Genomic DNA, 72,089 nt, shown 5'->3' on the forward strand with positions numbered 1-72,089 from the left:
GGTGGGTTGCGCTTCGGCGGGTCGGTGTGGACTTGTTGGGCCGAAGGGCCTGTTTCCACACTGTAAGTCTAATCTAATCTAATTGCCCTTGTGAAGGGGGTGAGCTGCCTTCTGTAACTGCTGCAGTCCATTTGGTGTAGGCCCATCCACAGTGCTGTTAGTAAAGAGACGACAAGAACTTAACCCAGCAACACACTAGGAGCAGTGAAATATTTCCAAGTGAGGATGTGTGGTTTGGAAGATTTGCAGGTTGTGGTTTTCACATTTGTCTACAGCCCCTGTTCTTGTAGGTGGTATCCTTCATGGATTTGAAAGGTGCTGCTTTGATAAGTTGTTTCTTGATGGAAACACATTACCCTTACTGTGCATTGGTGGCAGACTGACTGAACGATGAAAGTGGTGGATGGTCTGCCAATTGAACAGATGCTTTTCCTTTGATCGAGTCGAGGTACTTGAATGTTATTGGAACTGCACTCAATTAGACAAGTGGTGAACATTCCTACACATTCATGACCTGTGCCTTTGTAGACAGTAGACAGGTTTGGAGGAGCCTGTACCTATTGTGCGAACACTCCCAAATTTCTCATGCTCCTTCTCTTTCAGTAGTCAGGAGACTGTACCCTGGGGCTAGCTTTAAAACCCTCAGCCAACTCCCCAAGAATGCTCAGTTACTTCATGCTAGTGGGTCCCAGGAGGCCCATTACAATCATGCAGTGGTGATTGTGCAGCTTCAGCACTGCAGAAAATAGAATGGATTGTGAGAGATGTCACCATCTTTCTTTGCCACAACTTCAAACTACTGACAGTGGCTTCAAGAAAAATTGTATTGAAATCCAGATGCTGTCCATCAGCTGTGCTGCAATTCAATGCTGCTCTGAGACAATCGTGCAGTTCTGTTACAGATCTTCACATTGTTCCTTGTGTCATGACCAAAGGGTGGAATTTATATCAATAATACAAAGATGTCAATTTTGGTGAATGTAAAATTTACTCTTCTCTGTCATACAACCTCATCTTTCATTTGTACTTGATAAGAGTTGATAAGTTGATCAGTCTTAGAGATGCTCTGCACAGAGTTCATAGAACATAGAACAATACAGTGAAGAACAGGCCCTTCGGCCCTCGATGAAGCACTGACCTGTGAACTATTCCCAGCTCGTCCCCCTACACTATCCCATCATCATCCATGTGCTTATCTAAGGATTGTGTAAATCCCCCTGATGTGGCTGAGTTAACTATCTTAGCATGTGGGACATTCCACGCCCTTACCACTATCTGCATAAAGAACCTGCCTCTGAGATCTGTCTTAAATCTATCACCCCTCAATTTGTAGTTATGCCCTCTCGTACAAGCTGACGTCATCATCCCAGGAAAAGGTATTTCACTGTCTACCCTATCTAATCCTCTGATTATCTTGTATGTCTCTATCAAATCCCCACTTAGCCTTCTTCTTTTCAATGAGAACAGACCCAAATCTCTCGGCCTTTACTCATAAGACCTTCCCTCCAGACCAGGCAACATTCTGATAAATCTCCTCTGCACCTTTTCCAATGCTTCCACATCCTTTTTGTAATGGGGCGACTAGAACTGTACACAATAGTCCAAGTGTGGCTGCACTAGCATTTTGTATAGTTGCAGCATGATATTGTGGTTCCAGAACTGAATCCCTCTACCAATGAAACCTAACACACCGCATGCCTTCTTAACAGTACTCTCCACCTGGGTGGCAACATTCAGGGATCTATGCACATGGACTCCAACATCCCTCTGCACATCCACACTATCAAGAATCTTTCCATTGACCCAGTACTCTGCCTGCCTGTTATACTTCCCAAATTGAATCACCTCACATTTAGCTGCATTGAACTCCATTTGCCACCTGTCAGCCCAGTTCTGCAGTTTATCCAAGTCCCCCTGCAACCTGTAACATTCTTCCAAACTGTCCACTACTCCACCAACTTTAGTGTTATCTGCAAATTTACTAATCCATCCACCTATGCCTCCGTCTAAGTCATTTATAAAAATGACAAACAGCTGTGGTCCCAAAACAGATCCTCGTGGCAAACCACTAGTAACCAGACTCCAGGCTGAATATTTTCCATCAACTACCACTCACTGCCTTCTTTCAGAAAGCCAGTTTCTAATCCAAAGTGCTAAATCATCCTCAATTCCATGCTTCTGCATTTTCTCCAATAGCCTACCATGTGGAACCTTATCAAAGGCTTTACTGAAGTCCATGTATACCATGTCAACTGCCCTACCCTCATCTACATGCTTGGTCACCTTCTCAAAAAACTCTTTGAGATTTGTGAGACACAACCTGCCCTTGACGAAATCTGAAATCAAATTGTTGCTTTCTAGATGATTATAAATCTTATCTCTTATAATCCTTTCCAAAACCTTTCCTACAACAGAAGTATGGCTCAATGGTCTATAATTACCTGACTCACCTCTGCTGTCCTTCTTGAACAATGGCACAACATTTGCAAATCTCCAGTCCTCAGGTACTAAACCTGTAGACAATGGCGACTCAAATATCAAAGCCAAAGACTCTGCTATGTCCTCCCGAGCTTCCCAGAGAATCTTTGGATAAATCTCATCCGGCCCAGGGGACTTGTCTACTTTCACTCCTCCTTGAAAGGATAACACCTGTGTGTAACTAATCTTGATCCTTTCTAGTCTAATATCTCATACCTCATTCTTCTCCTCTACAATATTCTTGTTTTCCTGAACGAACACCAATGAGAAATGTTCATTTAGCACCTCTCCGATCTCTGTAGGGTCCACACTCAACTTTCACTTCTGTCATTGACTGGCCCTATTCCTACCCTAATCATCCTTTTATTCCTCACATACTTATAGAAAGCTTTAGGGTTCTCCCTTATTCTATTGACTAAAGACTGCTCATATCCTCTCTTTGCTCTTCTTAACTCTCTCTTTAAATCCTGCCTAGCAGATCTGTAACTCTCCATCGCCTCATCTGAACCATCTTGCCTCATCAACACAACAAGCCTCCTTCTTCTTCTTAACAAGAGTTGCAATTTCTGTTGTAAACCATGGTTCCCTTGCCTTATCACTTTCTCCCTGCCTGATAGGGACATACCTATCAAGGACACGCAATATCTATTCCTTAAACCAGCTCCACATTTTGATTATCTGCATCCCCTGCATTTTGCTACCCCATTTTATGCATCCTAATTCTTGCCTAATTTCATTATAATTGCCCTTGCCCCATCGATAACTCTTGACCTGTGGCATGTACCTATCCCTTTCCATGGCTAAACTTAATGTAACTGAATAACGGTCATTCTCTCCAAAGTGCTCACCTACAACTAAATCAAACACCTGGCCTGGTTCATTACCAAGCATCAGATCCAGTGTGGCCTCCCCTCTTGTCGGCCCTTTGATTTCCCGTGTCAGGAAACCCTCCTGTACACATTGGACAAAAACTGATCCATCCGACATACTAGAGCTATAACATTTCCAGTCAATGTTGGGGAAGTTAAAGTCCCCCATAATGACTACCCTGTTCCTTTCACTCCTACTCAGAATAATTTTGCCAATCTTCTCTTCCTCCTCCCTGGAACTCTGCAGAGGCCTTATAAAAAACTCCAAGAAGTGTGAACTCTCCTCTCCTGTTTCTAACCTCAGCCCACACTACCTCAGTAGACGAGTCCTCATCAAAATTTCTCTCAGGCACCATTGTACTATCTTTAACTAACAAGGCCACACCTCCCCCTCTTTTACCACCTTGCCTGTTTATAATGGAAGACCTAAACCCTGGAATCTGCAATGTCCATTCCTCACCCTGCTCTATCCATGTCTCCGAAATGGCCACAACAACGATGTCCCAGATACCTATCCATGCTGCAGGCTCACCTACCTTATTTCAGGTACTTCTGGCGTTGAAGTAGATACACTTCAAACCACTTCGCTGTCTGCCAGCACATTCCTGTGACCCTGAAATCCTGTCTCTGTCCTTCCTACTCTCATTCTCCTGTGCACTGCAGCTACACTTCCGGTTCCCATCCCCCTGCTGAGCTAATTTAAACCCACCCGAATAGCACCAGCAAATTTCCCATCCAGGATATTAGTACCCCTCTGGTTCAAGTGAAGACCGTCCTTTTGTACAAGTCCCACCTTCCCCAGAATGAGACCCAATTATCCAAGAACCTGAAACCCTCCCTCCTGCACCATTGCAGCCACATATTCAGCTGCTATCTCTCTCTATTCCTTGTCTTGCTATCACATGGTACGGGTAACAACAGTGGAAAAGGTGAATTATTCAGCATAAGTAAAATACTGGTTTTGACGTATTCTTGGGCACATAGCCTCCTGCTGCACCATCACAATTACCTGATTGCTAAGAGGATCAAAGGTTATGACAAAAACACAGGATGTCAGTCTAAGGCCTCAACTAAACCATTTAAAAGACAAATATTGGACAGATATGCACTCAGCAAGGGGAGAAGCAAAGCTTGAAATGAGAACAAGAAATTATCAAGTGAATATGAACAACAAAGAACAAAATAGACAGCTAAGGAGATCCTCAATGATTAATGGTATTTACTGTAATAAAATGAGTCTAGTAGATAAGGTGATTGCACAGATAAAGTTAGCATAATCTTACCAGACCAATAGACTACTCCCCCATTTAAGAGAATAGAGGTTGAACTTGAGGGTCATCATGCCTTAGGTAAGGGTAATCCTTCATAGTAACCCCAGCTAGTACAAGAATTTAACCCATACTGGTGATACCATGTTACATTGCAAGCCAGGCACCGAGCCAAACCAATGCCCTTGCATAGCCAAGCCCTTGAAAGTTTGATATCATAACCATGAATGAAATTGGTCTGAAGAAGACCACAAGACATAGGAGCAGAAACAGGCCATTCGCTCCATCCATTCTGTTCCACAATTCAATCATGGCTGATAGTGTTTTCAACACCATTTTCCTGTGTTTTTGTCATAACCTTTGATCCTCTTAGCAATCAGGTAATTGTGATGGCGCAGCAGGAGACCATGTGTCCAAGAGGCTATGTTGTGTCTGAACTGGCAATTTTTGGGAGTGACGGCAGTGGGTTGGAGTGATGGCAATGGCTGGGAGAGATGGCAGTGGGTTGGAGTAATGGCAATTTTTGGGAGTAATGACAGTGATTGGGAATCACAGTAATTGGTAGGACTGACAGCAGTAGGTGGGAGAGAAGGCAATGGGTGGGAGTGATAGCAATGGGTAGGAGTGATGGCAATGGGTAGGAGTGATGGCAATGGGTAGGAGTGATGGCAATGAGTGCCAGTTAGAATTAGGTAAGTTCTTAATTTCCACCATAGCTCCCTGAAATCCTGCCTTACATCCCTATCCCTCTTTCTACCTGTGTCATTGGTACCTACATGGTCAACAACTTGAGGCTGGTCACCCTCTCCCTTCAGGACCCCAAAGATACGATCCGAGACATCACGGACCCTGGCATCTGGGAGGCAACACACCAACCATGAGTCTCGTTTGTTCCAAATAAACCTTCAATCTGAGCCTTTAACTATTGAGTCTCCAATGACTAATTCATTCATTTTAAATTGTAGTGATTGGAACGCAGGTCAAGTGGATCTCTTCGCGTGAGAGATCCCTGATTGGCTGAGGTTAACAACCCCAATCAGGGATCCCATACTCAATGAGATCTACCTTGGTCCTCATTCAAATCACTACGTAAATAGAAAGGTGAGGTGCAGGAACTGCAGGACAAATTGTCACTTGCAACAAACCCAGGTCGAGTGCCTCCAGAGCATAGTAGTACTTTAAAAATTAACAACAGTTGTAGGTGAGCTTGCCAATGTAACATTATTTAACAACTCATTGCAATTCATGGTGTGATTAATAAGAGCATGCAAAAAGGACAAGTTCCATCTAATTCATCTTTAGCCATCCTGTGTGTTATGGCACAAAATGAAGTTGTTGGTGAATCATAATTTCCACAAAGCGCACCAACACACTTGCTGCAATGCTGCAATTAATTTGCCAATTTCATACCCATTCTGAAATTTCTACAAGTTTGTAATTTCAAGTACAGGAATAAGGATATCTTGCTGCAATAATACTGGGCATTAGTGAGACTACACCTGGAATATTGTCTGCAGTTTCAGTCTCCTTATCTGAGCAAGGATGTTCCTTTGAGAAGGGAATGCAGTGAAGGTCTACCAAATTGATTCCTAGGATGGCAGGACGGATGTATGAGGAGAGATTAATTAGGAATGTATTCTCTGGTGTTTGAAGAATGCAGGGGAATCTTTTAGAAACCTATAAAATCCTAACATACTAGACAGGAGGTTGCAGGAAGGATGTTCCTGATGGGGAGAGTCAAAACCAGGGGTCATAGTTTAAGAATAAGGGGCAAATCCTTTACAAATGAGATGAGGAGAAGCTTCTTCACTCAGAGAGTGGTGAGCCTGAGGAATTTACTGCCATAGAAAGTAGTGGAGGCTAAAACATTACATGTTTTCAAGGAAGAGGTAGATCTAGCCCCTGTGGCTAAATAGATGAAGGGATTTGGGGGGAGGGTGGGGTTAGGATATTGAGCTCAATGGTCAGCCACGGTCAGGTTGATTGGTGAAACAGGCTCGAGGGGCTGAGTGCAAATTTGATGTCATCTGCAAAGTTTTGTATGGTTCTCAGATGGACATAAATGATTCTATTCATTTATCCAGCCACTGGCACTCACACATGATAGTTAAACTTGCCTTGTCTACTAGAACCATTCTCTACTGTGACTGAGGGCTGTTGTTTTTGACAAGTAGAACATAGAATGTAAGACAGTAGAGGAGAGGAACAGCCTACCGTGTCAGTGCTGAAAATGATGCCATTCTAAACTAATTCTATCTTCTTGAATATGGTCCATATGCCTGTATTCCCTGCCTTTTCATATATCTGTCTAAATGCCTCTTAAACATTTCTAACTTACCTGCTTTCACTACTTCCCAATTCTGGGCACCTACTATCGTCTGTGTAAAAACTTGCCTCACACATCTCCTTTAAAATTTCCTCTCTCACGTTAAGCCTGTGCCCCCTAAGATTTGACATTTCTACCCTGGCTATCCACCTTATCCATGCCTCTCATAATGTTATATACTTCCATCAGGTCACTCCACAGCCTCTGCCACTCAAGTGAAAACAATCCAAGTGTGTCAAAGCTCTCCTTATAACTAATTCACTGTAAACCAGATAATCTAGTAATAGCAAACTAGATGCGATTTTGCGACAATCAATAGAGGTTACATAATCCCCAGTAGGTTAGCTTTTATACTGAATTCAAATTTCACCATATGCCATGGTTGGTTTCAAGTCCATTCCCCTAGATCATCAGTCCTGGAGCTCCGGATTACTAGTCCAGTAACATTACCACTATACCACAAATCGAGGCAACCCACAAGGCAAATAGAGTCACTATATTCCAAAGTGCAGGATAAATTTATTGTATCTTCACCTATTTGTCTCATCCACAACATGTTAGTGAGTACTGAGGCTTATAAAGTTGCCAAAAAATATTGTGAGCCTGAGGACTGGGAGAACTTTGTTGTAAGCAGAGGAGAAAATAAATTAATAAAGATGGAACAGAGTATGAATGTAAAATCATAAGAAACATAAGAAAACAGGTTAATATAAAAAATTCACATGTTTGTAAAGACATTAGCAAAGACAAATATGGGTCGATTCTAGTCAGAGACAGGAAAGTTTATAATAGGATATAGAGAAATGGTGGAAAAGCTAAATAGGTATTCATGTCTGCTTTAACAGTGGAAGATACAAGATATTGCTCTGAAATGATTGAGATCCAAGAGGCGAGTGAGAGTGTGGTACTGAAATACATTAGATCAATAACAGTGAATAGAGGGGAAATTTATTGAACTGCAAAATGATACATCTCGAATCCAATGACCTTCGTCGTGGAGTGTTGCTGGAGTTGTCTTAGCTGCATAGATAATAGATGTATTATCTTTCAAAATTCTATTAATTCTGCAATAGTAAGCCTGCAGATTGGAAAGTTGCAAAGGTAACTCCACTGTTTAAGAAGGGAGTCAGAGAGAGAGAGAGAGAGAGAGAGAATGGGGAACTACAAATCTTTTAGCTTGACATCAGTAGGAGAGAAATGCTAGAATCTGGGCGACACAGTGGCACAGTGGTTAGCACTGCTGCCTCACAGCACCTGTAGACCTGGGTTCAATTCCCGACTCAGGCAACTGACTGTGTGGAGTTTGCACGTTCTCCCCATGTCTGCGTGGGTTTCCTCCGGGTGCTCCAGTTTCCTCCCACAGTCACAAAGATGTGCGGGTCAGGTGAATTGGCCAAGCTAAATTGCCCGTAGTGTTAGGTAAGAGGTAAATGTAGGGGTATGGGTGGGTTGCGCTTCGGCGGGTCGGTGTGGACTTGTTGGGCTGAAGGGCCTGTTTCCACACTGTAAGTCTAAGTCTAAGATGTAGTGACAATTTATTTAGAAAATAATTGCAGAGTCAACATGGATTTATGAATCCATGTTTATAAAAGATTATTTATTTGATAAACCTGATAATTTGTTTGAGATAAAGATCAGAAATTGATGCACTCATGATCAGCTCAGAAGAGTGGACAGACAATACATAAAACAGATGATAAACTTTCAAACGTGGTCATGTCTGTGACAGGCCGATACTAAGGTTTAAAGACTCTTTAAAAACAATTCTCCAGAAACGAGACAGGTCCAACACTAACTGAGAAAAATACATGTAAAGGAAATACCTGGGGAGCAAACTCATGCTATAACGTTTCCTTCAAATAGCAAAGAATAGGACCAGCTAAGGACAAAACGCACTGGAAACAACAACAACAAACCCTGCTCTGTCAACCCTGTAAAGTCCTCCTTACTGACATTTGGGGGCTGGTGCCAAAATTGGAAGAGCTGTTTCACAAATCGGTCCAGCAATAGTCTGACATAGTCAAGAATGTGCACTGGAAAAGCACAGCAGGTTAGGCAGCATCCGAGGAGCAGGAGAATCGACATTTCTGGCATAAGCCTTTCATTAGGAATTCCTGGTGCCTGAAATGTTGATTCTCCTGCTCCTCAGATGCTGACTGACCTGCTGTGCTTTTCCAGTACCACACTCTCGACTCTGATCTCCAGAATCTGCAGTCCTCACTTTTTACTAGTCTGATATAGTCATATTCACGGATTCATACTTTAGAGACAATGTCCCAGATCCAACATGACCATCCCTGGATATGTTCTGGTGCACCAGCAGGGCAGACCTGGCAGACATAGTGGCACAATCAGGAGGAGTTACCCGAGGAGTCCTCAACATTGATTTTGGACCTTATGAAGCCTTATGGGTTTCAGGTTAAACATGGGCAAAAAAACCTTCTGCTGATTGCCATGTACCATCCTGGTGAATCAGTACTCCTCCATGTTGAACAGCATTTGGAGGAAGTACTGAAGATGGTAAGGGCATCTGGGTGAGGAATTTCAATGTCCACCACCAAGAATGGCTTAGCAGCAATGCTGCTCATTGAGCTGGTCAGGTCCTAAAGGACATAGATGCCACACTGGATTTGTGGCCGCTGGTAAGAGAAAGGACAAGATGAAAAAATTTACTTGACCTCATCTTCACCAACCTGCTGGCTGCAGATGCAACGACCTATCAGTAAGAGTGACCATCGCACAGTTCCTGTGGAGATGAAGTCCCCCTTCACATTGAGAATAACTTCCATCATGTTGTGTGGCACCATCACCTTGTTAAATGAGACAGAATTTGAACAGATCTATCAACTCAAGCCTGGGCATTCATGAGGCACTGTGGGCCATTAATGGCAGCAGAATTGTACTCTACCACAACCATAAATCACTCATGGCCTAGCATATCCCCCACTTAACCATTATCATCATGCCAGGAGATCAACCCTTGTTCAAAGGAGAGTGCAGGAGAGCATGCCAGGAGCAGTACCAGGCACACCTGAAAATGACAGGTTAACTTGTGAAGTTACAAACTACAAGTTCTTGCGTGCAAAATGGTTTAAACAGTAAGTGATAGGCAGGTCCAAGTGATATCAGTGCAAAAGGTAAGGCTGCAGCTTTTGTAACCATCTTAAGCAAGAACTGTTGAGTGGATGAACCATCTCGGCCTCCTCCAGTGTTCCCCGGCATTACAGATATCAGTGTTCAGCCAATTCATTTCACTTCACGTGATAACAAGACATGGTTCGATACACTGGACACAGCAAATGCTGTAGGCTGTGACAATATTCCAGCATCAGCACTGAAAACATGTGCCTCAGAACTTGTCGCTCTCCTAGACAAGCTGTTCCAGTACAGTGGCAGCTCTAGCATCAACCTATGGAAAATTGCCGAGGTCTGTCCTGTATAGAACAACTAAGACAAATCCAACTCAGCCAATTACCTCACTGCCAATCTACTCTTGGAGGGTGTCATCAACAATGTTAACAAGCAGGGCCTGCTCAGCAATAAGCTGCTCAGTGATACTCAGTTTGGGTTTCATCGGGGCCACCCAGCTCCTGACCTCAGTACTGCCTTGGCACAAACCTGGAAAGAGCTAAATTCCAGAGGTGAAGGAAGAGTGATAGCCCTAGACATCACGACAACATTCAATTGAATGTGACATCAAGGAACCCTAGCAAAACTGGAAAAAGTGGGTATCAGGGGACAAACGCTCTGCTGACTCAGGTCATACCTGGCATATGGGAAGATGGTCATGGTTATTAGACGTCAATCACCTCAGATCCAGAACATCTCTGCGGTAATTCCTCAGGGTAGTGTCCATCTTCAGCTGCTTCATCAATGACCTTCCTTCCATCATAAGGTCTGAAGTGGGGATGTTCGCCAATGATTGCACAACATTCAAAAAAAATTTGTGATTTCTCAGATAATGAAGTAGTCCATATTCAAATAGTCATAGGAGCATAAATGTGTACAGCACGGAAACAGATCCTTCAGTCCAACTCATCCATGTTGACCAGATATCCTAAATTAATCCAGTCTCAATTGCCAGCATTTGGCCCATATTCCTCTAAACTCTTCCTATTCATATACCCATCCAGATGCCTTTTAAATGTTGTAATTGCACCAGCTTCCTCCACTTCCTTTGGCAGCTCATTCCATAAATGCACCACCATCTGCATGAAAAAAATGCCCCTTAGCTCGCTTCTAAATCTGTCCCCTCTCACCTTGAACCTGTGCCCTATACTTTTGGAACCCTCTACCATTGGCTTTTCACCTTTTCCATGACACTCATGATTGTATAAACCTCTATAATGTCACCCTCAGGCTACAGTGCTCCATGGAAACAGTCTCAGCTTATTTGGCCTCTCCCTACAGCTCAACAGTACAACAAAATCTGGACAATATGTAGTTTTGGGCTGACAAGTGGCAACTAATATTCACACCGCACAAATGCCAGATAGTGTCTATCTCTAACAAGAGAGAATCCAGCCATCACCCTTTGATATTAATGGAATTACCATCACTGAATCTACCACTAACCACATGCTGTGGGTGGCATTGACCGAAATTCAACTAGATATGTGAGATAAACACAGTAGCTACAAGAGCAGATCAAAGGCTGGGAATACTGCAGCAAGTATCTTATCACCTGACTTCCCAAACCCTATCCACATGACGTGAGTCAAGAGTGGGATGGAATACTCTCCACTTGCCTGAATGATGCAGTTCCAACAACACTCAAAAAGCTTGACACAATCCAGGACAAAGCAACACGCTTGATTGATGCTACATTTACCACCTTCAATATTCACTTCCACCAACACCAATGTTTGAGGCTGATGAGATTTACCACCTGGTGCAGTTCCTTAAGTGGCATTGGGTCAAGATCATGAAATTCCCTCCTTAATGACATTGTGGGTCTAGCCACAACAAATGGACTGCAGTTGTTCAAGGCAGCAACTCACCACCACCTTCTCAATGGTAACTAGGGTCAGGAAATCAATGTTGGCCAGCTCACATCCCATGAATGAATAAAAACAAGTCTAGATTTGCTGTAAGTATCATCAAGCACAGGAGCTATATAGACAGAAACCAGTCTACTTTAAGGTAAACCTCTCTCAAAGCTTCAGGAATAGGGAACCTTTTACCACCTGCTTATTAGATATTTTAGATTAGATTACTTACAGTATGGAAACAGGCCCTTCAGCCCAACAAGTCCACGCCAACCCGCCGAAGCGCAACCCAGCCAGACCCATTCACCTAACACTACGGGCAATTTAGCATGGCCAATTCACCTAACCTGCACATTCTTTGGACTGTTGAGGAAACCCACCCAGACATGAGGAGAATGTGCAAACTCCACACAGTCAGTCGCCTGAGGCAGGAATTGAACCCCGGTCTCTGGCGCTGTGAGGCAGCAGTGCTAACCACTGTGCCACCATGCTGCCCATATGAACTCAGTGTTGAGTGGCCATTGGTATAAATGGACAAACCCTGGGTACTTCATTGGTGCATTTTTCTCCCATTGAGTGTAAGAGAGTTTAAAATGCCAGAATTTATGGATCAAGAGACGTTAGATGAGCAGAATGACAGGGCCCTGAAGAGAGTTAGTGCACCATGCATTGATGTGCAATGAGGCCTTCAAATTGTTCTCATTTATCACTGCCCAAGACCTTTCATTTCAATTACAACAGTAGACACAACTAGAGAGAGGAAAAGATGAGAAAAGGTAGAAAAGTTGATGAGAAGCTGAGGTAGAATTCCAAAACACCACAGTATTGAAAGATTGAATGAGACAATGGCATAATTGTAGACAGAATAAGAAAGGTAGGGGAGAGAGTGAGAATGAGGGAGTTAGGTTTTTGAATAAAAGAATGAATGGAATAGAGATTGGGATTGGGGAAATAGGCTGGAAATCTGAGAAGCAGGGAATGGGGTAGGATGAGAAATATGTGTTTGATTACTTGTCCATGGGATGTGAGTGTCACTGGCTAGGCCAGCATTTATTGCCTGTCCCTAATTGCCCAAAAGTAAGTTCAGAGTTAATCACATTGCTGTGGGTCTGGAGTCACATGGAGATTCGATTCCAGCCATGCGTGACTGTCTGTGTGGAGTTTGCACATTCTCCCTGTGTCTGCGTGGGTTTCCTCTGGGTGCTCCGCTTTCCTCCCACAGTCCAAGGTCAGGTGAATTGGTCATGCTATATTGCCCACGTTGTTAGGTATACTAGTCAGGATGGCAGTTTCTTTCTCTAAAGGACATTAGTGAACCAAATGGTGCATGTATGGAACTGTCAGAGGAAGTGGTGGAGGCTGGTACAATGGCATCATTTAAAAGGCATGAAAAGGAGGAGGCTAGAAGGATATGGGCCAACTGCTGGCAAATGGGACTAGATTAATTTAGGATATCTGGTCAGCCTGGATGAGTTTGATTGAAGGGTGTGCTTCCGTGCTGCACGTCTCTATGACTCTATGAACAAATATGAGAACAGTGTAATGATCAATTAGGTGTATGCACTATCTGGCAAAGTTCTTACTTAATTTGTTACCACAGTATGAATCTCTACACAAGCTCATGATATGAAGCAGATTTTACTCATTCAAGAAAACTGGTACAACATGTTCTGGAAGTCATCAACTCAGCAGCGACATTGAATCTGAAAGACAAATGGTTTTGTTCTGACCACACACTCACCAAGAGTAGGTCCACTGTACAAAAATGGAACACAGAATCCCTACAATGTGGAAGCTCAGTGCATTGAGACTACACCAACCCTCCAACCAGCAGTCTACCCAGACTTACTCCCTACCCTATACTTGTAACACTGCATTTCCTATTGCTAATCCACCTAGCCTGCACATTCCTGGACCACATAGACAATTTGGCATGGCTAATCCACCTAACCTGCATTTCTTTGGACTGTGGGAGGAAACTGGACAGCATGGTGGCTCAGTGATTAACATTGATGCCTTACAGTGACAGAGACCTGAGTTTGATTCCAGCCTTGGGTGACTGTCTGTGTGGAGTTTTCACATTCTCCCCATGTCTGTGTGGGTTTCCTCCGAATGCTCCGGTTTTCTCCCACAGTCCAAAGATGTGCAGGTCAGGTTTTTTTGGCCATTCTAAATTGCCCATTCATGTTAGCTGCATTAGACAGAGGAAAATGGGTCTGGGTGGACTTATTGAGCTGCAGGGCTTGTTTCCATATTGTAGGTAATCTAATATAATCATGGAGAACCTGGAGGAAACCCATGCAGACACGGGGAAAATATGCAAACTCAGCACGATGGAGGACAGGAAAAGTTTCTGGCTGTAACAGTTGCTCCTTTTTTGAGGTAATTTAGGTGCTGGAGGTGATTTTCTCAAATTCCAGGAGCAACAATTACTGTTTCACACACTGTTGCATTGTTTTGGAATTTTGGAAAAAAAAGTCAAAACAAAGTAGTTTTAAAAGGGAAAAGAACAAAGGAAGCACATGGTGCAGTGCCAGCGCCCGGTGGGACTTGATTGGGTTGGCATGGACGGGTTGGACTGAAGGATCTGTTTCTATGCTGTACATCTCTATGACTCCATGACTCTGCGTCAGTGCAGGAGAGAGAGAAACTGACATTGCCTTTGCTATTTGAATTCATGAATCACTGAACATCGTTGTGTGTCTGGGAAAATTAACAAACTGTGAAATTCACAACTAATCTTGGAGGAACTGTTGGGCAAAGTTCACAGCACAGAATCAGAGAAGTGTATTTTGGTTTAAGTGTGGCCTACAGAAAGTCTGCAGTAGTGAGTAGAGTGGGGTCTTTCTTGATTATATGTTTTTGGAGATATGTTTCTTGATTAAACTAAAATATAAGCCCTAACTATTATTTTAACATGGGGCAGTGTTTGTAGAGGAATAAGACGGTGTTATTTTCTGGGTCTGAAGATTGTGAACGAGCAAAAATAGCCTTTAGTAGAGTGATACGTGCTTCTTGTCAGATGGGAGTTTAAAGAGAGTTTAAGGGTTACTGCGGATTATATCTGCAATAAATGCGGCTAGTTTTGAATCTTATCAAATCGAATGGATCGGTTGGAGAGACAGTTAGAAATAATGAAGAATTTGCAACAGCAACAGTATGTGATGGATGGCAGTTGTAGGAAGGGGGGAAAGCATCAGATACAGTCACATAGATGGGTTAACTCCAGGAAAGGTAAGAGTGGTAGGCAGCTAGTGCAGGAGTCTTTTACGGCTATACCCATTTCAAACAAATATGCTGTTTTGGACAATGTAGGGGGTGATGGATTCTTAGGGGAATGTAGCATGAACAGCTAAATTTCTGGTATTGAGACTGGCTCTAATGCAATGAGGGGTACATTGAGTTCCAAGAGATCAATTGTGTTCGAGGATTCTGTAGTCCGAAGTACAGAGTCATTTCTGTGGCTAGCAGCGAAAAAGCAGAATGGTGTGTTGTTTCCCTGGTGCCAGGATCAAGGATGTCTCAGAGAGGGTGCAGAATGTTCTCACAGGGGAGAGGGGCCAACATGACGTCATTGTCCACATTGAAACCAATGACATAGGAAGGGAAAAGGTTGAGATTCTGAAAGGAGATTATAGAGAGTTAGGCAGAAATTTGAAAAGGACGTCCTCGAGAGTAGTATTTGGATTACCTCGGTGCTATGAGCTAGTGAGAGCAGGAATAGGAGGATAGAGCAGATGAATGCATGGCTGAGGAGCTGGTGTATGGAAGAAGGATTCACATTTTTAGATCATTGGAATCTCTTTTGGGGTAGAGGTGACCTGTACAAGAAGGACGGATTGCACCTAAATTGGAAGGGGACTAATATACAGGCAGGAAAATTTGCTAGCGCTGCTTGGGAGGATTTAAACTAGTAAGGTGAGGGGGGGATGTGGGTGGGACTCAAGGAGATAGTGAGGAAAGAGAACGATCTGAGACGGGTACAGCTGAGAACAGAAGTGAGTCAAACAGTCAGGGCAGGCAGGGGCAAAGTAAGACTAATAAATTAAACTGCATTTATTTCAATGCAAGGGGCCTAACAGGGAAGGCAGATGAACTCAGGGCATAGTTAGGAACATGGGACTGAGATATCATAGCAATTACAGAAATATGGCTCAAAGATGGGCAGGACTGGCAGCTTAATGTTCCAGGATACAAATGCTACAGGAAGGATAGAAAAGGAGGCAAGAGAGGAGGGGGAGTGGTATTTTTGATAAGGGATAGCATTACAGCTGTGCTGAGGGAGGATATTCCTGGAAATACATCCAGGGAAGTTATTTGGGTGGAACTGTGTAATAAGAAAGGGATGACCACCTTATCGGGATTGCAATAGATGATGTGTGTGGAGGTACAGGTGAACTTGTGGCGGATATGGAAGGATCCCTTGGGGCCTTGGAGGGAAGTGAGGGAGGAGGTGTGGGCGCAAGTTTTACATTTCCTGCAGTTGCAGGGGAAGGTGCCGGGAGTGGAGGTTGGGTTGGTGGGGGGTGTGGACCTGACGAGGGAGTCACGAAGGGAGTGGTCTTTGCGGAACGCTGATAGGGGAGGGGAGGGAAATATATCCCTGGTGGTGGGGTCCGTTTGGAGGTGGCGGAAATGACGGCGGATGATACGTTGTATACGGAGGTTGGTGGGGTGGTAGGTATTATAGACCACCTAATAGTCAGAGGGAAATTGAGAAACAAACTTGTAAGGAGATCTCAACTATCTGTAAGAAAAATAGGGTGGTTATGGTAGGGGATTTTAACTTTCCAAAAGTAGACTGGGACTGCCATAGTGTTAAGGGTTTAGATGGAGAAGAGTTTGTTAAGTACGTACGAGAAAATGTTCTGATTCAGTATGTGGATGTACCTACTAGAGAAGGTACAAAACTTAACTGACTCTTGGGAAATAAGGCAGGGCAGGTGACTGAGGTGTCAGTGGGGGAGCACTTTGGGGCCAGCGACCATAATTCTATTAGATTTTAAATAATGTTGGAAAAGGATAGAACAGATCTAAAAGTTAAAGTCCAAAACTGAAGAAAGGCCAATTTTGACAGTATTAGGCAACAGCCCTCGAAAGCTGATTAGGCACAGATGTTCACAGGTAAAGGTACGGCTGGAAAATGGGAAGCCTTCAGAAATGGGATATCAAGAATCCAGAGAAAGTATACTCCTGTTAGGGTGAAAGGAAAGGCTGGTAGGTAGAGGGAATTCTGGATGACTAGAGAAATTAAGGGTTTGGTTAAGAAAAAGAAGGAAGCTTATGTCAGGTATAGACAGAATAGTTGAAAATGTGTTGCTGGTTAAAGCACAGCAGGTCAGGCAGCATCCAAGGAATAGGAAATTCGACGTTTCGGGCATAAGCCCTTCATCAGGAATGAGGAGAGGGTGCCAGGCAGGCTAAGATAAAAGGTAGGGAGGAGGGACTTGGGGGAGGGGCGATGGAGATGTGATAGGTGGAAGGAGGTCAAGGTGACGGTGATAGGCCGGAGTGGGGTGGGGGCGGAGAGGTCAGGAAGAGGATTGCAGGTTAGGAGGGCGGTGCTGAGTTGAGGGAACCGACTGAGACAAGGTGGGGGGAGGGGAAATGAGGAAACTGGAGAAATCTGAGTTCATTCCTTGTGGTTGGAGGGTTCCCGGGCGGAAGATGAGGCGCTCTTCCTCCAACCGTCGTGTTGTTATGTTTTGCCGGTGGAGGAGTCCAAGGACCTGCATGTCCTCGGTGGAGTGGGAGGGAGAGTTAAAGTGTTGAGCCACGGGGTGGTTGGGTTGGTTGGTCCGGGCGTCCCTGAGATGTTCTCTGAAGCGTTCCGCAAGTAGGCGGCCCGTCTCCCCAATGTAGAGGAGGCCACATCGGGTGCAGCGGATGCAATAGATGATGTGTGTGGAGGTACAGGTGAACTTGTGGCGGATATGGAAGGATTCCTTGGGGTCTTGGAGGGAAGTGAGGGAGGAGGTGTGGGCGCAAGTTTTACATTTCCTGCAGTTGCAGGGGAAGGTGCCGGGAGTGGAGGTTGGGTTGGTGGGGGGTGTGGACCTGATGAGGGAGTCTCGAAGGGAGTGGTCTTTGCGGAACGCTGATAGGGGAGGGGAGGGAAATATATCCCTGGTGGTGGGGTCCGTTTGGAGGTGGCGGAAATGACAGCGGATGATACGTTGTATGCGGAGGTTGGTGGGGTGGTAGGTGAGAACCAGTGGGGTTCTGTCTTGGTGGCGGTTGGAGGAGCAGGGCTCAAGGGCGGAGGAGCGGGAAGTGGAGGAGATGCGGTGGAGGGCATCGTCGATCACGTTTGGGGGGAATCTGCGGTCCTTGAAGAAGGAGGCCATCTGGGCTGTACGGTATTGGAACTGGTCCTCCTGGGAGCAGATGCGGCGGAGACGAAGGAATTGGGAATATGGGATGGAGTTTTTACAGGGGGCAGGGTGGGAGGAGGTGTAGTCCAGATAGCTGTGGGAGTCAGTCGGTTTATAGTAGATGTCTGTGTTGAGTCGGTCGCCCGAGATAGAAATGGAAAGGTCTAGGAAGGGGAGGGAGGAGTCTGAGACAGTCCAGGTGAATTTCAGGTCGGGATGGAAGGTGTTAGTAAAGTTGATGAACTGTTCAACCTCCTCGTGGGAGCACGAGGCAGCGCCAATACAGTCATCGATGTAGCGGAGGAAAAGGTGGGGGGTGGTGCCAGTGTAGTTGCGGAAGATGGACTGTTCCACATATCCTACGAAGAGGCAGGCATAGCTGGGGCCCATGCGGGTGCCCATGGCAACTCCTTTAGTTTGGAGGAAGTGGGAGGATTGAAAAGTGAAGTTATTCAGGGTGAGGACCAGTTCAGTCAGTCGGAGGAGGGTGTCAGTGGAAGGGTACTGGTTGGTGTAGTGGGAAAGGAAGAAGCGGAGGGCTTTGAGTCCTTCGTGATGGGGGATGGAGGTGTACAGGGACTGGATGTCCATCGTGAAAATAAGGCGTTGGGGACCGGGGAAGCGAAAATCCTGGAGGAGGTGGAGGGCGTGGGTGGTGTACATTGGGGAGACGGGCCGCCTACTTGCGGAACGCTTCAGAAAACACCTCAGGGACGCCCGGACCAACCAACCCAACCACCCCGTGGCTCAACACTTTAACTCTCCCTCCCACTCCACCGAGGACATGCAGGTCCTTGGACTCCTCCACCGGCAAAACATAACAACACGACGGCTGGAGGAGGAGCGCCTCATCTTTCGCCTGGGAACCCTCCAACCACAAGGGATGAACTCAGATTTCTCCAGTTTCCTCATTTCCCCTCCCCCCACCTTGTCTCAGTCGGTTCCCTCAACTCAGCACCGCCCTCCTAACCTGCAATCCTCTTCCTGACCTCTCCGCCCCCACCCCACTCCGGCCTATCACCCTCACCTTGACCTCCTTCCACCTATCACATCTCCATCGCCCCTCCCCCAAGTCCCTCCTCCCTACCTTTTATCTTAGCCTGCCTGGCACCCTCTCCTCATTCCTGATGAAGGGTTTATGCCCGAAACGTCGAATTTCCTATTCCTTGGATGCTGCCTGACCTGCTGTGCTTTAACCAGCAACACATTTTCAACTGTGATCTCCAGCATCTGCATACCTCATTTTTTTACCTATAGACAGAATAGACCAAGTGAATCTTTAGAAGAGTAGAAAGGCAGTAGGAGTATACTTAAGAGGGAAATCAGGAAGGCAAAAAAGGGACATGAGATAGTTTTGGCAAATAAATTAAGGAGAATCCAAAGGATTTTTACAAATACATTAAGGATAAAAGGGTAACTAGGGAGAGAATCAGGCCCCTCAAAGATCAGCAAGGCGGCCTTTGTGTAGAGCCACAGAAAATGGGGGAGATACTAAATGAGTATTTTGCATCAGTATGTATTGTGGAAAAGGAAATGGAAGATATAGCGGCACGTTGGCACAGTGAGACCTGGGTTCAATTCCCACCTCAGGCAACTGTCTGTGTGGCGTTTACACATTCTCCCCATGTCTGCATGGGTTTCCTCCGGGTACTCCGGTTTCCTCCCACAGTCCAAAGATGGGCAGGTTAGGTGAATTGACAATGCTAAATTGCCCATAGTGTTAGGTGTAGGCGAATGGGTCTGGATGGGTTGCTCCTCTTCGCTGGGTCGGTATGTTGTTGAGCAGAAGGGGCCTGTTTCCACACTGTAGGTAATCTAATATAGAATGTAGAGAAATAGATGGTGACATCTTGCAAAATGTCCATATTACAGAGGAGGAAGTGCTGGATGTCTTGAAATGCATAAAGGTGGATAAATCCCCAGTACCTGATCAAGTGTACCCTAGAACTCTGTGGGAAGCTAGAGAAGTGATTGCTGGGCCTCTTGCTGAGATATTTGTATCATCGATAGTCAGAGGTGAGGTGCTGGAAGACTGGAGGTTGGCTAACGTGGTGCCACTGTTGAAGAAGGGTGGTAAGGACAAACCAGGGAACTATAGACCAGTGAGCCTGACCTCGGTGGTGAGCAAGTTGTTAGAGGGAATTCTGAGGGACAGGATGTACATGCATTTGGAAAAGCAAGGACTTATTAGGGATAGTCAACATGGCTTTGTGCATGGGAAATTATGTCTCACAAACTTGATTGAGTTTTTTGAAGAACTAACAAAGAGGATTGATGAGGGCAGAGTAGTAAATGTGATCTATATGGACTTCAGTAAGGCGTTCGACAAGGTTCCCCATGGGAGACTGATTAGCAAGGTTAGATCTTACGGAATACAGGGAGAATTAGCCATTTGGATACAGAACTGGCTCAAAGATAGAAGACAGAGGGAGGTGGTGGAGGGTTGTTTTTCAGACTGGAGGCCTGTGACCACTTGAGTGCCACGAGGATCAGTGCTGGGTCCTCCACTTTTTGTCATTTACATAAATGACTTGGATGTGAATATAAGGGGTACAGTTAGTAAGTTTGCAGATGACATCAATATTGGAGGTGTAGTGGACAGCGAAGAGGGTTCCCTCAGATTACAACAGGATCTTGACCAGATGGGCCAATGTGCTGATAAGTGGCAGATGGAGTTTAATTCAGATAAACGCGAGGTGCTGCGTTTTGGGAAAGCAAATATTATCAGGACTTAATGATAAGGTCCTAGGGAGAGTTGCTGAACAAAGAGACCTTGGAGTGCAGGTTCATAGCTTCTTGAAAGTGGAGTCGCAGGTAGATAGGATAGTCAAGAAGGCGTTTGGTATGCTTTCTTTTATTGGTTAGAGTATTGAGTTCAGGAGTTGGAGGGTCACGTTGCGGCTGTACAGGACATTAGTTAGGCCACTGTTGGAATATTGCGTGCAATTCTGATCTCCCTCCTACAGGAAAGATATTGTGAAACTTTAAAGGGTTCAGAAAAGATTGACAAGGATGTTGACAGGGTTAGAGAATTTGAGCTATGGGGAGAGGTTGAACAGGTTGGGGCTATTTTCCCTGGAGCGTCAGAGGCTGAGGGATGACCTTATAGAGGTTTACAAAATCATGAGGGGCATGGATAGGGTAAATAGACAAAGTTTTTTCCTTGGGGTGGGGGAGTCCAGAACTAGAGGGCATAGGTTTAGGGAGAAATGGGAAAGATATAAAAGAGACCTAAGGGGCAACTTTTTCACACAGAGGGCAGTTAATGTATGGAATGAACTACCAGAGGAAGTAGTGGAGGCTGGTACAATTGCAACATTTAAGAGGCATTTGGATGGGTAAATGAATAGGAAGGGCTTGGAGGGATATGGGCTGGGTGCTGGCAGGTGGGACTAGATTGGGTTGGGGTATCTGGTTGGCATGGATCGGTTGGACCAAAGGGTCTGTTTCCATGCTGTACATCTCTATGACTCTATGACTCCGCACAAACAGTCACCTGAGGGTGGAATCAAACCTAGGTGCTGGTGCTGTGAGGCAACAGTTCTAACCACTGAGCCACTGTGCTGCAGCATAAGCCCAGGACCAGGCAGATATATCTAAAATGACTACGATTCACATGCAAGTCATTGCAAGATCTGAATACTTTAAGACATAAGGACAAAATACATATGCAGAGACTGATGAAAGTGGGAATTATCACAATGTAGTTCATGAGTAATTCTTTTTTTGCTCATCACCTTTATGAGATAACTTGAATAATGTACTACCAAATGGCAGTACACTTTGGCTTTGAGGGGAAAGTTTGATGAAATGCAAATCTACAGAGTTGTTTTGCAAGGTCATGTCATTTATCCCAGCTGCAAGTGCTTTCACTTTATAGGTGACAGCTGAAGCAGAGAGTAAGACAGAGAGAGAAAGGGAGGGAATTAAGGAGAGTGCGAAACTCAAAGATATCAGGGGAGACACTTGTGTTGTTGGTAACAAGGGAAAGCAATTACAAAGCATGTGCCTTACTGCTTTGTCTGTTCTGTTAAAAGGTCACCCTGACTTAATGTTTCCAGCACATTAACAGTCTGTACAATATTACACAAGACAGGTGGCAGGGGAATGGAGCTGTTGGTGGTGGGTGGGTGGGTGAATTCCTACTGTTAACTCTGTGACAGAGCTGGTGATGCCAATTTTATTTCTCTGGTTTGCGTGACTCCCCCACTGAATTCATACAGATTGAGCAGGAGCATAAATTAACTCTTTATGTTCATTGATTCATGCTGACAATGGTAATTGTTTCCTAACTGTGAGGGGAGCAAAACTAAATGCGGGAATGAGATAATCAGAATAAAATTAAAGAGAAATGAGAGCTGGTGGATGAAATAGAAAATCTACATTTATATGACACCTTTGTGGAGCCCATACTGCAAAGTGCTTTCCATCCAAAGAGTAATGACTAGCTAAGGTGGAATATAGATATAACGGAGCAAGATAAGAGCTATAGAGGGACAATCAAACAATTCAGCTTGTTCATTGTAGTTCAAACAAGTTAACCTGCCTTGATGTCTCTGAACAATGCATGGTGGGGGCGGGACAAGAGGGTGGGGATCAAATGTTAAGATCGTCAGAAGTAAGGTAAATTGTAGAGATTGTTCAAACTAATTACTAGGAAGAGAGAATGAACATTTTTCTTGATGAGTCTGTGATGCTCACACTAACCTCAGTGAATGAGGGATTCAATAGGCAATGTGCAGAGTGAGTTGCAGATTATTTGTCCTCAATACCATGTGGAAGCTAATTAGAAGGATGTTTTGGTGCTCCTGTATTGTCTAACAGCTGAATGCTGCTCTGGTTCTGACCCACTCCATCACCCTATTCAACAATGTCATGCTATTCAGCTGACAGTCTGCTGAACTTTAGGCTGGGAATGTTTTCTTCAGAGCTAACAAACTGGCTGAAATGGAGTTTTGTGAAGTTTTATGTTCTGCTTAACATCCAGATTAAAGTGAACTGTCACCTCATCATTGTCCCTCACCATGTGCTCTCAGTCCTGCCTCCACTGTCTTTCATTGTCCTTTGGCATCACTCTCTGTTTCTAACATGTCCCCGACCCAACCCCTCTCCCTCTCTCACACACACACACAAAAATACATGCACAGACACACACAAACACACAGACACATACACACCCTCTCTCTCCTTCTCCCTTGTTCACCCGCATTCTTTCTCTTATTCCCTTTTTCTATCCCAATTACCATCCCATTCCTTTCACTCCCTTTCTATCCTTCTCCTGTTCTCTCACTCTCTATCCATTTCACACTCTGCCCTTCTTATTCCCCATTTCCCTTTCTTGAGATTGAATTCAGTGGCAGAAAAGGTTTTAGGGGCTGGATAGCCGACTTCTGGTCCAGTGTTTTTACGTGCTTCTCTCTCTGTCGCTCACATTCTGCATCCCTCTCCACCTCTCTCTGTTCATGGAAATATCTGCTGTAGCTCCAGTGATGTGTGGCTTGGATAGTTTTAATTGGAGCTGAGTACTTTTGCTCACATTTCTGTGGGAGATGAAATCTGTGACACTCGGTTGAACTTTGGTCAATTTGATTGAAGGGTGACATGTGAATGGCCGCACAATTTCAGAATCGGCTTTCAGCGTCCAAGTCTAATACTTTTAATTTGAGAGTCTCATATAAACTAAGGAATGGAAGGAAATCAATATCCAGAACACAGGAATTTGGGGTTAAAATCCACTGAATGTCCAAGATATATAATTTTCTAAGATTACCTAAAAAGATAACTAGTTTAATTCTGAAAGAAATAAGTCCATAAGATATTGGAATGGAATTAGGCCATTCAGTCCATTGAATCGTCTCTGCCATTCATTGGGATTTTAGGGAATCTTTGATTCCCTTCTTTGCACAAGAAGGGATCTGGATCAAATCCCAGAATAACCCTTCCAGTAATGCTCACCAGGGAAGACCTGCACTAATAGCTCTCTTCATAAACATCTCCCCAACACTAAAGGCCTCCAGCAATGCCAAAACCCTACCACTAAGGTCCTGATCCCCTCCCATGCTGAGGATGAGAGCTATAAATTAAGAGGTGGTAGGTATAGGACAGATGTTAGGGGTAGATTCTTTACTCAGCGAGTCGTGAGTTCATCGAATCCCCTGCCAGTAACAGTGGTGGACTCTCCCTCTTTATGGGCATTTAAACGGGCATTGGATAGGCATATGGAGGAAAGTGGGCTAGTGTAGGTTAGGTGGGCTTGGATCGGCGCAACATTGAGGGCCGAAGGGCCTGTACTGCGCTGTATTTTTCTATGTTCTATGTGCAGGTTAGGTGAATTGGCCGTGCTAAATTGCCTGTAGTGTTAGGTAAAGGGGTAAATGTAGGGGAATGGGTCTGGGTGGGTTACTCTTTGGAGGGTTGGTGTGGACTTGTTGGGCCGAAGGGCCTGTTTCCACACTGTAAGTAATCTAATCAATGTGGAATGTGGGAGGAAACTGGAGCACCTGGAGGAAACACACGCAGACACAGGGAGAACGTGCAAACTCCACACAGACAGTTGCCTGAGGCAGGAATTGAACCCAGATCTCTGGCGCTGTGAGGCAGTAATGCTATCCACTATGCCACTGTGCCGCCCATTCCTACATTGATTTCAGTGCATCAATCTACTTTTTGGGGACACGTATTGGAACTAGTCTATAAGCTTCTGATTGCCAAGCACTATTGAGACAGCGTGTGAGGTTAATGATATGAAAGCTTGGATCATTGTCTGACATTTGCTTGTCACTGTGTGGTCTGTGCACTTCATCGTTGTGTTTGTGTTTGCTTGTGTTTTTGAGATTGTCTTTGTTCCCAGTATTGTACCATCTTGTTGGCTAGAACATAGAACATAGAACATAGTACATAGTACATAGAACATAGAACATAGAACATAGAACAAAGAACAATACAACACAGAACAGGCCCTTCGGCCCACGATGTTGTGCCGAACATTTGTTCTAGCTTAAGCACCTATCCATGTATCTATGCAGTTGCCGCTTAAAGGTCGCCAATGATTCTGACAATTTGTGTCTTGTTCTGTAGTCTGGTTTGGCTTTTGAAACCAGATTTTCCACATTTGTCACCCAGAATTCTTTGGTGCCAGATACTTTACTAATGTGAAGAAACATCAAACAATTTTTGGGTTGGTGTGAAAAGCCATTTCAATGACAAAACATGCTGGGGAGGTAAACTTTACTGACTGCAGCCATAGTGTTGACTTACCTAAAGCATATCATTAATGTTGCTCTGCCACTATGGCTTCATATTGGAGTCCATCTCCTAGCACAATGTTAATGGTACAATTCTTTTTATTTCCCAGAAGATCTTTCCTGAAGGCTTTGATTAATGCAGAGGTATTTGCCAATTTGATTTGCGTTTCTATGAGTTCTTTTTTGGAAAAAAAAGCTCATATATCAGCATATTCTTGAAGTTTCAATCTATACTGGAATCTAGAATGTGAAGCTATTCTCAAAGATGGCCATCAAGTCAACTACCGTCAATTGTTGTAAAACCCACCTGCTTCACTAATGTCATTTAGGGAAGGAAATCTGCCATCCTTACCTGGTCTGGTCTTTAGGGTGGTACGTTACTCAATGGTTAGTACTGCTGCCTCACAGTGCCAGGGACCTGGGTTCAATTCCAACCTGGGGCAACTGTCTGTCTGGAGTTTACATATTGTCCCCATGTTTGCGTGGGTTTTCTCCTGCAGTCCAGAGATATGCAGTTTGGAATGGATTGGCTGTGCTAAATTGCCCATAGTGTCCAGCGGTGTGCAGGCTAGATAGATTAACCATGGGAAATGCAGAGTTACAGGGATAGGATGGGGAGTAGGATGCTCTTTGGAAGGTTGGTGTGGACTCAATGGGCTGAATGGCCTGCTTCCACACTGTAGCAACTCCATATGTGACTCTAGACTCACATCAATGCGGTTAACACTTAACTGCCCTCTGACCTAGCCCAGCAACCTACTCAGTTCAAGTACAATGAGGAATGGGCAAGGCATCCATTAAATAATGAAGTAAAAATTTTGCCTCAGTAACTTTTCACCCCCTCCCCCCAATACCCCAACCATGCCAGAGACATTGTCCAGGCTGGCAGGGCTTGCCTACATTGATGCCAGAAACTGGAGAAGCTGCACAATTATGAACGTTTGTCCTGAATTAGGCACTTGTCATATTCAAAATGGCTCGAGATTGGGAGCATGATGCAGAAGCGAAAGGTAGAGCCCATGTTGTGATGTGGACCCACCATTTATTTAAAAATCCTGGCCTAATGTACTCTCCTAAATATCTACTCCACACTCTGGGACTCTCTAACACACTTGCGCTATGCTTCTGTTGCAAATAAGTAGCCAGTCTACACTCTAAAACATACCTACAAAACTGTTTAACATACATAGAAATTGATTATCATTATTGTCAGATCACCATTAATGAATGACTCCAATTGCAGTGCCGTATTCAGCAGGAATGCAATATTGGAAGGAAAGAATGACTCAGAGATGGGATTGCTGGACAAGCGGACAGTTTGGGACCCATTTATGTTTTCATGAACTCAAGACTCAAAGCAGTGTTTAAATGCTTCTTGCTTGAAGAGTAAGGGGAAAACTTTTTAACAGTGTTGTGGAAACTTCGACATCCAGCAGAGAAGCAGACAGGGCTTTGCAATAATGATTCATCTGAGAGATAGTATCTAGAGAGTACAGCACTCCATTAGGACTCGACTGGAGTGTCCAACTAGATTTTGTGCTTGTCTTTGTAGTTGTACTCGATACCAGAGAACCTGACTTGAAGCCACTTTCGAGTGAGCTGTGATAATATAATTCTGGGCATATCAAGTTCAGTAACTTCAATTTGCAAAACTGACATCCTGCATGTTAACAGGCAGAAAGATCTATTACTATTTTGCTTCCACCTTTCACTGACTCAACGCTGCTTCTGATAAATGAGATGATTTATCCAAGTCAATATTTGTCCTGTATAGCAATTCAGAGAGCAGGCGCTATTTCTCTACTGTGCATGGCAAAGGGCTGCCACAATGAGTGGTGAAAATGATCACCCCATCTCCCTCATCCACCCACACAATCTCTCATTCACAGCCATGAGTCCTGCACATTGCTCAAACCACTTCTCCAACATCATTCTGTACGCCAGCAGGTCTAAGTGCAGTACAATAAGTAAACAGATTACTGCTGCCAAATTGATCACTTTAAAAAGAAAAATGACCAGGATATAATACTAACATCATTTTAAAGAGGAGGCGATAAATATTAGATGTGGATGGCTGATGGGGAGTTATAGAGCAATAATTCAATCTGAGGGTTGTAATGAGGTTATAAATCCTGAGAGGGAATCTTGAGCAGTTTATGAATTTAAGGAAAGCTTTGAGTCTGAAGTAGTGTTTTAAAGGGACCCTGTCAGTATTGCAGGGGGATAAGAACATTGCATATATATAGCTCCATTTGTGACCTCAGGGATGTTCCCAAGTGTTTTCCAGCGAATTTAGTAATTGCTTCTGATGTGTGGTCACTGTTGTAATGCTGGGAAAAATGATAGCACCAGGTCTGCCTGAGCTGCTTTAAGCTTTTGTTGTAGCAAAGCTTTTGCAAATGTTGCTGCCACTTATGCATTAATTCAATTTGTCCAAATTATGAAGATAAGAAGATTTTAAACCCACTGCAAATACCTATTATGTGAACAAAGCGATGAAACAGAAACAGGCCACTCAGCCCATTCTGCCAGTGCTGGGCCAATAAAACTTATCTAGGTGCAACTTTTAGTCTTTAGTTTCAGGGATTTCAGAATCTCAAGTAATTTGCAAATGTGATGGGGTTCCAGCGTGATTCAGAATTTCACCACTATTGGATTTAAAAGAATCAAATCCTTCTGCTCATTAGCTTCATTCCCGTCTGCTTGGTTATTGATCTGTCTGCCAAATTGTTCTTTCCTATCCACTTTTACTCAGCCCTTCACTTTTCTAAACACAGTTAGATCTCCTCTGAGTCTTCTCCATCCCTTTTCACAGCTATCAGTTACAGTTTCTGACAAAATCCTGTAAATCTCATCTGAACCCACTCTACTGGCATTGCCTTCCTTCCTTCCATAATGTGATGAGCACGAATTACACACTACTCTGTCTGAGATCAGTTTATACTTTATGCAGTTTCACCATTACCTCTCTGCTGGTATATTCTATTACACAGTTAATAAGGTATCCTGAATGTTTCTTCATCCACTTTATCTTGCCTTCCTGTTACATTCAGGGTTTGGTGAGCATGCACGCCCAGCTCCCTCTGATTTTCTGTGATTCTCAGTGTTGCACTATTTGTTGCAAACGCTTTCGGAATGCACAAACTGACTACACCGAATCCTCAATATTCATGGGGGAGAGGAGCACAGACCACCCTTGGAGAAATGTGGATACTGCTGCAATAGAAATCCCTGAATTACTGTGAAGGATCGGGTGATACATCTGGAGCAATCAATTCAGGAAAAGGAAAATCAGGCATAGGAGCCAAGTCTGCAGATCCATCACAGTGGGAGTGTAAATTGCCTGATGAACAAGAACTTAAAGGAACTCTCACAAAAATCAAAACTTTAGCAAAGATTTATAAAACTGCCTTGAAATATCATTGCCTGGACAGATGATACTCTCCAGGCCATGTGGTCCCCAGTGTCATGGAAGCCTGAAATGTGCCAAGTGGTATCCTCTCTCTGCAGTGAGTGTCCCAGTAGGCACTGCACACTCCTGTTCCAGGGACAGTCAGGCTGGAATGTTGTCACTGAGGTTGGTAAGCCCTCCTGAGGAGTGTGTTGTCTGCTGCTGTTCAGAACTGCCTTGGCTTGGTGAGGATCTGGCTGGGAAGGAGGTTTGGATGGTTAAGGAGTAGGAGCATTTGGCTGAAGTGCAAACAAAAGTAAAGGAGAATCCCTGGGAAACAATAAAACATGAGCTCAACCTCAGACAAACTATGTAACATATAGTTCACAGAGTCCTCAAGGCCACAAAGATCTCAGACTGTTGGGGAGATAGAAACAAAACTTGGAACAGTACAGCACACTACAGGCCCTTTGGTCCACAATGTTGTGCCAAGCATTTATCTGAATCTAACCTACAAATACCCTTCAATTTACTTTTGTCCATATGCTTGTCCAGCAGTTGCTTAAATGTTCCTAATGTCTCTGACTCAACTACCACCAATGGCAGTGCAATCCACCCAGCCTTCACCTATCTCTGACATCACCCCTATACTTTCCTCCAGTCACCTTAAAATTATGACCCCTTGTGACAGCCATTTCTACCCTCGGGAATGTCTCTGGCTAGCTACTCTATCTATGCTTCTCATTACCTTGTACACCTCTATCAGGTCACCCCTCTTCCTTCTTCTCTCCAGTATGAAAAGCCTGAGCTCACTCAACCTCTCTTCATAAGATAAGCCCTCAAATCCAGGCTGCATCCTGGTAAATCTTCACTGCACCCTCTCGAAAGAATATGCAACCTTCCTATAATGAGACAACCAGAACTAGACACAATATTCCAAGTGTGGTCTAACTAAGGTTTTATAGAGCTGCAGCAAAACATTGTGGCTCTTAAACTCAATCCCCCAGTTAATAGAAGCCAGAACACCATACACCTTCTTAACAACTCTATCAACTTGGGTGGCATCTTTGAGGGATCTATGTGCATGCACCCCATGATCCCTTTGTTCCTCAACATTGCCCAAACTCCTGTCTTTAACCCTGTATCAGCATTCAAATTAAACTTTCCAAAATGAATGACTTTGCATTTATCCAGGTTGAACTCCATCTGCCTCTTCTCGGCCCAGCTCTGCATCCTGTCAATATTTTGTTGTAGCGTGCAACAGCCCTCGACATTATCTACAACACCATTGACCTTTGTGTCATCGGCAAACCTACTAACCCATCCATCCACTTCTTCATCCAAGTCATTTATAAAAACTACAAAGAGCAGAGGCCCAAGAACTGATCCCTTTGGGACACCACTGGTCACTAACCTCCAGGCGGAATACTTTCCATTCACTACCACTTGCTGTATTCTTTCAGCCAGCCAATTCTATATTCATAAAGGCAAATTTCCCTGTATCCCATACCCCCTAACTTTCTGAGTAAGCCTACCATAGGGAACCTTATCAAATGCCTTACTGAAACCCATATACATCGTATCCACTGCTCGACCTTTGTCAACTTGTCTCATCACATCCTCAAATAACTCAATAAGGCTTGTGAGGCATGACCTACCCTCACAAAGCCATACTGGCTATCTTTAATCAAACAATGCTTTTTGAAAAAGTCATAAATCCTATCCCTCAGAATCCTTTCCAGTACCTTACTTACTACAGACGTAAGATTGACTGGTCTGTAATTCCCAGGGATTTCCCCACTCCCTTCTTGAACAGAAGAACAACGTACACCTCGCTCCAATCATCTGGTACTACTCCCGTGGAGAGTGAGGATATAAAGATCATTGCCAGAGGTGCAGCTATCTCATTCCTCATTTCCCATAGTAACCTTAGATATACCTGATCTGACCCTAGGGGCTTATCTATCTTGATACTTCCCAGAAATTCCAACTGAAATATCAACTGTGTATCCTTCCTGACAGACTCTCTGCATTCCATTGCAGCGCATTCAACAACTACCCTCTCCTCTGATCTGTAGCTCTGGTTCTCATTCCCCTCCCAAGTTAACTTAAACCTTTCTGAATTGCACTAACAAATTTCCTGCTCAGGACATTTGTGCCCCTCCAGTTTAAGTGCACCCTGTCCTTCATGTATAGGCCCCACCTTCCCCAGAAGGTACCCCAATGATCTACATATTTGAAACCCTCCCTCCTGCATCAGCCCGGAAGCTACGTGCTTAGCTGCACTGACTCCCTGTCCCTTGCCTCACTAGCACGTGGGACGGATAGTAATCCTGAGATTAGTATTCTGCTTGCCCTGTTTTTTAGTTTCCAACCCTCCTCCCTGAAATCACTTTTTAGATCCTCATCCCTTTTCCTGGCTATGTCATTGGTGCCAGTGCGCACCAAGACTTCTGACTGCACACTTTTCTCCTTCAGAATCTTGTAGACTCGATCAGAGACATAGTGAACCACTGGAATCACTTATTGTTTAGGATGTGCATGGAGCATGTACCCCACCAAATCCCTGATGTGGAAGGGCGGGGACTCTGCAGAGAGTGACCCAGTAGGGACCCTGCCACCTTGTGGAGGCGGAGGGTGCAGCAGCCATCCCTGTGGGTAACCCTTCCAGTCAGAGGTGAACAACACCCAGAGCTTTCCCATGCAATGGTTTAAATTGTGGGCCTGGGCTCCTGGACAGAAATTCTAGGGCCCAGGGCCAATATGAATAGTGCTTGATTGAGGGTCAGTTCAGAGGGATGTCCATCACATACTTGAACTTCCTCAATGGCATAGGTATTCACAAATCTGAATGCCATGTTTCTTAGGACTCTAAATGGTTTTGGCTGAGATTTGACATCCTTGGGTGCCTGGAACTCAGGTTCCTACAGTATCAAACCAGCTTATGCTCTTGTCATTAAGAATTCCCTGCCTTGAATCTGGCCACCCCAGTGTCCCCATCGCATGAATCCATTTGCTTTTTGTTGGAGTTGTGACACTCTGGCACCTGCTGCAACTCCTAATAGAAGAGAGCTCAGGCATGATGCAATTATGTTCCAAACCTTCATCAGTTCCTGGCAAACAATGGCCAACTCCTTCCAAAATGTTATGAGGACCTTCCATTTCAATAGACAAAGGCTGCAGCTCATTGTTGAGAATGTACATCTAATGGAAACAATTCATTGCTAGGTCACACCATCCAGCACGGGGCATAGAATAAAGTTATCATTGCAGGGTCAGAAAGTGCAAGGTTGTCACGTAGGTGTGAAGGCACATCAAGTGTGACTACCCACCCAGAGGAGACTGTGCACCTCAGCAGTGACCCGATAAATCCCATTATCCCAGGAAAAATCTGTGAGCAACTTCTATATCCTCCCTACGACAACAATGGGGGAGATCATTGGCTTATAATGAACATTTTGACCCCCTATGGGATTGAACTTTGACACGAGCTCAGTGAGTGGTAATTTTGGTCTCAGCACATGCCAATTCATAGGCCATGGTTCCCCAGCAGGGCTGAGAGATGTTTTCAAATAGAGGAGTTTGGTAACGTTCCAGGCAAAAGACCTGATCTTCTCTCAAATGGAACATAGACTGAAGCAACTTTGGCATAAACTTTTCCTAAAGCAGTCAAGTTCACCTTGATTAAACTTTGTTGTGGGTGTAGAAGTCAGATGTGGAATTGGACTGTCATTATCTGTGGAAAGAAAAGCAAGAGTTCACGGTCAATAATTTCATTCATTTGAAAACCTTTTACTGAACCAATACTGTAGCCACTTCTTATTTTTATCCCCCTCTCTAACCTGTCTGAAAACCCAAGAATATTGAGCTGCCATCTTGCCCTTTTTCAAGAGATAGAAAAGGCATCTAAGAAAAGCATGGTTACAATGATCATGGGGGGTTTCAAGATGCAGGTGGACTGGGAAACCCAAGTTGGTAGTGGATCATAAGAAGAGGAATTTGTGGAATGTCTACGAGATGGATTTTTGGAGCAGTTTGTAGTGGAGCCCATTAAGGAACAGACAATTCTGGATTTAGCATTGTGCAATGAGGCTGACTTCATATGGGAGTTTAAGTTGAATGAACCCTTAGGAGGGTATGATCATACTCTACAATTTGAGGGGGAGAAGGTGGGATCAGATATAACAGTATTACAGTTGAATGAAGGCAACTACAGAGGCATAAGGGAAGAGCTGGGCAGAATTGACTGGGAGAGGAGCCCAGCAGGAAGGACAGTGGAACAGCAGTAGCAGAAGTTTGCGGAATTAATTCGATAGACACAGCAAAAACTCATCCCAAGGAAAGAAAAGGGAGGGTATGGCAACCATGGCTGACTAGGGAAATCAGGGATCACATAAAAGCAAAAGAGAAAGCATATAATGTTGTGAAGGGCAATGGGAAGCCAGAGGATTGGGAAGCCGACAAAGACCAACAGAGGACAGAGAAGAAAGAAATAAGCTGGGAGAAGATTAAGTATGAAGGTAAGCTAGCTGGTAATATTAGGAAAGCTTGCAAGAGTTTCTTTAGATATACAAAGGGCAAAAGAGAGGCAAAAGTGCACATTGGGCCACAGCAAAATGGTGTTGGCATAGTAATGATGGGGAACAAAGAAATGGCTGAGGAACTGAATAAGTAATTTGCCTCAGTCTTCACTGTGGAAGACATGAGTAATATCCCAAAAAGTCAAGGGAGTCAGTGGAGGGGGCAGGAGGGTGGGGAGTGGGCAGAGATGAGAACAGTGACCATCACTAAGGAGAAGGTGCTAGAAAAATGGAAACATCTAAAAGCAGATAAATTGCCTGGATCAGTTCTGAGGAAATAGTTGAAGAGATAGTGAAGGCTTTAGTAGTGATCTTTCAAGTGTCACTGGAGTCAGGGAGAGTCCCAAAGGACTGGAAAATTATTAATGTAATCCCCCTGTTTAAGAAAGGAGTAAGGTAAAGGATGGGAAATTATAGGTCGATTAGCCTGACCTCATTTTTGATAAGATTTGGAGTCCATTGTGAAGGATAAGATTTCTGAAAAGTTGGAAGTGTATAGCAAAATAGAGCAAAGTCAGCATGGTTTCATCAAGGGAACATCACATCTGAAAAATCTGCTGGCATTCTTTGAGGAGGTAAAGGGCTGCTTAGACCAAGGAGAGCCAATGGATGTTATCAATCTGAACTCCCAGAAAGCCTTTGGTAAAGTGCTGCATAGGAGGCTGCTGAGTAGTGTTGAGGTGTTAGAGGCAAGGTACTAGCATGGTTAGAAGATTGGCAGTCTGGCAGATGGCAGAGAGTGGGGATAAAAAAGTCCTCCTCAAGATGGAAGTCAGTGACCAGTAGTGTTCCACATGGGTCAGTGATAAACTGATCACTTTATACATTAATGATCAGGATGAAGGAAATGAGGGTAATCTGGTTAAGTTGCAGACGATACAGAGATAGGTGGAAGGGCAGGTAGTATGAAGGAGGTGGGGAGGCTGCAGAGATATTTAGATAGGTTAGGAGAATGGGCTAATATATAGATTTCCTGATGAAGGGCTTTTGCCTGAAACGTCAACTTTCCTGGTCCTCGGATGCTGCCTGACCTGATGTGCTTTTCCAGCGTTACTCTAATCTAGACTCTGCAGAAATATAGACACAGGTGGGCTAAAAAGTGGCAGATGAAATACAATATGGGAAAGTGTGAAGCCGTGCACTTTAGTAAGAAGAACAGAGGCATGGACTATTTTCTAAATGGGGAGAACATTTAGAATACTGAAGTCCATGTTTTTCTCAAGATTAACTTGCAAATTGAGTCAGTAGTTAGGAAGGTAAATATAATATTGTCATTCATCTCAAAAGGACTAGAATATAAAAGCAGGGATGTACTTCTGAGTGTTTATAAGACTCTGATCAGACAACATTTAGAGTATTGTGAGCAACTTTGGGCCCCGTATCTCATGAAGGATGTACTGGCCCTGGAGCAGGTCCAGAGGAAGTTCACGAGAATGATCCCAGCTTTGAAAGGTTTGACATATGAGGAATGTTTGAGGACTCTAGGATTATATTTGATGGAGTTTAGAAGGATAAGAGGGGATCTGATTGAAACTTACAGAATACTGAACGGTCTGGACAGAGTGGATATTAGGAAGGTGCCTCCATCAGGAGAGATGAGAACCGTAGGGCACAGCCTTAGAATAAAGGGAAAGGTCTTTAGAACGGAGATAAGGAGAAACTTCTTCAGCCAGAAAGTGGTGAATCTGTGAGGAGGTCAGGTCATTGAGTATATTTAAAACACTTTAACTTGGTGCTGATCTGCATTTTCCCTGTAACCCTATTGCTTTAGAGATTCAGCTGCTGTCATTGAGAGTGGCCAGGAGACGCTGAAAGTTCACCCAACTAAGAAAAGGCAAGACCTCCAAAATGTATTGACTGAACTGATGTATTAATACAAATACTGTGAAAGACTGCACGAAGGATCATGGCTGGTAAAGTAGGAGAAATAGGCAAGGTTAGTGCACAACATCCAATTACCCTTTCAGAGGAAGATATCAAACAGGTGGAGGAGGTGCAAGATCTGTGAATTTTAGCAGGCACATCATTAAAGATAGATGTGTAACACAATGATTCAAGCTGAAACAATTTGTTTGTTTGGTTGCATTCATAGCAAAATTGATTAAAAGATGAAATGTGCTATTTCATCTTCCCAAGACCTTAGTCAGCCCTCACTTGGAATATACCAGCTAGTTTTGTACTTGTTGTACATTAGATGAAATTGAGATGGCTTTGGAAGCGTTGAAGTTGCTAATTGCTCACATTAAAGCACTTTTATTATTAAGAAAGCTAAAAATTCATCATTTGGAGAGTTGTAGTGTTAGGAACCTGCTCTGATTGAGTTTGAGAAGTCAATGAAGAGATTTACAAGGATACTGCCAGGAATGGAGAATATTATCTCAGAAGAAAGATTGGATAGGCCTGGCTTGCTTTCCTTATAGCAGAGGAAGTTGAGGGAGGTTTAGCTAAGGTGCATTAGAATATGGGGGGGTCTAGATAAAATGGATAGGAAGGATCTATTCCTGTTGGCAGTGAGCCCATAACCAGTTACAATTGGTTTCAAATAATTGGCGAAAGGATTGGGATGGAGGAGATGTTGGAAGTAATAATTTCACCCAGGGGGTGGTGGGGATCTGGAATTTTTTGCTGACAGAGGCATGGTGGCACAGTGGTTAGCACTGCTGCCTCATGACGCCAGAAACCCAGGTTCAATTCCTGCCTCAGGCGACTTTCTGTGTGGAGTTTGCACATTCTCCCCGTATCTGCGTGGGTTTGCTCCGCTTTCCTCCCACAATCTAAAAATGCGCGAGTTAGGTAAATTGGCTATGCTAAATTGCCCGTAGTGTTAGGTGTAGGGGAATGGGTCTAGGTGGGTTGTGCGTCGGTGTGGATTTGTGGGGCCGAAGGGCCTGTTTCCACATTGTAAGTAATCTAAATCTAAAAGCTCACATCATATTTTTAAAGAAAGCAATTGGTGGTGCATCAAAATCACAAAAGTAACAAAACCACAGACCAAGAGATGATAAGTGGGCTTTACCAGGAAATCTCCTTTTCAATCATTATCACTCTTAATGGACTGAACAGTGACCTCCACTGCCTTCAGTTACTCTCATTCTAAAGAGAATTAATTGGGCTCCAATTGACAATATGTTCTAGTTTAATAGATTAGAAAAGATCAGCTTTATATTGTAAACATTGAGGATTGATGTTGAATTCTTTTCTCCATGAACTGAACAGCTCATGTTACAGGATACTGATGCAGAGAATTCTTTCAAGTCAGCGCTAGACATGGGAAAACATCACCTTTTCCAGTAAGTAAGGGATTCAAAGAATTCTGAAATCACTTCCATCAGTTGGAAAGGCACTTTTTTTGATTCTCTTTCCCCCACTTAAATGGGCATTTATTTGGTTTCTTGCCTCTCCCAGGGGATCACAGAGATTTGGATGGGATAGACAGTGCATGTATTGCAATACACAAGATATCACTACTGTAAGAGTAAGACTGAATGGGCCAGGTATTCATTATTTGAACATCACTTTTTGAAGTATATTCATTTGACTCATTTCCACACTGTTAGAGAATTATTTTTTACATTGAATTGTTTGGTCTATCAAGCAACGTTTCTTTATCATTCACTCTGAGGGGCAATACTGACAAAGCTGACATTTATTGGCCCTCCTAACTGAGAAGGTAGTGGCCAATTTCCTTCTTGAACCACAGTGGTGGACACGGTGAAAGTTGTTACTTCATGCTGTAAGGGAGTGAATTCCTGGATTTTAACCCAGGAATGCTGAAAGAGCTGTGATATATAGCCAACTCAGGATATTGTGTGGCTTCAGTCACAGCCTTCAGGTGACAATGCACTCACACAGCTGGGTGTTCTGGCCTTTAGGTTAACTTTTGACGATGCTTAGTTGATACTGGGGAATATCCACCTACCTAGCAACAGCAATGTATTTACATTTTCTGTGACATGGCAAGTGACATATATCTTCGCACTTAGTCATAATTGGATTGTAAAATCACCAGATATTCACATAGAGGACCCCAGGATGGTGGCAGGGATTTCTGGCACTGTGATGAAATGCACAGCAGCTGCTTTTTACACCTCTGGTAGCCTGTCAACTTCTGTCACTCTTCATAACAAAAGATATTCTAATGGTTATGTTGTGGAAACTCACTGCTGCCTTTTCAGTCTCAGCCTTTTTTATTCTCTCTGAATTATGAGTTATTTTGGAGCAAAGCTGCACTGATCATATCTGAGCTTTAACCACCCTCCCAGTTGCAGTTTCCTGAGGATACTCCAAATGAACTACATCCTAATACTGGTAACAACCCCTTTCAATGGGCAGGAAGATGTCTCAAAGAGTTTCACTTTGATGTGGATAAAGGAGACACTGAACACAATCAGAAAGGAAATAGGATAGAGAGTGGGGATCCAGAAGGACCATTCAAAGAGATTTTTTGTTGAAAAAGAAAGGAAGGGGTTGGATGGAGTTTGAGGGTGGGTCAGTAGCTGTTGGAATAACATTGAATAGGGGACAGGGAATTGATAGGTATTGGAAGAGCAGTGATGCAATGTAGGAAGAGATCATGGAATGAAGGAAGGAAGAAAAGATTGGAGTAAACCGAATGATGGGAATGGATGGGTGTGATGATAATTAATAAGAATAATGACAGCAATAAAAGTGATGGTACTTAATGGAAGCAGTGCTAGTCAATGGGAATAATGTTTGTGTGTAAGACTAGTGGCAGTGATCAGTGTAATGGTAGTGATGGAAGCAAGGGGGTGATGGCAATGGGTGGGAATGACGACAGTGGGTTGGAGTGATGGCAATGGGTGAGAGTGATGGCAGTGGGTTGGAGTGATGGCAATGGGTGAGAGTGATGGCAGTGGGTTGGAATGATAGCAATGGGTGGGAATGATGGCAGTGGGTTAGAGTAATGGCAATTTTTGGGAGTGATGGCAGTGGGTTGAAGTGATGGCAATGGCTGGGAATGATGGCAGTGGGTTGGAGTGATGGCAATTTTTGGGAGTGACGGCAGTGGGTTAGAGTAATGACAATTTTTGGGAGTGATGGCAGTGGGTTGGAGTAATGGCAGTGGGTGGGAATGATGGCAGTTGTTGGGTGTGATAGCAATGGCTGGGAGTGACAGCAGTGGGTTGGAGTGATGGCAATGGCTGGGAATGATGGCAGTGAGTTGGAGTAATGGCAATGGTTGGGAGAGATGGCAGTGAGTTGGTGTGATAGCAATGGCTGGGAGTGACAGCACTAGGTTGGAGTGACGGCAATGGCTGGGAATGATGGCAGTGGGTTGGAGTAATGGCAATTTTTGGGAGTGATGGCAGTGATTGGGAGTCACAGTAGTGGGTAGGACTGACAGCAGTAGGTGGGAGAGAAGGCATTGGGTGGGAGTGATGGCAATGGGTAGGAGTGATGGCAATGAGTGGGAGTCATGACAGTGGATGGTACTGACTGCAGTGGTTGGGAGTAATGGGAATGGATGGGAGCAATGGCAGAGATGGTAGTATTGTCAGTGATGGGAGTAATAACAGAGGAAAGAAATAGTAGCAGTGGACGTGAATAATGATAATGGAAAGAGTAATGGCAGTCAATAGGAGCATTGTCAGTGACAGGTGTAATGGCAGAGCATAGGAGTAATGAGAGTGAATGGGAGTAATGACTGGAACTGGGAATAAAGGCAGTGGATGAGATTATTGGTAGTAAAAGGTGTATTGTCAGTGGTGGGAGTACTTGCAGTGATGAAAGCTATTGTAGCAGATGGGAATAATGGCAATGGATGGGAGCACTGCCTGTGATTGAGTAATGGGACTGGATGAGAGGAATGAAACTGGATGAGGGTAATAGCAGTGCTGAATAAGAAGAAGGGTTTAGCAATCAGCAGCACATTGGAAAATTAGACCACCCATTGAATTTAATCATGGTTGATCTGGAATTTTGGATGTGCCATCAGAGAATGGCAAAATAGTTGCTACTGGAATCTGTTTGTAACAGTGGGTAATGGTGGAATTGTATTGATTGTGAGACAAGCCTGAAGACCTACATCAATCAGGTCTGAAAATATTTAGCACCATTATAACGTGACCAGCTATTACTCCCAAATCTCCTTGTCAGCTGAAATCAAGAGGAAGTTTATAATGAAGGCTTGGAGAGGAGTTCCTAATGTCTCTACTATGCTCCAAACAACTTTAGAGATTGTCAGTAATTCTTTTTAAAGTTCAATAAAAAAGTGTCAGTGTGATTAGGAGTACTTTTTATATAATTTACAATAGACGGTTCCTCACTCTAACTGATTCAGTTATGCAATCCAAATAGGCAATTACTGTCATGGCACCATTAAACTTTAGAGATGTAGAGAGCTCCTGAGATTCCAGGCTGCGGTTCTCCTAAAGAGCCCTCTGCACTGTCCCCCGACTGGGGATTGCGAAATCAATGGAACCATGTCCCGTTGGCATGGAGATGATAATGCAAATGGCCTTGAGTTTCTGCTTCGGCATCTTCCTGACTCCATGACACTTGGAGTTCAGTCTGCCATTTATCCATCATTTACACTCTAGAGTGTGGGTCAAGGTCATGAGCCCATTGGTGTGACCCAATTACATCATTATAGAAACAGATCATCCTTCTCCAGTGGCTCGTCAAGTTCCACCGATATCTGGGTTCTTTCAGTTCTCTATGTTCCTCCAATTCTGCTTTTGTAAGCATCACAATTATTATCACCCCATTATCAGTGAAAGTGCCTTCAATCAGCAAGTCTCTAAACACTGAAACTCACTCCATAACCCTTTTCTAAATCTTTAAATAGTTGAAGGTAATTTTAAATCAATTCGTAATAACCTACCTCTTGTACTCAAGCCTTTCTGATCCTTTTGTAAATTTTTGTGCTCACCAGCTGCAAGTCTGGTGCCAAAGATCTCTGCACTACACATAACCCCCACTCACAGCCCCAGCCACTCACACACCTACACCCAAACCCAGCCTCAGCTGCAAAATGGAACTGAAACTAAGGTGTGTTTCTTTTGGCTGCTAAGTGATAGAATTAGATTAGATTCCGTACAGTGTGGAAACAGGCCCTTCGGCCCAACCAGTCCACACTGACCCTCCAAAGAGTAACCCACCCAGGCCCATTTCCCTCTGACTAATGCACCTAACACAATGGGCAATTTAGCATGACCAATTCTCCTGACCTACACATCTTTGGACTGTGGGAGGAAACCAGAGCACCCGGAGAAACCCACGCAGACACAGGGAGAATGTGCAAACTCCACACAGGCAGTCACCCAAGGCTGGAATCGAACCTGGGATCCTGGTGCGGTGAGGCAGCAGTGCTAACCACTGAGTCACCATGCCACCCTTTCTACAGTGTGGAAGCAGGCCATTCAGCCTATTGAATCCACACCAAAACTCCAAAGAGCATCCTACCCAGATCCACCCCATACCTGTAATCTGCATTTCCTATGGCTAACCCACAAAGCCGAGGGAAAGTGAGGACTGCAGATGCTGGAGATCAGAGTCGTGAGTGTGGTACTCGAAAAGCACAGCTGGTCAGGCAGCATTCGAGGAGCAGGAGATGAAGGGCTTATGCCTGAAACATCGATTCTCCTGCTTTTCGGATGCTGCCGGACCTACAGTGCTTTTCCAGCACCATGCTCTCGACTCTAACCCACAAAGCCTGCACACTATGGGAAATTTAGCTTGGCCAATCCACCTAACCTGTCCATCTTTGGATAGTGGGAGGAAACTGGAGGGAGCCCATGCAGACATGGGAAGAATGTGCAACCTCCACACAGACAGTCACTAAGTGTGGGATTGAACCTGGATCCCTGGCACTGTGATGCAGCAGTACCAACCACTGAACCACTGTGCCATCCTCCTCCTGTTCCTGTTATAGATGGATCTGCTGAAATGGTCAGAGTGCAGTAAGTAGCATTCACCAAGATCATATCATGGGGACTTTGTCAGAATTAAAAAAGAGCTTGTTGGAGACAGACCTGAAACTATAGTGCTTTCTGTGGTCGTCTGGGCCATGTTTGTGCAATCTGTAAGTAAACTTCCTATTGTTTGCTGAACAGATTTTTTTTAGTTAGACCAGAAATATGGGTGTCCTCGAAGGAGCTCAAATACACAATATGGTGGCAGAGGTGTGGATCAACAATAGTACTATTTCTAAATGGTGTCAATCAGGGCCTTCCAGAGAAAACAAAAAAAAATGGAGAATATTGTGCTGGTGACCCAGAAGTGTTCAAAACAAACAGTTGCTGCTGATTGCCGATGACAGTGAACACCACAAACCTTGTGGCAACATTCAACACAGAAGAATATTTCAAAGAATAACACACAAAGCGTTTCTGACAGAAGACACACAAAAACAGAAGAAATCTATAGCTTCAAGGGAAGGTGCAGACTATATCATGAGATGGCACTCTGTGGATCCGGTCTGTGTCTGGGTTGAGCTACTGAACCAACCTGACATTTCAGATTGTGTGCGTTAAAGTCAACAAACGCTTGTACCAAAGAGGAAACCTTAAATGATGCAGTAATTCAGGCCGAAAGCACAATTGTTACCTCTGATCACTGCCAGAGTGCATGGATACCACAAGGCAGGGCTGACTAAATGGAATCAGTATAGGAGTTGGGAGGAGAAAGTGAGGTCTGCAGATGCTGGAGATCAGAGTTGAAAATGTGTTGCTGGAAAAGTGCAGCAGGTCAGGCAGCATCCAAGGAACAGGAAATTCGACGTTTCGGGCATAAGCCCTTCATCAGGAATGTGGAGTTGGGAGATCATGTTTTGGTTTTATAGAACATTGGTTAGGCCACCTTTGGGATACTGTATTCAATTCAGGTCACTCTGCTATAGGAAAGATGTTGTGAAACATGAAATGATTCAGAAAAGATTTACAAGAATGTTGCTGGGATTGGAGGACTTGAGCTACAGGGAGAAGCTGAATAGGCTAAGCCTATTTTCCCTGGAGCGTCAGAGTCTGAGGTGTGCCCTTAAAGAGGTTTATAAAATCATGAGAGACATGGATAGGGTGAATAGCCAAGGCCTTTTTCCCAGGGTGACGGTATCCAAAACTGGAGGAAAGATATAAAAGGCACCTAAGGGGAAACTTTTCCTTACAGAGAGTCATGCATGCATGAAATGAGCTGCCCGAGGAAGTGGTGGAGGCTGATAGTTACATTTCAAAGGCATCTGAATGGGTATGTGAATAGCAAGGGTCTAGTAGGATATGGACCAAATGTTGGCCAATGGGACTAGATTAATTTAGGATATCTGGTCAGCATGAATGAGTTGTGACAAAGGGTCTGATTCAATGCTGTACATCTCTATGACTCTAACAGAGAACTCCTACATTCATGGACCAGAGAATTCTGCAAAATTGCAATTCAAGATGCTTGAATCAGATAAGTGTTGGTTAATTTGCTTGACTCTATAATGTAAAGAAATATGCAATTTTGGCCTAACACACAATTTTTGAGAATCTTTTCCAGAATAGTTAGATTGGAATAAAAGAATTGCTTCGTACTAAGTATGTAAATTAACTTGCTGAGCTGGAAGACTTGTTTTTAGAAGTTGCACCACCATGACGAGGTAACATCATCAGTGAGAGTCTCTGGTGAAACTCTGGTGGCATGTCCTGCACCTTCCAGCTCAGCGAGTTAACTTACACACTTTCCATCAACCTGAGCTACAAATCTTCACAAAAATCACTAATCGTTTCATATTGGAAATGAGGTGGAATTTTGTGACTGTAGCAGCTTGGTTGGAATGTTGTTCATTGTCATCAAAACTGAAAGAATTCAGATTGCAAGTGGCTACAGCATTTGAGAATAAATACAAACCCAGAGGCCTCTGAACAGCCAACAATACTTGAGAGGATGTACAATGATTGATAGATGAAAAAACTAAGTTGAATCAGATTGTCACACAGTAGTGAACAACCCTTTCCTCTAAATTCATGTCCTTGATTAGGGGCTGAGGTGATTGGGAAGGGAAATGCTTAAACAAAATGTCCAACCTCACCTCCTTCCAGAGAAGAAACCCGAACAACATTGAAGGGTATTACATCAAGCAAGAATTAATCTCTACTTAACACAATTGAGGGAGTGAACAAGTTGGTTTCACCAATTGCTGGAGGAGAAGGCAAAACCCCAATATGTTCAAGAAATTGGAGCAAAATGTCTACTCACTTTATCAAATATCGACAGAAACAGTGAGTATCACATTTCACTGACACAACTCTGATATATTGTGCATCCAGCTCCACAAATGACCACTAAAAAGAGACAGACAACATGCACAAATCCAAGAAACTGCAAAGAAACATATTGCCTGCTATAGACGACCACTATGTAGATTAGATGCACATCACCAACGTCTTCTACTAAAGGAATACAAGTAGTTAAAGATCCTACAGTTGAAGAGAGAATGACAGACTTTAGATCATTAGGAAGACAGTCCAAGTCAATACCTTCTGCCCGACAAGCTACAATACTTCCAAGTCCATAGGGAACACAATCAGGCAAAATAGTGAAACCTCCAAATTGTCTGAATCAAAGACCTGGAGGGAGACAGGCTAGTGGTGATTGTAATATATCAGCAAATGTATAACAATAATTGGATGAGGCAAAATAAAATGAGAAAAGGGAGACATTGCATAGGGATCTGAAGGAGTTAATAAACTGAAAAGGTATTTTCCAGTTCCTAAACATGTTCCCTCTTCCTACAGACCACATTAATTAGAATTATGTAGAATACCAAAGCTGCAGCTTCTATTCCTTTCTTCCTCATCTGGTTAAAGAGCTGCCCCTAAATGCACCAAAGATATTCATCTCGAGTATTGCACGTGGTAGTGGGCTTCACATTCTCACTACAATTGTATATTTCTTCAGTTAAATTGTTCTCAAATTCATCATGAAGATAAATATGTCAAATGACAAATCAAAGAAATATTAAAGAAGCGAAAAGTTGTAACTGTGGTGATAGACAATGGGTTAAGAAAGGCAGCTCCAGTAGGGTGGAGGTTAATTGTCTTACTGCATTGAATACTCATGGCTGCTATTTATCTTTAGCTACACCTCAGACAGTAATCTGCTCTGAATTATTCCAGCATATTTTCTACAGGAGCAGGGGACTGAGCATTAAGTAAAATGCAAACTAAAGCTGACAGTTTTTATCCACTTGAGTTGCACTGTTCCACTTGAGGGTGTCTATTATGGCCATTACTGGATAAGCAGTGACAAGGTGATTGAACTGTCACAGTTACACTTGGAAACCTTGAGCATTCATTGACATTCGGGCTTTTCAACAAACACATGGCACGGTGGCTCAGTGGTCAGCACTGCTGTCTCACAGTACTAGGGGCCTAGGTTCAATTGCAGCCTCCACAGACAGTGTAGAGTTAACCCTTTCTTCCCATGTCCAACTCTGTGTGAAAAAATGTGTAGGCTAGGTTGATTGGTCATGGAAAATGTGGGCTTATAGGTTGGGGGAGGGGTTGGGTCTGGATGGGGTGCTCTTCAGATGTTGGTGCAGTCTCAAAAAACCTTTACCTGCCTCAGCAGGGATTCTAAGATAGAAACACACTTCCTTCCTGTAACAATGATGAGCCAATGAGCCAATGATGAGTCATGAGGTTGGGTCAGTTGAGGATTTTGTAACTGAAATGGTGCTCTTTGTGAATCCCGCTTGGGTAAACTTGTGGGTGGTGACACAGTGGATATGGGGATTAGGGATGGTGGTATAATTGTTTAAGCGCTATAGCCCACCATCATTGGGATTAAGTCAGCTGAGTTCCCAATAGTTACTCCCTTCCAACTTGAGGTGGGGGTTCTCTTTCAAACAGAATCAGTGGCTAATTGAGAGACTGGAAATTAAGTAGTGAGCTGTCACTGGGAGCCACATTCTTTCTCTCTTCCTGAGATCTCCCCATACCCTAATCACTTAGCCTTGTCATGGGTCCTCTGAGATGCTGAGGTCCTTCCTTGGAAGGTTAGCACATGTAGGCACTTCTGGCAAGATGAGGGACCTGCCCCTACAACAAGCATTGACCTGTGCTGTCTGATCTCACATTCAGTGGATTTGGACCACTGGGTCTTGTTGATTTAAATAAATCTCAAAACAATTGATGACTATTTACAGTTTGTGGCTGCAAGAAAAGTGGAAAAGAACTGCTGGAGTCAATCCTCAATGTCACTCTGTCAGTGGTATCATGCTAAAATGAATTACCCACCTTTAAAATCCTTGGACGGAAATTGCCTGGTGAAAGTGATTTGCTCCTGAGGCAGCTGTGGATGATGATAAAAATCCACCCCAGGATTTTTCATTGGAACGCCTGAGTCCTCATCATAGAAAAGAGGAGTAGGCCATTCAGCCCTTTGAGCCTGCTCCACTACTGATTATGATCATGGCTGATCATCCAACTTATTACCTCGCTCCTACCTTCTCCATGTAGCCTTCGATCCCTTTAACCTGAAGAACCACACCTAACTCCTTCTTGAAATCATTCAATCCTTTGTTCTTAGTTGTTTTCTGTGTGGCAGAGAATTCCATGGGCCCATCTTACTCTGGATGAATGAATTTTGCCTCATCCCAGAGTTAAATGACCTACTCCCATCCTCAAACTGTGACCCCTAGTTCTGGACTCACCAGTGCTGATTGTGTTTAGCCTGTCTAGTCCTGTTAGAATGACAGAGGTTTCCAAGAGAAACTCCTCATCCTTTTAAAGTCATGCATTAACATTTTAGTGATTTCAAGAAATGAATTTGGAATTTCGTTGTGGTAATTTAATTGGCTGTTAGAAAAAGTAATAGATGGTCACCTTATCCATACATCGCATACATGTAATCCAGCCGGACTCACCGGTTTAGTTCTGAGTCCGTGCATCTCTGTTAAATGAACTGTCTTTCAGAGGAGACATCAAGTAAGCACAGAAAATATCACAGTATAATTTTTGAGCAAAGTGGAGCAGTTCTCTGTGGTGTTCTTGTCATTATCACTCAACTCACATTGCTAAAGAGAGATTTCCTGGTCATTAACGCATTTCTGTTGGAGGGCGTTTGGCTGTGCACAAATTAGCTGCTGCTTTTCCTGGCAACATGACCAGAGTTCAAAAATCCTTTGTTGCTTGGAAAATACTTTGGGCTATCTTGAGCTCACAAATGATGCTACACGGAGACAAAACGTTAGCTTTTTGTGTGAACTGCAGACAATCTAATATGTGCTGCAGAGTTGGACATGAGCCACATTCTGTTGCCATATACCTGCAGTTTTCAGAGTTTGTCATTGCATGATATTGCAGTGCCCCGTCTATCTCTCATCATGTGTGAATGAATGGGCAGCCCTGCATCTTCCATGGGAGATGGTGCCATTATGACAATGTCACAATTATAATGTAGTAATAATTAATAGCATAGATCCCAGATTAATGTCCTAGGATGTAGGTTCATTTGAACGAAATAAAACAGAATTGCAAAGAAAACATTGCTGTTTTTAAAAACCCATCTGTCTCATGAATGTTCTTCAGGGAAGGAAACTGCCATCCTTACCTGGTCTGGACTACATGTGACTCCAGACAACCATTCAGTTGCACCAGTCACTGCAACATCTCAGAGAAATAAAACTGAACAGATCACCTGGCATTGACCTAGGCACCAGAAAAGACAATGGCAGAAACACAGGCCTGCTGACCCTCCAAAGTCCTCCTCACTAACATCTGGGGCTAGTGTGAAAATTGGCAGAGCTGTCTCACAGACTGGTCAAGCAACGGCCTGATATTGTCAAACTAACGGAATCATATCTAACAGACAACGTCCTACACACGACTAGCACCATCTCTGGATATATCCTGTCTTGCCAGCAGGACAGATTCTGCCGAGAGACCAGCACAGTGGTACACAGTCAGGTGGGAGTTGCTCTCGATGTCCTTAATATTGACTCCAGGTCCCATGAAACCTCATGGCTTTAGGTTAAATATGGGCAAGGAAACCTGCTGCTGATTACAATGCACCGTCCTGCCTCAGTTGATGAATTAGTACTTCTCAATGTTGAACTTAGAGGAAGTGCTGAGGATGGCAAGGGAATAGAATGAGGATGGCAGCAGTACCACTGATCGAGCTGTTCAGGTGCTAAAGGACACAGCTGCTTGACTGGATCTGTGGCAGGAGGTATGGGAACCAACAAGTAGGAAAAGCATACTTGACCTCATCCTTACCAATCTGCTGGCTGCAAGTGCATATGTCCATAACACTATCAGTAAGAGTGACCACTACACAGTCCCTGTGAAAATAAAATCTGGCTTTTACATTGAGAATGCCCTCTGTCATATTGTGTGCATCAACCTGTTAAATGAGACAAACTCTGAACAGATCAAGCAGCTTAAGACTGGGCATCTATGAGGTGCTGGGAGCCATTAGCAGTAGAATTGTTCTCTAATACAATTGTAACCTCATGGCCTGGCATATCCCCCACTTAACCATTACCATCAAGTCAGGGGATCAACCCTTGTTCAGTGGAATGTAGAGGGCATGCCAAGAACAGCACTTGAAGATGAGGCCTCAATCTGGTGAAACTACCAAACAAGACTACTTGCATGCCAAATGGCTTAAGCAGCAAGTGACAGACAAACTTAAGCGATCCCACAACTAACAGATCAGATCTAGCTCTGCAGTTCAGCCACATCATGTCACGAATGGTGGTGGTCAACCAAACAGCTAACTGGAGTAGGAAGCTCCACAAATATCCCCATTCTCAATGATGGAAGAGCTCAGTATGTCAGTGTAAAAGATAAGGCTGAAGCTTTCGCAGAGATCTTTAGTCTGAAATGCCAAGTGGATGGGCCCTGACAACATTCTGGCAAAAGTACTGAAGACTTGTGCTCCAAAATTTGATGCTCCCCTAGCCAAGTTCTTCCAATTCAGTTACACCACTGGCAACTACCTGAAAATGTGGAAAGTTTCTCAGCTCTGTCCTGCACATGACAAACAGGATAAAGCCAATCCAGTCAATTACTGTCCCAAACTGTCTCCTGTCGATCATCAGTAATGTGCTGGAAGGTGTCATCAACAGTGTTAGCAAGCAGCACCTGCTCAGCATACACCTGCTCAGTGACGCCCAGTTTGGGTTTTGCCAGGACCACTCATTGCAGCTTTGGTTCAAACATGGACAGTAGAACTGAATTCCAGAGGTGTGGTGAGAGTGACATCCCCAGACATCAAGGTTGCATTCGATTGAGTGTGGCATCAGACAGCCCGAGAAAAACTGGAGATCATGGGTATCAGGGGCAAAATCTCCAGTGGTTAGAGTCATACCTGGCAATTAGGAAATTGGCCATGATTGAGGTCAGTCATCGCAGATGCAGGACATATCTGTAGGAGTTCCTCAAGGTAGTGTCCTAGGCCCAACCATCTTCAGCTGCTTCATCAATGAATCTCCCTCCGTATAAGGTCAGAAGTGGGGATGATTGTTGATGATTGCACAATGTTCAGCACCATTTTCAACTCCTCAGATACTGAAGCTCAAATGCAACAAGATCTGGACAATATTCCGACTTGGACAGACAAGTAGGAAGTAATATTCCAGCCATACAAATGCCAGGCTTTGATCATCACCAACAAGTGACAATCTAATCACTGCCTCTTGACATTCAATGGTGTCACCATCACTGAAACCCCACTATCAACATCCTTGGGTTATCATTGACAAGAAATTCAACTGGACTTACCACATAAACACTGTGGCTACATGAGCAGGTCAGAAGGTAGGAACATTGCAGTGAGTAAGTCACCTTGTGACTCCCCAAAGCCTGCCCACCATCGACAAAGCACATGTCAGGAGTGGGATGGAATTCTCCCCACTTGTCTAGAGCGATGCAGCTCCAATAACACCCAAGAAGCTTCACACAATCCAGGATAAAGTGGCCCGCTTAATTGGCACCACATCAATTTCCTCCCCACTAAGGCTCAGTAGCAGCAGTGTGTACTATGGCAAGATGCACTGCAGAAATTCACAAAAGATCCCCAGACAGCGTCTTCCAAAACAATGACCACCTCCATCGAGAAGGACAAGGGCAGCAGATACATGGGAACACCACCACCTGAACGTTCCCCTCCAAGTCACTCATCATTCTGACTTGGAAATGTATTAATGTTGCTTCACTGTCAATGGATCAAAATCATGGAATTCTCTCCCTCATGACATTGTGGGTCAACCCATTGCATATGGACTGCAGCAGCTCTAGAAGGCAGCTCATCCCCACCTTCTCAAGGGCAACCTGGGATGGGCAATACATGCTGGCCAGCCAGCGACGGCCACACCCCACAAATTGGTTAGGCCACTTTTGGAATATTGTGTGCAATTCTGGTCTCCTATCGGAAAGATGTTATGAACTTGAAAGGGTTCAGAAGAGATTTATAGGGATGTTGCCAGGGTTGGAGGATTTGAGCTATAGGGAGAGGCTGAATCGGCTAAGGCTGTTTTCTCCAGGACGTCAGAGGCTGAGGGGTGACCTTATAGAAGGTTATAAAATCATGAGGGGCATGGATAGAATAAATAGACAAAGTCTTTTCCCTGGGGTGGGGGAGTCCAGAACTAGAGGGTATAGGTTTAGGGTGAGAGGTGAAAAATTTAAAAGGGATCTTCGGATTTTTCACGCAAAGGGTGGTGCATGTATGGAATGAGCCACAGGAAGTGGTGGACGCTGGTCCAGCATTTAAAAGGCATCTGGATAGTTCCATGAATAAGTAGGGTTTAGAGGGATATGGGTCAAGTGTTGGTAAATGGGACTAGATTAATTTAGGATATCTGGTCAGCATGCACAAGTCGGACTGAAGGGTCCATTTCCATGCTGTACATCTCTATGACTCCATGATCCTATGACTTTAAATGAATAAAAACAGTTTTCAATTCAGATCCCTCATGACCCCAAATCTTTCCCGATACCCTTGCCCTTTCTGGGGGTCAAGGCCATTCAACCCCTCATCCTTGGCTGGACCTCTCTCCTCCTGCTCACATCCACCAGAAATGTACTGCCATGGGTCTGCATGCCTGAGCCACCTCCTCACTACATGCTGCTGTACTTTGAAGTAACCCCAGGTCAGGTCTGAGTGATGTCATCAAGTCCAGTCGCTGGACAATGCACAACTCTGTCCCCAGGCCCAACATTCCATGACAGGTTGTGCCTCAAATATCCTCCATCATATTAATTTCTTGTCCCTTTGCTGATGGTTAGGGGTTGGTGCTGAGGTTGTGAGGTGGGATGGAATGAATTCTTAGGGGGCGTGTGATTTGTAGTGGGAGGGATGGGTGTGAGGGCTGGACAGTCTTGCAGTTCAAATCCATGAACTCCCACACCAACAATCATTCCCTACCTCCTACTACAACAATTCCCCAACTCCAGCACTACCTGTTCAGCATTATGCAAAACACATGAGGTGGACAATTGAAAGTTTAGTTGTCAGTTAAACTCTTCATCATAAAAGGGAGATATCTTTTTGTTTATGCATGTTCCCTAGTTTTAATCTCCACCACTGGAAGAAATATTCTCTGGGTATCCATCTTAAGCAGTCCACTCAATATCTTATATGCTTCAATAAGATCACTCATAATCTTCTCAACTCCAATGGGTATCCTTCTAAATTGTTCAGCCTTTCTTGATCAGACAAGCCCTTCATACCAAGAATAATCTTCTTTGAACTCCTTGTAAGGCGGTTATATATTTTGTGTATCCTCTTCATCAGATCATTCAGCAATGAGAGCAGATATCATTTTCACAGGCCTACCATTGATTTCTCTGCAGGAGGAGGGACACACAGAGGGTGCATGTACTTTCCCAGACTTGTTTTGCACTTCCCTCTCGATCGCCTACTTAGACCACCGAGGGGTTAAATGCAACAACCAAACAGTAGCACTGACAGTTAGTGGCACAGCATCGTTTTTGGAACAGCTACAGAATAATACTGAGTCCCAGGATAATACTGAGCCCGAGGATAATATTGAGTCCCGGGATAATACTGACTCCCAGGATGAAACTGAGTCCCAGGTTGAAACTGAGTCCCGGGATAATATTAAGGCTTTGGAGTTGTTTGTGTTGTGCAGCAGTTTGTTGTATGTAGGAGGTGTGCGAAAAACTGACAGATTGATTATTTGCTCTTGGGTTTGGTCAGTGGATGTTTTCGTCCTGACTGTGAACTCTGGGATCTCCCTGTGCTCTGAACCTGTGGTCTCCTCCATTGAGAGACTGTGACTCTGACAGAAGCCCAATGCTGAGGTTAGCCATCCATAACCAAACGTAAGTCACGACAGTCACAGAGAGACTAGTGCTGGGGTTTGCTGTCTGTGTACAGCTGAGTGTTGCATTGCTCATCTCCTCTTTATAGGTGAATGTGAGTACTGCAGATGCTGGAGATTAGAGTCAAGATTTGATTAGTGCTGGAAAAGGTAGTGCAGGAATGATTAAGGGCTTTTGCCTGAAACGTGGATTTTCCTGCTCCTCGGATGCTGCCTGACCTGCTGTGCTTTTCTAGCACCACTCTAATCTCCACCTCCTCTTTATTACATGTCCATTATGATAGATATTTGATCATGAAATGCTGAAGTGATGACTAACATACAATGTATTGGCAACAGAAAATCAAAGGCCTTTGTAGGAACATTTCCAGAATGTGGTCAGTGCTTGATTCACTGGTTAGGATGTAAATCATACAGTGCCTCTATATTGCAGCCTATGCACTAACAACAATGCCTTAGCTGAATCACCTCAGTCTCTCATTGTCCCTGGCACCCGCCCTCCGTGTGGACTGTCAAGGTCATCATCAATGTCTTGTTCACCCACTGAGTGATGGCTTGACTCAGCATCTAAGGAATCAGGGCAGCTCAACATCTCCTCAGCTGCTCTTTGCGTTGTCAGATTACCCAATATCTGAGACTAGTAGAAAGCGAGGACTGTGGATGCTGGAGATCAGAGTCGATAGTAGGGTACTGGAAAAGCACAGCAGGTCAGGCAACGTCTGAGGAGCAGGAGAATTAACGTTTCAGGCATAAGCCCTTCATCAGGACTGATGTGCTTTTCTAGCACCACACTCTCGACCCCAATATTTGTGGGGAAAATAATCTATGAGATATTATGATGCTGTATCAGACAGCTGAGGCAACAAGTTTGTATCTTAAGCCGACCTATTGTTCTCCCAATGATCACTCTGGTGGAGGCATAGCTGGCATTGTAATTCTCTTCCTTCGAGACCCTGGATATCTGACAGGCATCAAGAAGGCACTCCTTCTCATCTCCAATCAACCAGCTCTCCAACTGAGCACAAAGAGATGTTGTATGAATGAACGTTTGAGAAAAAAGGCATTTTGACTATCCCTAAGGTGGTATGCACACACTGTAGGATATATAAGGTTGGGAATAACAGACACTCTCCATGTTCTGGAATGGGCAAACTGCTCGGAGAGTCGAAAACCCCCGGCTTTGGCCTTGTTTTCCGAATAATGACATGAGAAGAATCAATGAATTCTTTGTATGTTAGGGAACTCCAGCACAGCCTCGAAGCCGATCAATCTTTCAGCCTTGGTCTTGCCATCAATGGTGAAATGAATGAAGATTTCCACTCCCCTGAACGGTGCATTTTTATGTCTTTAACACAACGGTGACCCACAGGATATGAGACTGCACACAGATCATCTACAAATGCTCAAAATGATCTTGATACATGGAAGTTCAGTGGCGTCATTATCTTCAGTCCTACAGACGATGGATAGCCAGCCACACCAGAGAAAATAAGCTCCCCACCACTCGTGTCACATAGCAATGTTATCTCCTCCCAAGATAGGCAGAGCTGACTGCACTGCTCACCCATCTGAAGGCAGCTGATGCACAACCTGGAAACACCTTTACTCAGGGTTGTGTCTTCTCCTGGAATGTACCTGCCCATGTTCCCTTCCCTGGTCTTACTGGTTGTCCAAGTTCACTCATGTAGCTGGTGGGTTGGTTGCTGGGAATGTAGGGAGGCCAGTTCAATGGAAACATGAATGAGAATACTTTTTTTTTGGAGGTAATATGGAGTTAAGGCAGATAATAGAGCTGATGCAGGCACAAAGAGCCTTCTTCTGCATCATAATAATTCTCTGGTAACCATGGAAATCAGAGCTCTTCTCCCTCCTTCTCTCTGGATCAGGTTGAATATTTCTCCCAGCAACTGTTGCTGCAGACTGCTCTGAAATCATATACCCCTCAGCTCAAGCCCTTCTTGCAAATGAGTTTCTCAGACATTAACCCTTCATCTCCTCAGAGGAAAAATTGACCTCTACTTACATGCTCGGTAACAGGCTCCCCTGCCCTAGTGCTCTCTTCTCCTGTTTTTTCATCCCAGTTTGCAGCTCCCTAAGTCAACAATTCCCAATTCCTGTACAATCACCATTAAATCATACAGACTGCATTAAATCAGAAGTAGGGAGACTACTACTCTGTCATACGATGTACCCCACAAAGGTTTTGATGAGCACTGAAATTAATCAGTCATAGAGTCATACAGCACAGAAACAGACTCTTCAGTTCAACTCGTCCATGCCAACCAGGCATCCCATTCTGAACTAGTCCCACCTGCCTGTGCCCGGTCTATTTCCTTCCAAATCTTTCCTACCCATGTACCTGTCCTTTAAACGTTGCAATTGTACCCATCTCTACCACTTCCTCTGGCAGCACGTTTCATTCATGTACCACTCTCTGTTTGAATCTGTTGGCCTTAAACGAAGGTAAGTGGGATCTCAACTTTTAAGCGTTGCAATGTTGGGTTCAGCTGTGATACTGGACACCTTGTCTCACATCATCATGCCCAGTTAGAGGAGTCGCCTGCTGTCCATCTCCCAACTGTTAAATTTTGTCCACTGTTCCTACATTCCTTCAAATGCTTCCCATGGGCCACTGCTTAACCTGACTTGTGCACAGCATTCCCAGCTAAGTACTGAACATGTAGAAAAATAATTATGTTGGCTCAAGGGTCAAACTACTAAGGAATACTGGAAAATTAAATTGAAAGAAATGGTAGTAGATGAACGATATTTAAAATAAATAATTAATTCATAATTCTCACAAAACTAATTTCATTGAGAAATAAAATCCCAACAGGAAGTTAACTCAAGTAGCTAAGGCTCAGAATGGATTAAATAGATGGGATTTTATAATATTGAGGAGGTGAACAGTTCAGCCTGAGGACTGGCAGAGCCTAATGGCAAATGAAAAGTTAAAGATGAATGAGAAAATAGAAGTAGGATTGAACTGGTTTCTTCCCTCATAGTGTGTATAATGCAGAGGTACTGTGACCATCCCTCGCTCTGTGACGAGCCCTCTCTCTGTGACCAGTTCTGGATCTGTGAACATAGTGTCATAGAGTCATACAGCATGGAAACAGACCCTTCCATCCAACTTGTCTATGCCAACCAGGCTTCCCAAACAAAACTAGTCCCATTTTCCTGTGCCTGGCCAATGTCCCTCTAAACCTTTCCTATGCATATACCTATCCAAATGTCTTTTAAATGTTACAATTACATCTGCATCCATCATGTCCTCTGGCAGCTCACCCTTGTGTGTTAAAGTTACCTACCAGGTCCCTTTTAAATTTTTCTCTTCTCTCCTTAAATATATGCCTTCTATTTTTGAACTTCCTACCTGGGAGAAAGACCTTTTCTATTCATTTTATCTATACCCCTTATGATTTTATAAAACTCTGTAAGGTCACCCCTCAACCTTCTTCCTCCAGGGGAAAATGTCCAACCTCTCTTTACAACTCAACACCTACAGTCCTGGTAACACCCTGGTAAAACTTTTCTGCATTCTCTCAATTCTTCTCAATTAATAACATGCTTCCTGTACCAGCTCCATCTCTGTCCTAGCTCCCTCTCCCCTGCAATTTGTGCATTTTGGGCAGTACCCCAACCTGAGCCAATTGACACCCTTAATTTGGTAATTAATGCCACCACTGCTGGGCTTAACTGGCAGTGGCTAGCCCAGCAGCCTCTCTGATCAGGATGGTGGTTGGACTGTCCCTCCTGAATGCAACACTTCAGCTCAACAGAGGCGTCCCCACAATGTGTGACACTACTGTGCCCCCACCTCTGGCCCTTCTGTTCCAACAGCCTGCTTTCCTGGCTGGGTTTTGCCCAACTAGGTAATGGCATGACCCCAGATCACTTGTTGAGTTAGATCCACTGCTCTATCCCTAGTCTCATGCTGTCCCAACAGTGGCAACTGGTTGGTTAGCAGTGCTCTGAGGGGTGGAGTTTCTGCCTCAAATACAATTAAGGACAAATGATCAATTTTATTCCAGGAGGCTGCTTCACTTGTTAACTTGGAGAACAGCAACTAAAGTGTTCTCTTAAAGTCAAACCTTTGAGATTAAGTTAGTAAGAAATATAAAAACAAATTGTATGATCATTTCTAAGTATGTACACAGGAAGGTATTAATAAAAGTAAACATGAGTGCCTTCGTGTTTGAGAGAAGTTAAATTGAAATGGCGAATTCAGTGTAGAAAACTCTAAAAACATACTAGAGATCATGGAAACTCAGAAGGCTTATGGAAGTGATTAACTTGGCATAATTAATAAAAACAAAGAGAAGGTTCTCAAGCAATTCATGGCAGGGAAATGAGCAAATAGTGTGGAGCTAACGACCTTTAATCCTCAGATTCAAAAAGTGGTCCAGGTCATTCTGCTATTACTCAACAGTTGTGTTCCTCTGCCACCTTGCGCTATAAAACATTGCACAATGGAAAACTGCTCCAGAAAATCACACTGTAGAAAGTCGCTAATAGAAAGTTTGTATTATCCACAATTCATCAATCGTGTAATAGCAAATTCGCGCTGATGAAACCCGTGTTATAGCAGAACGACCTGTAGCTTCAGATCTTCCAAAATTGGAATTGTGATCTTTAAAGAAACTACAGCTCCTGACCCAGTCTCCGTAGATCAGAAGGTATCTAGCTGATATTCAGTAAACTATTAAATGTTCATGTTTGAAGGGATTTGGATGTTTTTCTATAGGAAACACAGAAAATTAATGGCTATTTATTGCAGCTGGGGTTATAGTTCCAATGATTTGTTACATTTGCAAAAGCTTTGGTTGGGACCAATCCTAGCATGCTGGGTCCAATTTAGTGTTGAGTTTTGTTGTGGATGAGGGTAAGCTACCCTTTTGACTTAACTGGTTGCATTCTAAGAATTAGAGTCTTTGAGTCACACAGTATGGAAACAGACTCTCTGACTAACTCATCCACGCTGACCATGTTCCCAAACTAAACCAGTTCCATTCGCCTGTATTTGCTCCATATCCCTTTTAAACTTGTCCTAATCGTGGACCTCTCCAAATGTCTTTTAAAAGTTGTAACTGTACCTGCATCTACCACTATCCTTTCCTATTCATGTACCTGTCCAAATGTCTTTTAAATGTTGTCACTGTATCTACATCTAGCACTTCTTCTGCCAGTCCATGCTGCATACGAACCACCCTCTGTGTGAAAATGTTGCCCCTCAGATTGCTTTAAATTCTTTCTCCTCTCACCTTAAAATTATGCCTTCTCATTTTGGACTCTCCGACCCTTATTCATCTTATTTATGCCCCTCTTGATTTTATAAATGTCATCCCTCAACCTTACACACTCCAGGCTATCCAGCCTCTCCTTATAACTCAAGCCCTCCAGTCCCAGTAACATGCTGATAAATCTTTTCTGCACCCTCTTCAAGTTAATAACATGCTTCTATTGCAGGACAAACAGAACTGTACATAGTGCTCCAATTTATCATATTGCTGCAAGCACTGTACAGGTTACATAAGCATTTATCTTAAGTGCTGCTGTCATGCTAGAGGTCTTTCATATCATAGTTGTCTAGAGTCCAGAAAAAGCCCTCCAGCCCATTGAGGCTGCAATGGTTAAGAACAAGTGCCCAACAATCCTAATCCCATGTTCTAACATTTGGCCAATAGCCAAATGCACACAATACTTGGGTATGAGCAAGACTCCCACAGAGAACACAATGATTTTTGCTTGTATTGAATCATTTTGTATCTCAGTTATTATGGGAGCACAGAGCTGACCCCCACTTGGGATAGCTTTTCAAGCTAACCCACCCTCAGCACGGTTGAACCATTCACAGCTAAGAATAGCCACTGCCTCCGAAGCCAGCAATTATGTTGATTTCTTTTAATCTTCCGTGAAATGATAGTGTTTGAAAGGGACTTTGGCAAAGTAGAAAATGATTGCTCATTCATATAAATACGCTAATAACTGGGGGCAGAGACAGGAGGTATCATATACCCAGAACAACAGTCTGAATGCATGCACGAAAGGCACCCAGTGATTTTTATCAGAATAGACTGTAATTAGAGAGGAGTCAGTCACCTAAGGACAGAGAGGAGTAATTGTTACACTGATCAAACATTGCAGTTATGATAAAGGACAAATACAAACACTGTCTGTCAGAAATAAGCTCATTTAGAGATGGATATTGTGATGATGCTGACAGGTTAGGTCAGTTTGTGATTTTGGCAGCTGTGCCTCAGATTTGGCACACTTGGCTCTTCGATCATGAGCCAATCTTTTTTTAGAGACTTGGATGTGGATTTTATAACGATTTGGAATCAAGATCAGACATCGGTGGGCAAACAAGCAGTTTGATTTTTACCACCGTAATCCTGGCCTGAAGCTGTTTGGGTGTGATTGGGGATTCTATGAGTCGGCCAACAAGCTGTAGGCAGTGGAGAGAGGCCAATTACGGCGCATTACCCAGCCAACCGGAATTTACAGCCAGTCAGGCAGAGAGCCCACATTCAGCACAGGACCATAGCGGCTGGCACAGTGGCTCAGTGGATAGCACTGGTGCTTCGCCAGGGACCCAGGTTCAATCCAGCCTTGGGTGATTATCAGTCTGGTGTTTGCACATTCTGCCCATTTCTGCTGGGTGCTCACTTTCCTCCCACAGTCCAAAGCTGTACAAGGCAGGTGATTTGGCTCTGGTAAATGCAGAGTTAGGGAAATAGGGTGGGGGTCTTGGTGGGATGCTTTTTGGAGGGTCAGTGCAGACTCAATGGGCTAAATAGTCTCTTCCCACACTGTAGTGATCCTATGTGTGAGATGCTGATAGATCACTTGAGGATAACCACCTCTTCATACCCCAGCCCACCTTTTATCCAGTATCTGCCCTCTAATAGGTTTATCCCTGTAGAATCATGCATGGCCAAGCAGATATGGTAGTTTAAAGCATTGAAATAAATTCACTTCAACTTGTCTATCACTAACTCCACATTCACAACAGCAACTAGCAGCTTGCCGAGTGGGACTCCTGAATACTGAGTGCATAGTCACCCATTTGGCTCAACTTATCTGACAGCAATTCCAATCCTTGCCCTTTCATTGGTGAAGGCAACCTATCTCAATATGACCTGGAACAAATCCTAATTTCCTGTTCCTGCCCGTGACAGAAAATCCAGCCCTCGACTACAAAATGTACAAACTGACCCTCATGCTGCAGTACTGACTGAGTACTGCACTGTCAGAGGTGCCACCTTTTGGATGAGATCCTATCCTGATGCCATATCTGCCCGAGAATGCACAGCATTATTTGAAAAAGAGCGGAGCGAGATTCAGATGATTTTCCAAATGGCAATAGATTGGGACAGAGGGAGGAGCAGTGAGACCTGGGTGTCCTTGCACATCAGGTGCTGAGAATTAGCATGCAGATTCAGCAGGCTGTGAAGAAGGCAAATAGTACGTTAGCCTTCAAAGTGAGAGGATTTGAGTACAGGAGCAGAGATGTCTTACTGCAATTGTGCATTGGATTTGGTGAGCCCACGTGTGGAGTATTGTGTGCAGTTTTGGTCTCCTTATCTGGGGAAGGATGTTTTGGCTGTGGCGGGAAAGCAACAGTGGTTTACCAAACTGATCCTGGGGATGGCAGGACTGATTGGATCAGTTGGACTATACTCACTGGAGTTTATAGAAATGAGGGGGAATCATGTGGAAACGTATAAAATTCTAGATAAGATAAACACATAAGGGTATCCCCGATCAGTAATTCAGAGCCAGGGGTCGGTGTTAAGGGATACAACGTGAACCTTTTTGAACTGAGATCGGAAGAAATTTCTTCTCTCAGAGAGTGATGAGCCTGTGAAATTCTCTGCCATAGAAAGGCCAAAACGTTAAATGTTTTCAAGAAGGAGTTAGACATATTTCTTGAGTCTAAAGGGATCAAAGGATGTGGGGAGAATGAATTAGATGGTCAGCCCATGATCACGTTGAATGGTAGAGCAGACATGAAGGGCTGAATGGCCTATTCTTGCTGTTATTTGCAGTGTTTATGCATTTAAGAATCTTGGTTTTCACAACGGTTATCATCAAAATAGATTATCTGGTCATGATCTTCATGATTTGAAGGTGCTGGTGTTGAACTGGGCTGTACAAAGTTAAAATTCACACAACACCAGGTTATAGCCCAACAGGTCTATTTGGAAGCATTTGCTTTCGGGGCGCTGCTCCTTCATCAGGTGGTTGTGGAGAATAAAATCATAGGACACAGAATGTATAGCAAAAGCGTACAGTGTGATGTAACTCAAACTATATATTGAAAAAGACCTACGTTGTTTGTTAGGTTGTGATCATACTGTTGTTTGTGGGAGCTTGCTATGCTCAATTTGGGTGCCATGTTTTCTGCAGTGACGAAGTTTATAATGTACCTCCTTGACAGAGAGTACTTTTAGACATCTTGAAGTTGTGAAGGTGATATATAAATGCAAAATTCTTATCTATTTTTCATATTGGTCACATAAATGAAGAGGGTTGAGGTTTAAGATGTAGGATTTCATCAAAATTCTTAAAGATTATAAACAAAAACTAAATCCAAAGGGATAGATATTGAACTTTCCTAAGTTCTAGTATTCTTTTGACTGTAAATGCAATTTGAACAAATAGAAATATTTTTAGGAGCAGGAATTAGCTGATTCGCCCAGGTCACTATTTTCTTAATCACTTACCTTAACCACAATTGATTTCTCTTCTGAATTTTGAGCAGTAGATTGGATTGGGGACTTACATTCTTACCTCAGACTTAGAAGGCGTTGGCTTTGACCAGCCTCAATTGGAATTGAGTGGTTCAGTCCAGGCTGACGGCTCCAGGTAATGCTAAGGGAGATGCTGAGGGTGACTTTCCATCAGATTGTCCTGTTTGATCACACTGTCTTTGCCAAAAGAGCATTTGAAAAACATAAGAAAAAACTCATTGAAGAATGGATTGTGAGTCTTTTTATGAAAAATTAACCGATTTTTCTAATCAACCTTTTCAGATATGTTATTACATATCTCTGGAGCAGGAGGTACGGTGGCACAGTGGTTGGCACTGCTACCTCACAGCGCCAGAGATCTGGGTTCAAATCCCACCAGAGGCGACTCTCTGTGTGGAGTTTGCACATTCTCCCTGTGTCCGCGTGGGTTTCCTCTGGGTGCTTCGGTTTAGCCCACCATTCAAAAATGTGCAGGTTAGGTGAATTGGCCACGCTAAATTGCCCGTAGTGTTGGGTGAATGGGTCTGGGTGGGTTGTGCTTGGGCGAGTCAGTGTGGACTTGTTGGGCTGAGGGGCCTGTTTCCATTGTAAGTAATCTAATATTTCTCTATCTACTGGACCACAGCAGAGTCTTTAAACAATTATGTTAACTGACTAGTTCTCAGCTGTTAGAAGAATGTTTCTTTTCCCATCAAGAAACACAATTTTTTGAAAATTTTGCTTTGCTGCTGATTTATTTTGAGAACTAACTGAAAGTTGATGCCAAAGATGACAAAAATCAAATGTTTTGGATCTTTTTTGAAAAAGTAATGCCTTTAATTGGCTTTAGCATAAAGCAGCAATTTGTTGCCATTGAGTTTGAGAATGTTTGACAACTTCCAGGATGCACATGTATAAAGAAACCCTTGTTATAAGGAGGTAAGGAATGTTAAACAAGTGAAAGTCAAATGTCATTAACCCCACTGCTTGCCCAGATCAAGCACCATGCACAGCATCCACTTGATTCCCAGGAAACAAAGTTAAGCATATGTATTTACTGTTCATAAACTTCCAGCTCAGCACTGTCCCCATGACTTGTCCGGACTTGCCCTACCTGCCTATCTCCTTTTCCACCTATCCACTCCACCCTCTCCTCCCTGACCTATCACTTTCATTCCCTCCCCCACTCACCCATTGTACTCTATGCTACTTTCTCCAGGAGAGGGTGGAGTGGATAGGTGGAAAAGGAGACAGGCAGGTAGGGCAAGTCCGGACAACTCATGGGGACAGTGCTGAGCTGGAAGTTTGGAACTACGGTGAGGTGGGGAAAGGGGAAATGAGGAAACTGTTGAAATCCACATTGATGTCCTGGGGTTGAAGTGTTCCGAGGCGAAAGATGAGGCGTTCTTCCTCCAGGCGTCTGGTGGTGAGGGAGTGACGGTGAAGGAGGCCCAGGACCTCCATGTCCTCGGCAGAGTGGGAGGGGGAGTTGAAATGTTGGGCCACAGGGCGGTGGGGTTGATTGGTGCGAGTGTCCGGGAGATGTTCCCTAAAGCGCTCTGCTACGAGGCTTCCAGTTTCCCCACGTAGAGGAGACTGCATCGGGAGCAACTGATGCAATAAATGATATTAGTGGATGTTTAGGGTGTAGGTTTGCTTGCTGAACTGTAGGTTTGATATCCAGATGTTTCATTACCTGGCTAGGTAACGTCATCAGTGGTGACCTCCAAGAGAAGCAAAGCTGTTGTCTCCTGCTTTCTATTTATATCTTTCTCCTGGATGGGGTTCCTGGGGTTTGTGGTGATGTCATTTCCTGTTTGTTTTCTGAGGGGTTGATAGATGGCATCCAGATCTATGTGTTTGTTTATGGCGTTGTGGTTGGAGTGCCAGGCCTCTAGGAATTCTCTGGCATGTCTTTGCTTAGCCTGTCCCAGGATAGATGCCACATCTTCCGCCTCGGAACGCTTCAACCCCAGGGCATCAATGTGGACTTCAACTGTTTCTTCATTTCCCCTTCTCCCACCTCACCCTAGTTCCAAACTTCTAGCTCAGCACTGTCCCTATGACTTGTCCTGCCTGCCTATCTTCTTTTCCAACTATCCTCTCCACCCTCCTCCCTGGCCATTCACCTTCATCCCCTCTCCCACTCACCTATTGTACTCTATGCTACTTTCTCCCCACCCCCACCCTCCTCTAGCTTATCTCTCCACGCTTCAGGCTCTCTGCCTTTATTCCTGATGAAGGGCTTTTGCCCGAAACGTTGATTTCGCTGCTCGTTGGATGCTGCCTGAACTGCTGTGCTCTTCCAGCACCACTGATCCATGACCTGATGGTGTTGATGACTTAAGCATACTCACAGTTTTAAACCATTTATGCAACTGCTCACACCTTCCTTCCTTCAGTCTCATTCATAGCATTCTGTCATTCCATAAAATTCATTAGAATTTCGCAGGATAGGACATTGGGCCTGACATGTTGACACTCCACTTTGAGCTACCTGTCATCAAAAAATCCTCTATTTCTTTCTCCCTTGTGTACTAATCTACCCATCACTTAAATACAGTTATTCACCCAAACCATTACCTGTGGCAGTGAATTTCTATTATAACCATTTGCTTTATAGGACATTTCTTCTGAACTTTATTAATGACTACCTTAAAGTTGTTTACCCAGTCCCGATTTTCCCTTTGGGTGGATGTATTTTCTCTGTATTGACCTTATTTAATGTAATAGGACATGTGCTTACTTCCATTTGAATTAACATGTTACAAACCTCAGTGTTAGCAATGGAAGTAGCTAACTTGGCCCATTCAACACAACACAATTTATCTTTAGCCTGATTGTTTCTTAAAGTTCAAACAGAAAATATGGAGTCTGGGGATCTTTTATGCTATTTCTGGAATTAGAAATCCTGTTGGCACGGGAAACTGAGCTGAGGGTGTGCATTGGGGGTCCCAACATTGTCATTTCAGAAGGTAATCTGAATTGCACCAATTCAGAAGTGATATGAACCATGGGGAAATCCATGGTTTGAAGGCTAGATCTTTCTGAAAGATAAGTAGATGTTGCCTACTTCATATGTCATAATCAAATTCTGTATTGTAATGTATATATGTTTTTAGCACAGTATGTAACCATAGTGCTTTGTTTTCAAAAGGTAACTTCCGATTAGATAATATGAATGTTAATCTTTCACTTCTGACAACAGCTAAGATGTCATGAGAAAGAACAATATTGTAAATGAGGAAAAGTCTTCCAAATGATTAGAATATGATATCCACCAGATAAATACTGCTTTTCAATTGTGAAATGCAGGTATGGTGGCGCACACTGTCTCCATTTGTTTGATTTTTTTTTCCCTTGAGTTCAGCTCAGCAATCTATTTCGCTATTGCAAGGCTTTGACCGATGACTGAACTTCTACCTGTTTCTTTATCTGTGTTCAAAGGCTTTAACGGGTTTTACTCAAAAAGATTTATTGGAAGAATTGTTCTGTAGAATCTCATTATATGAGAGCTCAGCTGGCTTTTAACACACTAATAGATACTGCTCAGCAAGTTTTCTTGTCACAGTGTTTAAGGAGACTCTCGGCATAAGGAGAATATTGGCAGTTATACAAGGTTCTTAAATAGTATAATGAGTTTCAAATGAAGTAATAGTTTGCTTATCCTGACTAGTTTATAAGCTTTTCCAAATCTTTGAAATGTTGTTAGAGGACTTAAGAATTTGTTTACACCAGAAGCTAGATGTGTGGGTTGGGGTTGGTCTAAAGGTTGTCAGGTATAACAGTGAGGGGGCTAGCTGTTGGGGTATTGGCAATAAGGTGTGAGAGTTAAGTGTGCTTCACACTAATTGCTAGAATAGGGCTAAAGTCATGGAAGTTTAATCTGTTCATGTAAGATTGGGCCTAAACAGCAGTGCTCATGTCCAAAGAAAGAATAAAATTAAAATTACCATTTTTTTCAATATGTTCTCCCAAGGTGCATTTGAATAGGATAGTAAGGAAAGGACATAGGAAACTTGCTTTCATTGGTCATGGCATAGAATATAAGAGCAAGGAGGTAATGGTAGAATTGTACAGAACATTAGTCAGGCCACAATTGGAGTATTGTGTGCAATTCTGGTGATCTCACTACCAGAAAGATGTGATAGCACAAGAGGGAATACATAGGAAGTTTACTAGGACATTGCCTGGGATGGAGAGATTGAGCTCTAAAGAGAGACTAGATAAGCTTGGATTGATTTCTTTACAGTAGTGAAGTCTGCGGGTGGGGACATGATTGAAATGTATCAAAATATGAGGGATGGACAGGGTGAATAGAGAGCAGCTGTTCACCTTGTTTGAGGGGTCAGTCATGAGAAGGCATAGTTATAAAGTAAGGGACAGGAGATTAAGAGGGGATTTGGGGAAAAAAAACCTTTTCACTCAATGGATGATGGGAATCTGGAATGGACTGCCTGGGAAAGTAGTGGAGGCTGGAAACCTTACAACTCTTACAAAATATTTGAATGAGCACTTGCAATATCATAACATTCAATGATCAGGGACAGAAATTGGGATTAGTGCACCTTTAGTGGTAGTTATGTTGGTGCAGACTCGATGGGCTGAAGGGCCTTTTCTGCACTGTATGAATTTATGACTAATCTGTGCAACTCTACATCCAGGAATTTCTGCTACAACATCCCCTAACTGAATGCTTTTTTTATTTCATTTTGTCTCTCTTTGTTCTTCTGACCGAAATTAATTCCCTCCCACTTAATTCCATTAAGTTTCATTTGCAACATGTCCACCCAATCGTCTAGCCTATCTCCTCTTGAAATCTATCATTATCTACCTTACATTTCTGAATGTTCCCAATTTTGGGTTGACTGCACCTTGACAGTTACACACAACACACTCTTCAGCAGCAGTCGGGAAACATGATTAATTTTGATATTACTTAAGCCAGGACATTGAGAAAAAATAGGATGCCTTTTCTGAGTGGTAGCTTGCAAACAAAACTGGAACAGTGCTGATGTCTGGGCTACTCTGAACATTGTTAGCTATTTTGAGTTTGTAGCTAACTCCTCTTTGTGTTGTATAGCTTCAAGGCTGACCCTAGTTTAGTACAAAATCTAGACCATCGCATCAGTGCATTACTGAGGCCAGTGAAGATGTTGCCTTTCGGATGAGATGTCAAACTGAGGCCTGAAACTGCCCTCAGAGATGGATGTAAATAATTGCACAGTCGCTCAGTGGTTAGCACTGCTGCCTCAAAGCACCAGGGACCTGAGTTTGATTCCATCCTTGGGTGATTGTCTGTGTGGAGTTTGCACATTCTCCCCATGTCTGTGTGGGTTTCCTCCCACAGCCCAAAGATGTGCAGGTCAGGTAGATTGGCCATGGGAAATTGTCCTGTAGTGTGCAGGCTTGGGAAATTAGTTATGGGAATAGGGGCTGGTTTTGGGTGGGATGCACTTCAGAGGTTCGTTGCAGACTCTATGGTCAAGTGGCCTCTTCCCACTCTGTAGAGATTCAATTAATTTTCAAGAAGTGCAGGGGAGCTGTCCCCAACCTCCTAGACAATGATAATCTATCAAACAACATCATTAAAATTGATTTGATAAAAGAGGAACAGAATATGCTAGAAATGGAGTTTGGCTCGAATCCATGGAAAGAAAAACCAAATTAATATTTCAGCTCTGTGACCATTTGTCTGCAAGCCTATGATTTTAATTCTCTGTGGTTTGCACTAACTCAAATATCTGGCGTGTTATTTGCAATATTGTCAGTGGGATCTTGCTGTGCAGAAATGGGCTGTGCTCCTTCTTGCATTACAACAGCAACGACTGCACATCAAAAAAATGCCTTCACTGTCTGAAAAGAGCTCAGAAATATCTTTCCTTTTTCTCAAATTGCAGCCATTCACTTAAAACTTAATTTTAAACAGATTCCTAAGGTCGGTCAGCAGTGAGTGGGTCTGTGGGTGTGAGGTCATGTGTTGTATCCAAATAAACAACCTTTGAGGCATCCCGAATGTAATCTCTTGCTGTCTTAAATCAGGATTATTTAGGACCACCTGCTTCAATATTGTCTCTGCAAATTCAATAGTTGGTCCTGAAATGGGGCTTAACCCCCTCTGCCTCTGGTGAGTGCTTCAAATAAACAAAACCTACATTATTAAATTACTTCTTAATACTAGTTTTCTATTGACTCTTCCTCTTGTACAATTTAATAGAATTTCAGCCTTTTGAAATATGCACTTTAAGTGGAATGAATCATTTGAAAAAACAACCGATTTCCAAATAACTCAATTGTTTTGTATTATTTCTCCTCTACATATTACACGAGTTGACTTCTCCCTCATTATATCCACCCTACATGATGACAAACCTGATCAAATGGAGCCCTGTTGCACAGTACAAATTACCTTGTTTATTTTACAGTTCAATGGAGGCTGTCAGTGGAGAGAGAGCTGCCTCTCACTGTGCGACAGAAATAATTTACATAGTACAGACAAGATGCAGCCAGGAGAAAATTACCTCTCGGTAAAAGCTTGTGGCCGAGCTACTGTGTTTGAGAAGAGCAATTATCTTCATCACTGTTTTAATTTTGCCTTTTGTGAGGAAGAAAGGAAGGAAAATTAAAAGCTAGTGCCGCGTAAGAAGCTAATGAAGGACTTGCAAATTGGACGGCAAATTGGAACCATAAAACCACAGAAATGATACAGCTCAGAAGGGGGTCATTTGGCCCATCTTGTCCATGCCAACCCACATCTTCTAATGGATGAGTTCACATTCTTCCAGGATTGCTCTGAACTCTTCAGGAATTGCTATGAGCATCAACTAAGCTTAAGAATAATTTTTTTGTCATGTTGTTTTGAAGGAAGTTGAGACCAGATAAATGAGATTGCCAAGTAACAAGGGTATAGAGGCAAGGTGAATGGAGTCATAGAGTCATGGGAACGCATCCTTTGGTCCAACCGATCCATTCCAACCATAATCCCAAACAAAACCAGTCCCTCTTGCCTGAGCATAGTCCATATCCCTCCAAACATTTCTTATTCATGTAGTTATCCATGTCATTTAAACATTGTAACTGTACCCGCATTCATCACTTCTTCTGGAAGTCTTTCCACACACAAACCCACTCTCTGTATAAAAAGATTGTCCCTAATGCCCTTTTAAATCTTTCTCCTCTCACCTTAAAAGTATGCCCCCCTTGTCTTGAAATCCTCCACCCTAGGAAAAAGACACCTGCCGTTCACCCTATCCATACCTGGCATGAGTTTATAAACCTTTATAAAATCACCCCATAACCTCCTACACTCCTTTAGATTACAGTCAAGATACAAATGATACTCAAATTGACTCTTTCTCCTGAATGTTCCTTTTACCTAGGTATTATGATTTTAAATGGAATATCATTTGCTCTATCACCCTCTTCACAACTTTAATCTTCATTCAAGAGAAAACGTGAAGCTCAGTCCTAGCTATCACCATGGCAACAACATAGCTTTCGGAATAAAAAAAGGATGGAATACAGGAGTTGGGCTAAGGTATTGTAAAGCAGGTACAAACAACCTCAGCGAGAGAGGAGATAGAGAGCAGGGAGACTGCCACGACCAAGGAAGGGGTGAGCATGATCAAGTGAGACCACAAACAATTTGGACCACTGAAGCAGGAGTCAATGATGATGGGATGGAAGGAATGCACAAAGTCTGATTTTGGAGGAAGGGACATAATGAGGACTGACCTGATTGATGTCTCTGAAAGTTTTGGAAATGTTTGAAATGATAGTAGACACGGATTTGATGTTTTGAGCTTATGGGCAGTCCAAGTGGACCAGGAATCAGAAACACAGATCATCATTAATAAATCCAATGAATAATTCAAGAACAAATCTTTACCCAAAGCGTATTTGGAAGTGAAACTCACTATCACATGGAGTATTCACTGCATCTAGTAGATATGGTCAGTAGATATCAGATGAGAAAGAGGGGAAGTTTTACTTTTCTTTTTTTCTCTTGGGATATGGGAATGACTGGCCAAGCCAGCATTTGTTACCCATCCCCAACTGAATTAATAGAAATGTTGGACCATTTCAGAGGGCAGTTAAGAGTCAAACTCGTTGCTGTCACTCTGGTGTCATATATAGGCTTGACCAGGTAAAAAGTGGTTGACCTCCATTCTTAAAAGACATCGATGAGCCAGATGGAACTAACGACGGTGATTTCATGGTCACCGATACTGAGAAGAACTTTCCATTCCAGATATATTCATTGAATTTAAATCCCACTTACTCAAAGATGTTGATTGGCATTGAGGGAGATGGAGATCATCCAAAAGTCTTCCTCAATTAGGGCAAAGGTAGGAAGACAACAGGTCACCATCCACTCACCGAATTCAACTTGGCAGTGCCAACAACCTCACCAGAGGCACCCCAGGTTTTCATATCCTCTTTGTATGACAAATCACTTCTTTACTTCATTCTTAGCATACTCGATGTGCCTATGTTTAAAATTTCACCCCCTTGTTCTGGATTCCTGTTACTAAAGGAATGGTTTCTGTGTATGACCTGTAGAATTAGAATTAGCTTTATTGTCACATGTACTCAAATGGGTCCAGTGAAAAGTTTAGAAGCCACCACTTATAGCACCATCCTAGATACAAAGGTACCTAAGTACAAGATCTTAGAAGATAGAGAAATAAGAAAGTCCTGAATTGCAGAAATAAAAGTCCAGAACAACAGTCTTCCAACCCAGAGCACATTGGCACCTCGCTTCCAGCCTGCATCGGACCTTGGCTCCAGGTCATGCCAGGATTCGCCATGAGGTTGATGAGGCTGGGGAGCCGCTCTGGAATCATCTTGAGACCGGGACTCCACATTAACACCATGCCAGGCCAAGATGATGCCACATTGCGAGGCTGCCGCACCACACCAGTATTGCCAAACTGTGTTAAACATCTGCAAGACCCTTGACTGGATTGCATTCAGCTGCTTGGTATTCATGTCCAGGCTGCTGGAGGTGTAAAAGCAGAGGGAATGATCAGAGTAAGCCAGAAGCTGGTTACAGAGAGGACAAAGTGAGGAAGTTTAAATTTGTCACCCATTTTTATCACAAAACGCAGTGGTGAAAGGATAAAGGAGTGATATATGACAAGGTATTTACAATAAATATATAAGTGAGAAAGAAATTGTTTGCTCTCATAAGAATGTCCAATTTTTTTGTTATTTCAGATCTCCATAATCTGCTATATTTGTCTTTTAATCGGTCACCAGCTTATAACACAAATTATCCCTGTCAGATACAAGGAGAACATTATCAATGGGTATCCAATGACACATAGAAAACTCTCTATTTTCACTCAGTAATCTGAAAAGTGGATTCAGATGCCTATGGAACTGATTCTATACCATGAAGCTTGCTGTCCTAGCTATGATCTCATCACACCATTTGAATAATTTGCAACTCTTGTTTGTTGTCTCCTGTATCATTAATGCACTAAAGTGTTTTCAGCTTGGCTCAGCTGGCAGTGTTTTCATTCTGTAAGGAGTTTAGATTGAAATCTGGCTTCAAGGCTTCAAGATTTCATCTGATTCCAGTGGGTCTTGTTTGTCTTATCTTCAGGCTATTCATTAAACTGAGATTGCAGCTACCTATTTCAGTGGTTCACTCAAACTTTCATAGCACCTAGGAAAATGTGGGAAAATCTCCCATTGTCCTGACAACATTCTTCCCATAAGCAACACCAGAAAAGGTATATTAACCAATCACTGATTCCTGAAATGAAAGGAGAAGAGTCTTGATATAACTGTAAAGGACATGCGAGACCACACCTCAGCTGCTTTGTACAGTTGGCTTTCCTTGTCTAATTCCAATAGTTGTATTGAGGCAATTTGTAGAAGTGTCATTACTGCCACATAGGAAGATGTTTGTGGCTGTTGGAGGTCAGTCATTTCAGCTCCAGGACATCTCAGCAGAAGTTCCTCAGGTCCGATCATCTTCAGCTGCTTCATTAATAATCTTCCCTTCTCCATAAGGTTAGAAGTGGGGATGTTCGCTGATGATTGCACAATGTTCAGCACAATTCATGACTCCTCAGACACTGAAAAGGTCCATGTTCAAAGGTAACAAGATCTGAACAATATCCAGGCTTAAGCTGACAAGTGGCAAATAACATTTGTGCCACACGAATGCCAGGCTATGCCCATCACCAAGAAGAGACCAGTTATCCACTGACCCTTGACATTCAATGGTGTTACCATCATTGATTCTACCACTATCATATCCTGGGGGATGCCATTGACCATAAACTCAACTGGAGTAGCCATACAAACACAGTGACTACAATAGCAGGTCAGACACTGGGAGAGAAGCTCACCTCCTGACTCCCAAAAAGCTGTCCACCATGTACAAAGTACAAGTCAGAAGGGTAATGGAATACTCCCCATTTGCCTGGATAGGTGCAATTCCAACAACACTCAGAAAGCTTAATGCCATTCAGGACAAAGCAGTCCACTTGATTGTCACTAAATCTACAAACATTCACTCCCTCCACCATTGACACTCAATTGCAGCAGTGTATACTATCTAAAAGATGCACTGCAGAAGTTCACCAAAGATCCTTAGACTGCACCTTCCAAACCCACGACCACTTTCACCTAGCAGATACATGGTAAAATCTTCACCCTCAAGTTCCCTTCCAAGCACCTCACCATCCTGACTTGGAAATTTATTGCCATTCTTTCACTATCACTAGGTCAAAATCCTAGAAATCGTTCACTAAGGGCCTTGTGGATCAACACACAGCAGGTGGACTCCAACAGTTCAAGAAGGCAGCACATCAGCACATTCTCAAGGGTAAATGATGAAGGAGAATAGAAGCTGGCTCTTCCAGCAACACCCACATCACATGAATGAATAAAAAAAATGCACTCCCTCCCCTTCAATGTGTTAATATTTATAGAAAAACTTGAAACATCAGCTACCCAGGACTGTGTCAGTACTTACAGCTCTTTTTCAGAAGTGTGTTTATATTTGAAGAGGGGTTTCAGAGGAGTGTCTGTATTGAAGAGGGTAATTTATTTGAAATGAGGTATTCAGGGCTGTCTGTATTTGAAGGGGATACAGGTCGTTCTGCTCTAACCCATGTTTTGTCAGCATGAATTGGTTACAACGCGATTGACAAATTGTGGACTTTGTTTGGATAAGGTAAACGTCCTGCTGAATGGGTATAGTGATTTTCTGTAACGATTTTCAATAACACAGTTTTCTGAAGCGTATGGTTGCAGAGGAACACAGCTGTCACATTATAGCAGAATGATCTGTATTCTGGACTGTGTCCTTAGTTTCAGGGCTCTCCCTACAGAAGGCTTGTCACCCTCTGTCACCAGATGTGTTGTATTCCTTCAATTCAAACAAGTTCCAAGGACTTACTGTCAGAACAGACTAAATTGCTTTGCTGACCATCCCTTCCGTTGCCAATTGGAACCTGTCTGCTCCTTCCCTGTGAAGTTTGTCCTCGACATTGACTCCTGCCCTGATGCCTCACATGTCCCCTGTCC

The sequence above is a fragment of the Hemiscyllium ocellatum genome, chromosome 32, assembly GCF_020745735.1.
Source record: "Hemiscyllium ocellatum isolate sHemOce1 chromosome 32, sHemOce1.pat.X.cur, whole genome shotgun sequence".
NCBI classification, from domain to species: domain Eukaryota; kingdom Metazoa; phylum Chordata; class Chondrichthyes; order Orectolobiformes; family Hemiscylliidae; genus Hemiscyllium; species Hemiscyllium ocellatum.